The sequence below is a fragment of the Morus notabilis genome, unplaced genomic scaffold, assembly GCF_000414095.1.
Source record: "Morus notabilis unplaced genomic scaffold, ASM41409v2 Scaffold168, whole genome shotgun sequence".
Taxonomy (NCBI): Eukaryota; Viridiplantae; Streptophyta; class Magnoliopsida; order Rosales; family Moraceae; genus Morus; species Morus notabilis.
In genome coordinates this window covers 516093-567782 of record NW_010367753.1, presented here as the reverse complement: position 1 = coordinate 567782, position 51690 = coordinate 516093, and the positions used below count along the sequence as shown (strand labels likewise).

Here is a 51690-nt window from a genome sequence, read left to right as displayed (position 1 = left end):
CGGAAGAGAAACAAATCCTTTCATGTATGTTTCGAAATCTTCTAAGATCTGCGAGGCTTGTGGCTCACCGGGTTCAATGTTCAAAAGTTGCTTCACCATAAGGCTAAGTGTGAACTGCATGCGTAATTGAGGTACAAAATTGATTGATCAATTACCATATTAATACAATCCCAAGTTAAACAAATTAAATGAAACATCTTTTGGCTTAATAAAGTGACGAGACAATTTATTAATTGCCTAGTACTAGCTAGCTACTATTTAGCGGTAGCAATCACTACTAGTCTCACCGTTTTAGCTTCTTTAAAGAAAGAAACTTGTTCGCGGTCATTCCATGATTCGAACATGGAGATCAAGAGCTTCTCCACACATTGAAGGAAATTGGATTTGGACTTAGATGAGCTGATGAAGCCGACGATAACGTTCCGCAGCTTCTTGTGAAGGTCTCCGGAAACGAGAAGCAAGGAATACTTCCCAAGGATGCCATGGATGGCCTTTGGGTAGCTTGTTTGGAATAGCTTGTCTTCGTTCTGAAGAATGAACATGTTGAGCTCAAGATCACACGAAACTATCGCCGGCGAGCCGAAAAGATGAGACTTGAACACCTTTCCGTACCTAAAGCATATATCCCCACAGAATTAAGTGGATTATTAGTTATAACCACACTCAAATTAATGATCAGTTTGATTAACAAAACATAACAAGAACTTGTAATTCACTGTGAACTAGCAATACTACTCAAAACAAAACCTAATTAATTAAATTAAATAATTACCTAAAGCAACGTTTCTGAAGGAAGCTTCCCAAGGAGTTTGATTTGTGAGGCTTGAGGAAGGCAAGAGTCTCACCGAGAAAGGGCAGCCATCCCATGCTACCATGAGGCAAGTTTTGGTGTTCATATTGTTGAGGTTCTTGTTTGGCAAAGAGTTTTTTTAAAAGAAGAGAAGCAAAAGTTAGGCCAAAGAGCAAGGCCAATAATAATGTAGTTGTAAAGGGCCCAAACATAGTGTTTTGATTTTATCTCTCAATTTGTTGATCACACAAAAATGTTCTTCGCTCTTTGATTGAGTGCTCATAGAGCGTCTTGTATTTGCTTTCTCATATATATACACACGTTCATATATATATATATGCTTAAGTACTACTGGCCCTTAAAAATATTAGTGTACCAACCAAGAGTATTATTTATAATTATCTTCCTAATTAGCATAAGTTATAATTTAAATTATATTTACCAACCAAGTGGCACAATAAGATGTGTGATTTGCCGTTGATTTTGACCTTCTATAAGAAATGTCGAAATTATAACTTTTTTTCTTTTTCTCTCTCTCTCTGTTTTTTTTTAATGGCAGAAACATACATTATCAAAATCGGTTGGTGTTGACTATCACATAGTGTAAAAATGAACACGGGCGTCTATTCATTAATTCTTTCTTTTCTTCTCCTTAAGCTAAGAATAAAAGATAATTTTTCGCAACACCAAAAAACACGATAAAAATTTTTTCTTTTAAGAAGAACCATTTTCTTCTAATTTAATTTTACTCAATTTTTATAAGATTGCGTCTATTGATACCCTCATTTTACTTTTCAACACACCCTTTCTTAAGCCGACCACTAATTAAATTTTAAAATCTAATTATTACTTGTTACACTCCTCTTAAAATTCTAAAAAATCTCTACAACTTGATTAATGTATTGTTTTTTTCTTTTTTCGCTCACCCACTAAACAAATTTATCATTTATTTTTCTAATTGGTCATGTTTTATTTTCTTTTCTTTTTTTTTAAGATAAGAATTAAGATCCCGGTACAATAGACTGCCGTCTTTCTTTTTTTTATTTTATTTTTTCTTTCAACCATGTTTATGGTATTATAATAAAAGAGCTATACTCTGATTACTCGCAGAAAGTTTACATACGATATATAGACCAAGAAAGGAAAATTGATGTTCACATACGATCAATATACAAACGAATCGACAATTTTACTCATTATCAACATATAAACGAATAAAAAAATTTAACTATCAGTATATAAATCCAATCATACATGGACGAATCAAAAAAAAATTTCAAACTTCAAATTCCTTTTTTTACAAATCAGGAATTTTTTTCTTCAATTATTTTGAAATTATCAAATGCAAAATGAAGAAATAAACCACGTAGTACTCTTCGTGGAGATGTTCTCTTATGGTGGAATCTATCCCTACTATTTTAGAAAAGTATGGCACAATAAGTTTTAGAAGGGAATCATTTTTTTTTTTTTTTTGCATGTTCTTTTTTTTTTTTTTTGCATGTTCTTTTTTTTTTTTTTTGCATGTTCTTTTTTTTTTTTTTTGCATGTTCTTTTTTTTTTTTTTTGCATGTTCTTTTTTTTTTTTTTTGCATGTTCTTTTTTTTTTTTTTTGCATGTTCTTTTTTTTTTTTTTTGCATGTTCTTTTTTTTTTTTTTTGCATGTTCTTTTTTTTTTTTTTTTGTGCATGATCGTTTTTTTTTTTAAAGTGGAGTGTGTGATGAGTATTTGTTTTCAAATACTTTTGTCTAATTTTATTAATATGCAATTTAGTAATAAAATTTTTTATTAAGTGTGTGAAAAGTAGAATAGAGAATGTCAATGGTCGTACTTTTTCTATAATTATATTCTTTCATACTTTATTTCCTACTTTTTTTATCAAGAAGAATAGATTTTTCTCTCATGCACGAAAAATAAAATAAAACTAATAACAACAACAACAACAACAACAATAATAATAATAATAATAATAATAATAATAATAATAATAATAATAATAATAGCCAAAAAGAATCACAAGTCGTATCCCTACTCTTATTGTTATTTAGTGAACAATTTGTGCAATGTTTGTAAACCTGATTTGGTAGCATTAATTACAATTACTCTTTTATTTATTTTGATAACCAATTCAAAACAAGCAAAGGGAACCGAATCAGCTAGCCCAAAATGCTAATCACCTAGGTAGCTTGTTATTGCCCTCAATTGACTCAAAATATTAGTATTTAGTATATTATTAATATGAGACTTTCTCCGGTGTTCTCTGCTTTTTAGATTTTTTACTTTTTAACTATTAAATTTGTATCATGATCTGTCTGTTATGCATATTTTTTTTAATTTAGTGTAATTTTAACTAAATTTAAGGTTAAAAAACAGAAAATATCAACATTCTTAAAAAAGATGGAACAACGGAAAAACTCCCCATTAATATCTTAAAATGTGCCCTCCCTACACTAAAAATTAGCTCCAAGGGCAAGGAGGGCCCTTTTTGTCCCACAAAATGTACAATTTTGATGTGCCCTTAATTTACTGCAGAAACTAGTCAAAGAGTCTAGTAGTTCAAGCCTGCAGATGTTTTTATGCAAATGATGATCATAGGTCTCCTAAAGAGATAGCAAAGAGGGAACACAACCTCAACTTTTGAAAGGGCACATAGAAAACAATTTGATTTCAAAATATTTGAGAAATGTTTTTACGTGGGCTTGATGTGGATGTTTGCAATAGAAACCCGACCACTATTGTGGGCAAGTTTTACTTTGCATGATGATAACTCATTTTTCGGTTCTTGTTGGCGTGATTGTGACCTTTAAAGGCAAGGGGCAGTGTGTAATATTGGTGCCCTTTTGAGGAAAGGGTCGGCAGGTGAAAGAAAAAGAGTTTTTTTTTTTTTTTTTTTTTCTTTTTCTTAATAAGTCCTCAAAAATTAAATTATGGATATACTCTATTTTTAACTGTTAAATTTGTATTAATAATTATCTATTTTGTATATATATTTTTTAATTTAATGTGATTTTAATCATATCTAATAATTAAAAATTGACCCAATTAATAAAGAAGTCTTGAAACCCCTCAAGAGAAAAATAAAACAGAGAAAAATAAAGGATGCGTTTGGAACTCGTTCTAAAATGATTTTATTTTTTGTATGAAAATAAAAATGAAAACGTTTTCAATCTTAGATAGAAATTATTTTTGAAAATGTGTTTAGTAGTTTTATTAAAAGATTGTTTTGAGTATAAAAAAAAAAAAAAACTCATTAATGTCTCTCTCTCTTTCTCTCTGCTCGAGAGAGGAGAAAACAAAAAATGAAAAACGACTAAAAATCATTTTTCATTTCTCTCTCATTTTTCACTAAACTAAAAAATCGTTTTCATTTTTATTTTTTGTCTTTATTACGCCAAACACCGTTTTAAAAACGTTTTTATTTTTTTTTAAAAAACGTGAAAAATAAAAACGGAATCAATTCTAAACATGACAAAATGACCGCCTGCTCTCTTTGTCTGTTGCAAGTGTGCACGGTGCACGTGCAATTGCATTTTTGGGACCCCCAAACACAACCAATCAATTGGGTTTGGGTTGGTTGGCATCTGGATACCCCATTAGCTGGATATCAATTGACAATATAGTAATCATGGCTTATATGGCCCTCTAATCTACATAATATTTATATATGCATTTTTGTTTTGATTGTTTGAAATTTGTAGCTTAAAAGTCTATTGTTTTAATTGTTTACTTATGTTAGATACTAAGATGGGGGAAAACACTGGCTAATTAATTATGGAGTCATACTTTTTCTGCCCCCCTTTAATTTATATTCCTAGTGAAGTAATAGGTAGACCGTAGACAATATGATAGATAGACCCTATAACTCCATTGATTCCATGTAATTAGTGATCCTTATCTGAGATTGATCCTTGTTTTTTTTTCTTTTTTTTTTTTTCATTTTGAGAAAATCCTACCCTTTAGTTTCTCCAACTCTATCCGGTAGAGGAAAAAAGTGTGTTACAAAAATGTTTGACTTTTTTTTTTTTTCTCAACTTAAGAATACTATGCCATATATAATGTATATATGATGAACAAGTCATATTCCATCTATAGAGATTTTTTTTTTTTGAAAAATAAATTAAGGTTTGGAACAACTATTTTCTTGCCTATGCCATATATAATGTACCCTTCATTGCTTACAAGACCAAAACTATGGTTTCCTTTAACCATAATCTAAATCATTTCAATAAAAGAAGTTTAATCATTTTAGGACGCCCATTGAGAGAGGATCACCTTTCTTCACGTAATTATAGAGCTCATTGCACGTTTGAGTGGACAAGTATGAGAGGACAAGCTATGATTATTCTTGTCTTGCCTTTGGGCTTTTGGTGCTTACATTGCATAAAAGCTAAAGTTCCTTCTGCCTACATGGTTAGCTAGAATCATACAACCGAAGCATACAATTAAATCGGTTGGTTTGCCTTTGCTTTTGTTTAAAAAAATTAGGTGGAAAAAAGAAAATTTTATTTTGACGGTAATCAAGACATAAATTGATTGATTTGTTTCCACATTTTCTTTATTATTCTCGTAAATTTGATAATTGAGATAAGAAATAGGGGGGGACCAATGGCCTTAGTGGATCTAATGGCATTATGAATGTCGTTGCTTTATGATATCCTTTTCTTTTCTTCCTAATCCTAACTCTCTTGGGGTTAAAAACTGTTAAGTGTGAAGATTAACATCATTGGTTTCTTTTTTTTATTATTTCTTTTATTTTTTTATTGGGGTGTTTCATTGTTGTCGTTTGCTCGAACAACTTCATCTTTTTTTTTAAATGAAGAATTATGACAATTTTGGTCTTGTTGTTATTTATACCAAAAATAAAAAAGTGCTCGCTTCGTTGCCATTTGTCCCTAATTGGCAATTAACTTTTGGACCTTGGACGGCCTTTTTTTCGTTGCCTCTATGAAGAGATGTGAATTTTATTGTCGCTTTCGTTTTGTAGATATCGATGGTGTTTATGATCAATGCTATCGTTCCTATCATTTTTTGGGGATGTTTAGTTCATGAATTCAGAATTATTTTCGATTTACGTGTATTTTTTGTGAAAGAAAACACTGTAGCGAGTCATCACGAACTATGATTTGAACTATGACACGAATCTTTGCTCTAAACGCACCCTTCGTGTTTGATCAACGACAAAGAAAAATTAGAGTATGTTTGGTAGAGTGGATTGGAGGGGAGAGAGGAGGGATTAGGATCAAAAGTGTAATTACGAAATTTTAATTTTTCCCTCGTCACGATGCCTTCCACTTCGTAACCAATGCCTGACTTTTCACAATTTAAATGAGTCTTTACTAGGCTAATTTTTTAATTCTCGTGATTCCTGCATATATCTATATAGTTTAAAGAAAAATCTTAGATATTTTAGTTATTAACACTAATTCAATTGATATTAAAGAATATGTTATATTGTCATGAGGTGTGCATGTGCATATTAGAAAATATACGTATGCAACATGCACCGTGTATTTTATATGTTGAAACGACTCCAACAACAAAGAAACTACAATAAATTAGGCAATTTTAGAAATGCAATTTTTAAAACTAGTTTATCCAATTAATTACAGTTAATATATTTCAAAAAAAAGTAACATTGTCGTTTAAAAGAAAACGTGGTTAATATAATTCAAAAAGGTAACGGTGTCGTTTAATATAAAAACTAGTTCCTTCATATTGTATCAAACTACAATATGATGTCGTTTGCCGTTACCTGGGCCATCGAACCCATTATTGAGCAGATAATTTCTTCGAGAAAATCAGAAAACATCTGCCCTCTTTAGCTCACTTATTAGTTTTGCATCATTCTTTTACAATTCGATTCAATTGATACACAATGAGAGGCAAGAATTTTCCTTCAAAAAAAAAAAGAGAGGCAAGAATTTTTAAAAAGTGCATAAATGATTATTAGAAAAAATTAAAAACACCACTCAAAATGGTAAAAATATTATTTATGCACTCCATTAAAAAATAAACCTCATTCAATTAGTAAAGAGAACAAATGGGTATCTTGACTGGATACCAGTATCTTAGCCGGTATAACGGCGGATACCTACTGGTATCTTTAAGGTTATATTTGGTATTTCAAACATTTTGAGATAATGTGGCTCTGACAATTTCTGCAGGAAAAAAAAAAAAAAAAAAAATTCTCTTCACAAGCCAATCCAACCCTAGAATTTGTACTGTTCCTGTAAAAAGCCCTAAATTTTACCTCAATTCTTCTCACAAGGCTCGAGCACTGGTAGATGCTGGGTCCACAAACATGACAATCAGCTCAAGACCCATCCCACTATAATGGGCCTAGGTACTATTTGTAGGCCCAAAAGAAGATGAACAGAAGCTTCTCAAATTTGCTGACAGCCATTAACGTGTTATCTTCCACCATATGCATTTCTAAGCACTTATCACTCCAATTTCCACATATCTTCAACATTCAAGAAATTTTGAAACAAAAAACACATACCCCAAAACATTTTTTTTTTTTTTTTTTAAAAAAAGAAAGAAAAATGTTCAACATTCGTTTAAACCCCAAGTTAACAATCTCATCATCTCCTATATTCAAACCCAAAAGTAGTTCTTTCCCATCAAAAGTGAAGATGAGCAGTACCAGTACATCCAGCGAAAACAACCCAACAGACCAATCATCGTCATCATCATCATCATCATCATCATCATCATCAGCTGCTGGGAAAGTCAAACGTCTCGTTCTTTCCCAAGAAGAGAGAACAAAGCTGAACCCGTATTCGGACAGGGACTTCTACGCTTACCCGCGGTTCGTCACCCACGTGGACGACGGCTTCATTTCGACGTTGACCGAGCTCTACAGAGAGAGACTGAGGCCTGAGTTTGAAGTTCTTGATTTGACGAGCTCTTGGGTTAGCCATTTGCCCGGTGAGGTTAAGTACAAGAGAGTGGTGGGACATGGGCTTAATGCGGAGGAGCTTTTGAAGAACCCTCGTTTGGATTACTTCTTTGTGAAGGATCTGAATGTGGATCAGAAACTTGAGCTTGAGAGTACAAGTTTTGATGCGGTGTTGTGTACCGTTAGTGTGCAGTACCTGCAACAGCCCGAAAAGGTTAGCTTTTTCAACCATAATTCAAACTTTTTTACTGTAATATAAAAAAAATAAATTTATTTCCGTTCAAATTTTCAATTCAAACCGCCACTACCTAGTCTATGAGTCACCAACAGAAAGATATGCATATTGAAAGGAATGTTAGAAATAAATTTTTAATGACCATGAACGAGGCATGTTTGGTAAAGGGATTCGTTCGCCGATTCGAATCATGATTCGTGGTTCTCTACAGTATTTTCTCTCATAAAAAATACACGTAAATTAAAAATGATTCTAATCACATGGTTCTAATCCATAAACTAAACGGGTGAAAAACAGTTATAATTTGTCTTGTATTGCAGGGGTAAAAGTGAAATACACGTAAATTAAAAATGATTCTAATCACATGGTTCTAATCCATAAACCAAATGGGTGAAAAACAGTTATAATTTGTCTTGTATTGCAGGGGTAAAAGTGAGAGTTTAAAGAAAAAAATGGTTAGGCCTATTAGCTCTGTATATTTGCAAGTGGTTTTCCTCCTGATCAGTTCATCTCATCAAGGACTCCGCATAACATAAGTTCCAATTGAATTTTCATTGTTCACTTTAACTCATCAGTTTCATTGCATTTTGTTACTAAAATTAGTTCATTTTTATAAGATAAACGGTGCACATAATTGAAAACACAGCTTCATTACACATCATAAAACTAAAACATAACTCGTTACTGTTGGGGATACAAAGTTAAGACAAAACTATAATTTCGGTTTTATAGATATTACAGAATTTTGACGCATATGCGTTCTTGATATTCATATAAAAACTTTTCGTCATGTTTATTATTGATTTTATAGAACTAAAATCACACGCCACTAGATTTATGACCTTGCATCCAAATGGTTGTCCCATCCCAGTTAGTACTTACAAAGCAAGAGTGAATTAGCAAGAAATTGCAATTCCTCAATTAACTTTTTCTTCTCCATGGCATAGCCCAACCACTTCTTGTACTATAATGCTGCATATTTTCTTGACTATGAATGTTTAATAATGTATTTCTGAGTTTTTGGTCAAAAACACACAGCACACAAAAGCATCACTGAATCTCAAGCAAAGAAATGTGGGGAGAAAGTGCTACATTTTCTGGAAACAGAAGAATCGAAACTCGAAAAAGCAATCTTACTGACTAAATTCCCCCATTAGGTGTTTGCAGAGGTGTTTAGGGTGCTAAAGCCAGGAGGGGTTTTCATAGTGAGCTTCAGCAATCGAATGTTCTACGAAAAAGCCATAACCGCGTGGAGGGACGGGACCGAGTACAGCCGGGTACAATTGGTCAATCAATACTTCCAATCTGTTGAAGGATTTACACAACCTGAGGTCATTAAGAAATCACCAGCTGCTAATACTGCTCAAGGAGATCAATTGCCCTTCAGTTGGTCCCTGGGATTGCTGGGAATTATCCCTGCTTCAGACCCTTTTTATGCAGTTCTAGCTTACAGGAACTTCAAGCCTGTTTATGAATGAATTCCAGAGATTCAAACATGGAAGTGAAGCCATGGTGTTTGATTCAACATATTCCATTTACAACACTGTTCTTGATCATGAATCTCTGTATTCTATTTTGTTCTTTCTTCTACACTTGAAAATATACAATGAATATAAGCTAGAAAAATGTACTATTGAAGTATTAGTATTGGAATATAATGAGTTTTCTTTCAATCTAATGACATGAAATGTGAGCAAATTAAGAATGAACATCACTGTCTATACCAAGATGTTCTCTGCCCCACCATAGTTTGTGGCTAATGCAAAGAAATTAATGGACAAGTACTAGTATCTATCTTTAAAATAAAATTTTTTTTAAAAAAAAGAGAAAAAAGAAAAGATAGCCCTGTAAAGTTTAGTAGCTAGGTTTATCCTTGATTATAAAACATTTATTTTTTAGTTAAGCTCTGTTTGTAACATTTCTGGAGAATGGAGATGAAACTTTCGAAATCTTCTTTATGACATTGTTGAATGGTTTTAACTTGAAAACTGTCATAGTTTTATCCTCTACTTTGTTTTGAAAATGCAAAAAATCTCAAGGGGTTGAGAATGATCTACATAATGAGTGCAGCATTAAACCAAAATGAAGTTTTGTTTCTTACTGAACTCAGAATTTCAAACAAAGCACGCATAGAATAGATAGAATTTCAAACTCTCCAATCTCCTCAAAAGGAGTACTGTGATTAAGATAAAATGGTGATTAATTGTAAGGCTAATCCACTTGGGAGTTGAGGACTCATTTTAAAGCAATATTAAAGATTTTACTTACAAGTTTCATCTCAATTTTCTCAGTCCTTAAAAAAAGAATTGTTGACGTCCTCAAATTCCTATACCCCAAATATTTTAAAAACACACACAAAAAGAACGGCAGATTCAAATTAATAACAACTCGATCAAACAAAAGAAATAAAGTGGAATGAATTTTGCGTTTGAGAGGCCGCAGATTCAATCTCGCATTGTATTAAAGACGTGAAATTCAACGGCAGGTTAAATTGCCAGATGTGGAGTTCAAAACTTTTTTCTTAGAAACGTTTCGTTATATGACAATAAATCTCCCATGGTCACACTTATTTTCTTCTGAACATGAGCCAGTTTGGTAATGTTTTCAAAATAGTTTTGTTTTCGGTACAAAAATAAAAATGAGATTGTATTAAAAATCATTCTAAAGTCGATTCTGAAATTACGTTTGGTGGTTTTTCAAGAGATTGATTTGAGTATGATAAAAAAGTAAAATCGTGTTTAGTTACATTTATGTTTATTTTGAGTACATGCAATTAATAATCTTAAATTAATATATTAAGTAATTAATAATTGATAATATTTAGCAAATAAAAATTAATATATTAATAATATAATAATAATAGATAAATTATCATTAATGAGTACATTAATAATTAAACTACATATATAATAAATTAATATGATAAATAATTAAAAAATAGTAATTAATAAGTAATTATAAGTAATTACTATGATAGTGATAGTAATGCACTCACATTACTTAGATTATAAGTAATTAATTAGTATATTAAGAAAAATAATTAGTATATACATAATTTATTAATATTTCATTTACTATTTAAATTATTAACTTTAAGTTACATAATTAAATAATTAGTTAATTAATTACTAATGTTTATTTAATAATCTATTATTTGATATATCACGTGATTAATTTTTGGTAATTATTCTTTTTATTATGATTAATTACTAATTATTATTTATTATTTATTATTTATTAGTATATTATATATTGATAATTATAATTTAAAATTAAATATTAATTGAGTAATTACTATTTATAATAATTAAATAATTATTACCTATTTATTAATTATTAATGAATATATAATATAATTAACAATTAATTATTAATTATTTAATATACAAGTATTAAAAAATGAAAACAAAAAAAAAGAAAAATAACTTTCAATAAAATCATTTTCATTATTTTTTATTTTCAGTCTGTTTTTAAAATTTTTAAACAAACACGATTTATCTCCTTCTCATTTTTCACCTGCAAATCCTTGGACCGTCCTAAAGCTTATGTGACCCAGCACCATCCCTTCTCTCTCTCTCTCTCTCTAACTCCTTATCCTCTCTCTCTCCCTTCTCTTCTCTCTCTCTAACCACCATGCCTTCTGCAACGAATGCATTATCAATGGCCGAGAGCTGTTTGGCCTCAGCACCAGTCTTCTTCACCCCCAAAACCCAACACCCATTTCTCTCAAAATCCTCAATCAAACTCCCCAACCAACATCTCTTGTCATGGCCATGGCTCTCTCTCAAGCCCAAGTCTTCGTCTTTTCGCATAGTCCCACTCGTTGCTCCGACCTCGGACTGGGCTCAGGAGGAGGACACGGAAGAGGAAGAACAAGGCTTAGATGCTCGCGCTTCTTCCGATGAAGGCGAGAATTGGGGAAACGAGAGTTCTGGCAAAGGAGACTTTGTGGGAACTCAAGAGAAACAAGGAGGAGAAGAAGGAGAAGGAGAAGGAGAAGGAGAATATTATCCTGAGCCACCAGAAGAGGCCAAGCTCTATGTGGGTAATTTGCCTTTTGATGTTGATAGTGAGAAACTTGCTAATCTCTTCAACCAGGCTGGGATTGTTGAAATTGCTGAGGTAAAACCACCCCCACAAAAAAATTATCGAAAAAAAGTTAATTGTTTTTGTTGAACTATGTTTGTGTTTGTGTGATGAGAATTTGTTTTTTGTTTTTTTTGTTGTTGTTGTTGTTTGAGTAGGTGATTTACAATAGAGAAACAGATCAGAGTAGAGGGTTTGGGTTTGTGACCATGAGTACTGTTGAAGAGGCTGAGAAAGCTGTGGAGATGTTCCACCGATATGTAAGCACTCTATTTTTTTTTTTTTTTAAATGTAATCTTGATTGTTATTCTCTAAAGATGAAAATAGTTCAAATGCTAGATTGCATTGTTTGTTGTAGCACTATAGAATGTTGCCTAGGACAAGAAAGGGATGAATTAGAGGATATCACTGAAGAGTTGGAATATAAACATACCACTATTGTTTCAAATTTAAGTCTGATTTTCACATCAAAGTGGCACAGTTGAATAACTGGACTTCAAAAGTGGTATACAACCTAATTTACACCTAAGAAAGGGTTTGTTTCGTGCATGTTGTATACTTGTTCAGTTCAAAGAAGTAAACATATGGCCCATATACTTCTCACCTAGTGGCGAGGCACTACTCTGCGATGAGTCGTAAATTCAGACATCTTGAGTCCAAATCCTAGTGCAAGTTTAGTCACCCTTTTGCGTTTAACCGTTCAAACATTGGTGGTGTTGTTTTTAATTTCCTTTTGCTCAATTGAAAGCTTTCACTTATTAAAAGCTAAAACTTACCATTCAGGCATAAAGCACAAACAACGTGCATCATAACTCAGTGGTCTAAGAGTCCATTTGTTTGTGTAACAGGATTTAGATGGTAGATTCTTGACTGTAAACAAGGCTGCTCCTAGAGGGTCAAGGCCCGAAAGAAGAGTGAATGAACCTTCTTTCAGAATCTATGTTGGTAACCTTCCATGGCAAGTAGATGATGCCCGTTTGGAGCAGGTTTTCAGTGAACATGGCAAGGTGGTAAATGCCAGGGTAGTTTACGACCGTGAATCAGGGCGCTCACGAGGGTTTGGCTTCGTCACAATGTCTACTGAGACAGAAGTGAATGACGCAATTGCTGCTCTTGATGGACAGGTTGTTCCCACTCCCACCATTTCTTTTAATTTAAAGTTCGAAGTTTCTTCTTTGTAATGTAAACCCGCGTAGAACAAGTCAATCCAGATAACCATAATGCTTTCAGAAGATGAAGATCTCATTTGAGAAATTAATCAAGCTTTTTTAAGGGTTCTAGTTCTATGTAGTATTTGAATTCCTCTAAGATAAAGGACATATAGTTATGGATCCTTATAACTAACATGACTAGACTTCTCTATTCTATTAATCCAAAAAGAATAAACATTTGTTATCAAATTTATGGAGTGATAAATTATGGAGACTGATTTATGTTTTTCTTGGTATTCAGAGTTTGGATGGAAGGGCAATCAGAGTAAATGTTGCTGAACAGAGGCCAAGGCGTAATTCGTTTTCATTTTAGATAGAATGTTATTCTATGAGCCTTGCGGTTGTTGTATAACTTTTGGAGAGAGATTCAGCATTTTATACTTTGTTTAATTTTAATTTATTATTATTATTATGTACTTATAGTGTCACCAGAAAGCTTGATGTGGAAGGATGGAAATTTCTTGTCAGGTCCTATTTTCCCCATATTTTCTTCTGTCATAGTTGATCAGTCAAATGCAGTTAACTTCCACATGTAATAATATTTCAGGGAAGTATTGCAACTTTATATTGATTCCCGAACTTTTGATTTTCGTATTTTTTTTTTCAATGTTCATTTTCGTTAACCTCTGATGAATTTTGGTTGTATCCATTAACTAGAAGGAAAAGAGAAAGGTGAATTCTTGCTCAAAGAAAAAAGAAGAAAAAGGTGAAATTTTAGTGTTTACTGTCGTTTATTGCTTAAACGACATGGTGGTCTCAGATCACCACGTGAAGTATTCAACTACACACTCCTCGCCTCGCAGTTGTGTTGAGCACACTTTTGGAGCGTGGAAAGCAAGGTTTCCTATCCTTAAACACATAAACACTTACCCTATGTCGAAACAAACCATGATTCTTGTCGCTTGCGCGGTCGTGCACAACTATATCCAAATGTTCCAAGAAAATGACAGCCTTCTAAACTGCTTCAATCAAGATGGGGTACCGGTGCGTGAAATTAATCCCGAGTCTGTTGAAGACGATGATGACAATGAGGACTTGGAAATTGATGAAGTTCCTGATGGTCCAGCGGTGCGTTCGAATAGAGCCAGTAATGCGGAGATGGGGCAATTCAGAGATGTGATTGCTGCTGAGATGTGGAATGCTTACCAAGTACGCCCATGGTACAGGTAGAACTTTGGTCTTCTGTGGTGCACTACAATTTTAAAATTAGTGATGTTGTTACTGTTTATCTACGTTATGGGGTAAGAATGTAGTACTTATGTATTATCTATTATTTGTGTGGCGTTGTACTACTGTTTCTTATGAACTAATGTTTTGTTTGTGTTTCTATTTCTAATGTGGTTGCATTTGTTTCTCTTTTTTCTATAATTTTTTTCCCACAAACTGATTGCCATTCGCAGGAGAAAAGAAAAAGAGGAAAAAAAAAAAAAAAAGAAAAAAAAAAAAAAAAAAATGAAACAACAACAATAACAATTGGCTACCCAAATACGTAATTAACAAAATATATATTTTGGTTCCCATTAAAACACCGCAGGCAAAGAATGCCTAATAAAAGAACCTAACGTTATCAAAAAAAAATTTTTAAGTAGAAAAAAGAAGAATTCTTTTTAATAATATAGGTGTGCTATTACCAAAAAAATATATATATATGGGTGTTGTTTATTTTTAATGCAATGTCAATTTTTTTTTATTCTTAAAAGTATTTTTTTTAACACAATTACCACTAAATTCACAGTTAGAATTGTTTTCAAACCAAACACCAGTTCTGTTCAGATTTACAATTCGCAACTCTCATCCAAAAACTAATTCGAATTATATTCTATGTTCGAGTTAAAACTTTAAATATACATCCAAACCCCAGTTCGAACTACTGTTTAAATCAAACTATTCAGATTTTTCAGTTCAAATATAAAAATTTAAATCAACATAATTCAAACTAACAAATCAGGGCTAAATTCCCCCCTTCTTGTCAAGTCTCCTGTCTCCAAAACAAAATTCCCCCCTTCTTGTCAAGTCTCCTGTCTCCAAAACAACATGTCGTTGTCTGTTTAACTTTAAAATTATATTTGTCTGTGGTATATAGTTTCCTGTCGTTTTATGTGAATAATGACAATTTTAGTTGCCGTTTGAGTGGGAAAATGACGTTGTCTCTCGTGATCACAGTACGTTGATACTTTTATCACTTATAAAAGAACGTGACACTTCTTATCTAAATTTTGTTTCACGCTAGATTACTTCAAGGGCGCATAAGTAAAATGAACAGAAGTCCACACATGGCGGATGGCTAAACTCTCTTATGTACTTCAAAAAGATGTACTTTCCAGCTTATGTGTTCAAACCATCAGGGTTAGCAGTAAGATTTGAACACAACATGGAGCGTTACCAAAAATCAAGAATCCAACAAACAGACTCATTTCCAAACTTCAGAAAGATGTACCGAAAATTTTGATGCTCCTAACGACAGTCTAGTTGTAGAAAACTTTTTTTAGTTAGTAAGATACAATGTACATGCTGAGATCTATAAGGAGAGCTTCCTAGCTTTCTCGATCGCTCTGACGTAGTAATACAATCTCCAAAGCGTTACAATATTCTGCAAAAGCAAGATGCAACAGAAGATTAGAATATACAAAGAACTATATAAAGCATATCCATATGCTCTTCCCGTACCTCTTTTTCAAGATCTACATGAATGTCATCATCAGATTTTTCATCTCCCCGCTTGCCACGTTTGACAAGTTCTGCAACACGGTCAAGATTTTCACGCGGCAATGCCTTAATCATCTTTTGAAGCTGTTTTTTCTCAGCAAAGGTCATTGGCCTGTAGATCACAGATAATTTTGAATTAGGTAATGTACTGATCGTAAAAACATTTGAATAACCCTTCAAAAAGTAGGAGAGAATTAGTTCTAAGTGAACCTACACTTGGTAATATATTTAAGCCTTGTGAATGGACCAAACATTTTCACTACAAATCTACAATGGTGTTAACAAAAATTGGTACGTCGTTGGAATACACCGTATCTTGACCCGAGCCTTAATTAAACTTTCTCTGTCTCTATCTTACCATTCCTTAAGTATTTGGTTAATAGTTCTAAAGTGGATTGCATAGTGCATTTTATAGAACTTGAACATCCCCACGGTAATTTGGTATTTTTTAGATTTTGAAAGATGTTACTAACAAAATGCAATTGCTAGCTGAAGAGAATAAAACTTAAGCAATAATCAACCACTACCTGCAGGTGGACATCGCATCATCAAGAAGTGTCTCAAGCTGCTGCTGCATGTGCCCTAGCTGAACAAACAAACAAAAAGTCTTTTCACTCCTACATAATCACCTTAAACCACTAAGACTCAAGCTCCAAGTTTCCTGTCAGTTTCAAAATATTTGATTGTTGAAAGAAATAAAACAGTTGGATTGAAAGAAAAAGAGTACGCACTTGCTTCTATTTATTAAGGAGTAAATTCTTAGAGTTACCTTTGCAGATAGTTCATCACTAAGTTTCATCATCATCTTGTCAATCTCATCGCTATCATTCTCTAGAATGAACTTCAAATCATCATTCACCTGAAAAACAAACGTATGGCTCAAGGTAAGATACCCCATTTGTAGTTCATGTACTACGAGTGTTGACCACACAGTTGGACACACATTTCCCTTCTACCAGTTCTACCTATTTCTCTTGCTTTTAATATGATTGAAAGATAAAAGTTAATTTAGCTCCTTTACATCCTCAACAAAGGATTCACTTGAAAAACAATTCAGTCCAACAAAAACTGACCAAGACAACCAAATGCAACAATGCTTTGATTTTATCAAGTTCACCAAGATCAATCTGAACTTGCATTATTTGCCTTAAGAGACACATAATAGATGACGTTAGTGACCTTAGACTCCTCTGGACCAGCAGCTTCTGCATTGTCGCGACAAGCAGAATTTTTCTGAGCACTTGAAAGTCGAGGAAGGCTAGTTGAAGTGTAAGAAGAGCAAAGTTTCAGTTTCTTGGAGGGAGGCTGACCCTTGTCATCTTCAGATTCTGCCCCACTTAATCTTGACAAACTTTTTTTTCTTCGTTGTGTCTGTACCCCGCTCGTTTGTATAACAGAACCTTGCATCTGCAATAGCATCATAGACACTATTTATTACTTAACTCATAAAATAGAATGATCAAAACTTGATGATAAATGAATAAAAACAAAATTAGTTATTATCCAAAGACTGAATTAAAAGAAAAAACAATACATGAATCTACAAGCATACTTGACTTTCTTTCATCATACAAATAGGAGGAGAAAGAAAGATACAGAAACCAAGAATACCTCATTAGCTTCTGCATTAAGAACAACCGCACTTTGTTGAAGCAATGTCTTCAATTTTTCTCTTTTGAAATCCGACAGCTTAATACCAATTCCATTACTAAATAAAGAATCCCCCTTGACCTCATCAAATCCTCTTCCCGGTAACTCGGGAGTTTGGGAAGTCAAAGGCGGACAATTTTCATCCTCTGATAACAGCTCTTTAACTTGACATGTATAGTAACCAAAGTAATCAGGTCCATCCCTATTACGTTCCTCAGAAACACCTAAAGCCTTTGAATCTTTTGACATAACAAACAAAGCCTTCTACAACACAAATCACCACTAAGCTTATCAGGCAGAAGGGTGACCATAAATCATTACCAAAAGTAAATGGCAATCTTTTTCATTTTTGAATAAAGAACGTAAATGGCCATTGATCAGAACACGGCCAATGAATCCGACAAACAGAAATTCTATACATATAAATACAATTTATCATCTTGATAATGCAATCACCATATATGTATATTAAATCTTCCAGTAGAAGAATGGAACGGATTTTTTCTTTTTTTTCATGCATGTGGTGATTGATGAATAGTTCATAGTTGTGCTCATATATACATATACAAATACTCTAGGGCACGATAAGTAACAAGAGAATATTATTCTACGAAATATGTGAAAATGACTCTTCTACTTCAAGAAATCTTCTTTTACGCTTGCCCAGAACAAGATTTTTATCTCCAAAACACATAATCAAGAATTATTTCCATCTTGCATTTAGATACACAATAGAAATGGTAATGTTCAGGACTCAAGGAGTACTTGTGCTTCGATATTTCCTACCGCTTTCCTTCGACTTTCTCGCAAACCAAACAGAAAAAGAAAACTGAAAAAGTTTAAGAGAGAGAGAGAGAGAGAGAGAAAGCAAAGAGAAAACTTACGGTGGAGTCGAAAAGCTCGTTGATGGGAGAGCGTGGCAGTTCCAGAATCGACAGAGCAGAGAAGAAGAAGAACAGGATGATGATGATGAGGAAATTATTAATTATTATTTTTGCTGAGCAGGCAAAAAAAAGAAGAAGAAATTAGCGGCCCAATTTCGTATTATTGAAAGGCAAATACATATTCTATTCTTAAATAAGATAATTATTAGATATTTTATCCTTACATACCAAATTTGGAGTTTTTATTTTTCTTACTTTACTTAATTCAATTGCTTTAATATCTTCTGCTAATTTTTTCTAAAATAGAAAAGATCATTTTGAACAGAAAAAAAAAACCATTAAAACAGTTTATAATAGAAGGAAATTTGGTATTATAGTTAATAATCAAAACTGACGAAACTAAGACAAGCAAGCCCCTATAGCTCAGTGGTAGAGCGTCAGTCTTGTAAACTGAAGGTCTGTAGTTCGATCCTGCATGGGGGCAGATATTTTTTAGCTAGCCAATTCTTATTAATGATATTTCATCTTTTTATTATTGTTAATCTTGGTTTGAAAATATTATTTTCTATGGTTTTATTATTAGGCAAATAATCCAATAATATTATGGAGCAAATTTATCATATACATGTTTGCACTATGATCAAACAGTTAAAAACAATAATAAGCTTTTGAAAACGAAAGACGTTAAAGTTTTGTAGGAGTTGAAGAGTAATGGCTTAAAAAAAAAAAAATATATATATATATATATATATATATATAGTGGTACTAACAAACAATTTTGTTTGGAATAGAACACCATTGGAATAAGAGAGAAGTAAGAAAAGAGACATTTTCTCAATGTAATACAAACAAATTAGGAGTAGCTGAAAACACAACCAAAGTTTTAATAATAATAATAATATACTAGATCTATAGTAGATAGATTCGAGAAATATAAACTCCAGAATTATGAGAAAATAAAACGGATATTGAGAACATATCTTAATTTGTGATCCAAAACCACTTAGATAAATGAATCTAAGAAAATTGATCCCTGTCTCTTGATTCTTTTATTTCAGAGGAGCTCTCTTCAGTTGTGGAAAATTTTTAGTACATGACCATTTTCCCTTTAATGACCTAGTTTCAATAAAAAGCAAAATAATAACAATTATTATAATGATAAGAATGTTCTGCTTATAATAACAAATATTATCTAGCTAGAAATTTCTTATTTACATTTATTGTTTTTGCATACAAATATAAATATCGCATTCGTTATTGTATAAGCAGAATAATGTCCAAGGGTGATTGCGGATTTAAAAGAGTAAGAAATTTTGCTCTTATGAAAGTTGATTTGCAAAGGCAATAAAAAAAAAACTATGCATAAAAGAATCCTTCACACATATATATATATATATATATATATTGAGGAAATCCATATTCTTTTCTAGAAACAACCATTTAACTATTTTTATTTATTACAGTGAATCGTTTGTTAGATCCACCTTGTCATTTTTACAATAATTTAATTATTTATTCGGGTGGAATAAAGCTACCATTTTTATTTTGAAATAAACATAAATTATTAGAAAATTACAAGTCGTTTTTTTGATTACTTAGGCAATTTGTTTTGGTCCAATCAAATGGCACAAAAATTTGGAAGGACTACTAGATCCCTCATAAACAAACACATCGTTGACACTGAGCGAGGGTAATTCAGTCATTAGACATACACAGTCACTGCACTTACCGAGGTGGACATAGAGAGCGGAAAGCGGCCGCACAAAACCCCTTCCGACTTCAATGGCTTCGACGATCCAAAAGCTCCTCAGAAAGTCCCCGCCGACAAAAGTTTTTTCTGCTCTACACCGCCAAGCGGAGCCGAATCTCACCGTACCCTTCATTTTTCAACAACCCCATCACAACGAAATCAAATCAGATCCTCATTTGGGTCATATCCCAATTCACAAACCCAAAACCTTTTCTGGGTGCGGAGATACCGGAAGATCTGGTACCTTTCTCGTGGATATATCCAAGCTTTCCATTTGGGTTTTGTCTAAACCCAATTCCGTTAACTGGGTCGATCCCATCTGAGGCCCAGGACGTGGTGGTGGTGGGCTGATAGCACGAAGACGAATAGGAAGAAAAAGATAAACAAACGTAAGTACAAGAAGTTGATGAAGCGGCTCCTGAGATAAGACATAAGGCTTGTGTTTTTGAGTAAAATTTAAATAAAAAAAAATTTAAACTTAAATTATAATTTTATTTGAGTTTATGATTATTTATAAAATTTGAGTTTTAATTTGAGTTTAAAGTTAAAATTTGAATTTAAGTTTTTTTTTTTTAATTCTAACTTTATTAAAATACTATTAAAATATAAATTTAAATTTTGACTCACTCAAAAAGATTCTCAATTTAATTCATAATTCAAATGTGCACATTTAAACATAAACTCAAGTTACAATTTCAATTCAAATTATAACTCAAACTCAATTTAAAATCATAACTTAAATCATCCTAACTCAAAAAAGTAAAAAAATCACCCCTTAGTCTCTTGCTCTATTCCTTTAGGTGAGATTTGAAAAGATTGTTCAGAGCTGATTTGGGTGGATTGTCATTTTTGGCATTGAAAAAATAAGCACTTTTTCAGTTCACATTACTGATAAGTTTGAAATTTATTGTGTAACTTGTAATGGTCATAGATATTTACGTGTAGAACTGCTCCATAATATGAATCTGTCTTGATGGAAAATGAACAGAAGATTTTTACTCAATAGTGGAAATAATTTAGATTGGGAAGAGCTAGCTCTGAAATGCTGATGATCGTGACTTGTGTCCAAGTACTTGGTGTTGTGCAGTGGCGGAGCGAGGTTTTTGTTTTAGAGGGCAAAAATTAAAAATGTGAAAAATGTTATAAACGTTATTAGTCGGTTGGAATCACATTTTATACTTGTATATTTATCAATTTATTAAATTTTTTAATATGTGAATTAAAATTTTTATGGATTTTAATTTAAAAAGATTTTGAAAAAAAAAAATGCATTACTTTAACAAGGGTAAATTAGACAAAAGATATGTATGTGTAAATAGTAATTGAGATGATTGTTTGAAAAAAAAAATGCTTAATTAGAGACACATTTGGGAAGTGAAATTTTAAAGGGTCATTTAAATTTTTCTTGTGAGACTCACTTTTTTGATATATATATATATATATACATATAATAAAGCTTATATGAAAAAAATATACTACAAGGACAAATTTGAAAAAAGAAAGTTTTAATTAGAAGAAATTAAAGAAAAATATGAAAAGCCCAAAAGAACAATATAAAAAAACCCAAAAGTAAGAAAAAAAATATTTAAATTAGATTTAGTGGGGATATTATGAAATTTTTGTTAATGAATGGGATATATTTGGAAAAAAAAACTTGAAAATCTATAGGGTGAAAATTAAAAAACCAAAAATTAAAGGGGGTGTAAGGGGGCATATATGAAAAAACTTGAAAATATATAGGGTGAAAATCAAAAAAATAAAAAATTCAGGGGGGGCAAGCCTTATCTCCCTCCGCCCCTAGTGTTGTGAATAAGAATATTTTTCCCCCGGCAAAAGGAGGTCATCTCTTAAGTTCAATTTAGTTTGAACTGAGATTGATAAGTATGCAGTTTGAATTATATTTCTTGATTGAATTGAGTTAAACATTCCAATTTAGAGTTTAGCTCCTCCCTCAAGTTTAACTTTTCAAACCATTTTTGAACAGTAAAAAGTGTCAACTTTCTTTGTTTTTCACACCAACCAAATACAAATTCAAATTTTATTCTTGTTCAAATTAAAACTTTAATTACACATCCAAACGTCAATTCAAACTGTAATTTAAACTACACGGTTTGAATTTTTTTATCTAAATTAAAAAGTTCAAGCTAGCGAACTAAAGGGGGACTTATTTTGTTATGGAGGTGCAAGTCTTGATTCCTTTCTTGGAGTGGTTAAAGTTCATTTTTTGAATGACATTTGAAGATTTCTTAGCCCCTCTTTCATTTGGCTAAAATTCCATATCCATATATTGTGCCTTGGGTGTTTTTGAATGGACATTTAGATGAATGAACAAAGTCTTTTGTTGGCACATCATGGTATCATAGTGTACATATGTTGATTATTGTGATCTTGGGAAGGAAATAGAAACATAGATTGGTACATAGACATAAGTGGAGGTAGAAATATTGGTACATAGACACAGTAGCGGAGCCACTTGAAGATGAACGGGGGCAGCTGCTTTCACTCAAATTTTTTTGAAAAAATTATTACTTTTAAAAATTTTAAAATTTTACACTTAAACCCTCACTGAAATAATATATGTTCTCACTAAAATAAATTTTTTTTTATATGCTCAATTAAGATAATTTGTTAAAAAAAATTTAGTATACGCTCTCATTGAAATGAAAAGCTGACTCCGCTACTGCATAGACATAAGTGGAGGTAGAAATCACACAACGGACTCTTGCCAAAAGTAGTTCTTTGCAAAATCATGATGTGGGAATTGGCTATACACTCTCAAAACCTTAGGCTCAAATTGAGTGTGTGTGTGTGTGTGTGTATGTTTCTGTAGTCTTTGCATCCATGTGTGACGGGATTTTGAGAACACAGATGGAGTTGCTGCCCTAGAAAATGTAAGAAACAAAGTCATTTGACGATGTAAAGAAAATTTATTGGTTTTGAAGCCACCTTATATGTTAAGTGTACACGGCAAAAAAATATAGTTTGGGCAGATTAAAATTGAGTTCCTCAAAACAGAGCACAAGCTCTCCTCCCCCGATTATGGATTGGCCTTGACCCTCTTCTTCACTCTTCATCTTTGCACTGAAAATTCTTCTTTCAGTACATTCTCAATAGGATATAGTTGGATTGTATGTTAAAAGATGATAGCTTAAATCAATAGCTGTGAAATTTTTCGAAATTATGATGAATGGTGAAAGTAAAAGTTCCTGAATTTTGGAGCTTTCTTTGTACGGAATCCTTACCGATAGTGGTACTCCGAGTTCAAAACAGAGTTTTGCGTGCTTTTCATTTTTTATGTTCATTTTTTTTGAAAAAATACCGTAGAGTTCTCAGTGAATTTTTGTACAGGAAGTCTTGTTAAAGTTGCAAGAAAGAGAAAAAGTCATAAATTCCTAAATGAATGCCATGCATTGGGTTGGGTCGCATGAGCAGCTTCTAAAGAGGGCAGAATTTCATGTCTTGTGGGTTTAGATAGCTTGCTTGCTTCTATTCCAGCCTCTGTGTTAGTTTTACTTTCTTTTCTTTCTTTTCTTTGTAGTGATATTTTTTTTTTTGTTGAAATATAAAAAATTATTGTTAGCACACCTCTTAATAAGTTAAACTTTTAAGATAAATTATTCAAATTAAAATGATATCAGAGTAAGAGGTTTTGAGTTTAAACCTGTTATATTCACATTCTTTAAATTGTCATTATGTATTGAGTTTTTATTATGTTTTAAGCTTAGCATTTAATATTCACGTGTTAGAATTTTCAATAAATATATAATTTAGAAAAAAATAGAGAATTTACTTTTAAGAGTGCATGAGTCTGGACTTTTATTCCTTACTCTTAATAAATACCATTTTATTAGTATAATTATTTGACTAAAAATGTTATGAATCAAGAGTAAAAAATAAAAACCTCGACTCATGCACTTTCAAATGCCTATCAATTTATCCTCACGATTGTCTATTATTGAGTTATTGACCGCAATCATATGATTTGAAACAAGTGACCCTTGTGAATACAGGGTGGAAGGAAGAAATCCTCCCATAATATCCAAGTTGGATGTCATATATCACTTCTAATTTAAATTGTGCGTTTGTGGTCAATAAAAGGTACATAGAGTGCCCCCACCGTATAAATTTCCTCTTGTAGATAGTGCGGGCCCGTTTAGTTCGCTGATTCGAGTTGAGATGTGACTTTATGTGATAGTTTTTTACTGTAGTAAAAAAGTTAGATGTGACTGTTTCTGAGAGCTTTTTACTATAACAAAACTCAAATTTTAAACTCGAATCGGTGAAATGAACGAGGCCTATATCTTTTGGAGGATTATTGATAAGAGATAATTATTAGCAGTTAAGTGGATTATGTCGCTTGATAAACTTCGTGAGCTCCAATTACAGGTGGATCATCCTAAGTTTCTAATATTTCTTAATCTTCCCCTGGGTTAAAATGGAAATGCAATTGCCAATCTTACATTCTTAGGGGACAGAACAGAATTTTACATCCATCCATGGCCTATAGAGTTTGAAATCATCTTGCTTTTTAGGTTTTTACCCCTGAGCAATGCTTTATATAGTAATTGGTAAATTTTGGAGTATTTGGATTCTACTTTGGAAGTTAGACGCCAAAACGAACAAGAACTATTCGGTACTAAGATGAATGGTCCCTGCTCATATCTCCAGCTTTTTAGCTCTAAAGTTATCTGTCCCACTCTTTCTTCCTTTTCCAATTCCTTGTTCATTGCAGGTTTTCTGTTATTCAATATTATAAACTCCCTTTGGTAAGAAATAATGAAACAAAGAGGGATAGAAATTCTGGTATGAGAAGCAAAGAAAAAAAGTGCTTGTTTGATAGATGGGTTTGAACCCGGTTTAATAGTGTTTTTTCTCGTAAAAATTTGATGAATTCTTGTTCAAACTATCCACGAACCAAACGGGAGTGTTTAGCCAAATGACTATTTTCTCGACTAACGAATATAATCTGTATATAAAATTGAGGACATGTTAGTAATTTGACAGGTTAATAATTGAGGACTAATTTGGGCATAGTGAACTTTCACTAAATGAAGGCCAATTTTGATTTTAACATTCCCTTTTCTTCTTTATGATAAGGAAGTGACTGGAATGAGAGGCCCTGCTCGTCCCCATTAAAATTAATCGATGCAAACAATTTCAAAACAATAATGTGAAGATAGAAAAGTAAATAGAAAAAGTTATACAACTTTACACTTTCCGGCTCAAAGTCAAACTAAAAAATTCCTCATTCGGGAATACGACTATATGAGCTTCATCATCATCATCATGGTTTACAACGTTTTGACCGTTCCATCAGCTGAAACGACTCTCATGTTCATGTCATTGAAAAATAAATAAATAAAAACAAAAGAAAATCCTCCACGTAATGCGTCTAATGGACTTTCATCCGAGCACTGTTTTTGGGACAAGAAGTCTCTTCGATTAGCCACCCCAAAAATTGTGCTTATTACATTCACAATGACACTGTGTAATAATAATGTTTCTAAAGGTAATTTCTTATTGAAATGCCAACGTAAATTTTGGCTCAAGACAGAAGAAAAAGGGAAAAAAATTAATAATAATAATAGGAACTAAAGTAGGAATTAGGACATCATGACATAAAATAATGATTACTTGGTACTATGGAATAGATGCGAAGTGATTCAGAGCCTACCTTAATCACTGGAATTTTATTTAAGTTCAAAAATCTTCATATATGCCTATTAGTAGTCAAGTTTAAGCTGCTAAATTTGTTTAATCATTGTCCTGAATCTCCATGAACCTTCTATAAATAACAGAAGCTATCTTGATTGGCTAAGAAAAAAACTCTTTAACACCGAACAAATACATGTACCTATTGTTGTCACAATTTTTCTTGACTATGACACACACATGTACATCACACACACATATATAATGTGTGTATATATAGATAGATATGGGCGGGTTGACATCTTGCGTGGCCACCATGTTGGCGTTTCATCCATAAAACCAGCAACATACAACGTGTCCAGAGACCTGCATACAGAAGCAATCGCCTGTTTCTAAGCCTCCACTGATCACTGCCAAAACATTGATGTTCGAATGCTGCCCACTCGCCGTGGGCGCACTCACACCGTCGCGGGCTATGTTCGCTATCACCACCACCACCACCACCACCATAGTGCTCCATTCTCATGGCATAATGGCAACGCCTCTGATGTAGGCACCATATTTGCCTACCTCATTTCTTTGAGCTCCCAATTATGCGTCAACAATATCATGGGGTACTTATAGTACTCTGGAGCGTGCTTTTCGGATATCTCGTTTCAAAGTTATGGTTCTGCATAATGCCATGCTCTCTGGTTTCACAGTTTTGTGTCTCACTGTTGAGTCTTACTGGTTTCACATATATAAGGTATGTATGTACTGTATAACACTTGTATTTTGTACAACTCTCTTGTCAACCAAAAAAAATAAAAATCGCTTAGTATGCATATGTCTTGCTTCTTTTAATTTGCTTCGTTTAGCAATTATTTTGATATAACTAGAATTGTGATTGTGCAGAATATCGACAAAATTCCACTCGTTGATTGTCCTGTTTTTGTCATTCACGTAAATTTTTTTTTTTTTTTTTTTTATGTGTATGCTTATAAGTTAGAACTTGTTGTCTTGATTTTTTACTATCACCTAATTCCTAGCAAACTGAAGATGTAGCAAGAGAGTAAAATCTATATATATATATATATATATATTATGCATGTGATTAGTTATATTAATATGTATGCGGGGAACTTCTGATAGAGTTAATCCTATCACTCACACCAAAAAACTGTGGTCGGTGGTAGCTGAGTAGAGACAAGTGCGCACCGCTGTGGATAGAAAGAGGCCACAATATAATATTCATCATCTCTTGAACTTCTTGTCAACTCTTGATCAACATCCGAAGTCGGTTCCTCCATATATATAGTTTTTCTTATAGTGCCAATGAATACATCTATTACAATCCTTAATAAAGCAACAGTTTTAACTTGGGTATAATGTACACCTAAAATGTTGTCTACACTAAATAAATAAACATATAGCTAGGTTTTGTATTTCATGATATATATATGTTCAGCATCCCTTTTGTAAATTCACTATTTTGTTCTTTTAGTAATGTTAAACATCACTAAAATGCAGAATTCTTAATTGGTTAGAAATGCAGAATCAACGACGATCAATTACACTGAAAATATTTTAAAATTATTTTTGTACTTTAAGAAAATAGCTTTTTCGTGCTTTTACTCATTGAACTTTTAGTGATTGATAAGTTGTTTCTCAAACTTTTAATTATGACTAATTACTTAAGTTTAATAAATTATAAGGTGCTCCCAAATTAATGAGGACCTTAAAAATTTAGAGAAAAAAATACGTCATCATATACGTGACATGACGAGCTAAAGTAGTAAAGTTCGCGCAATGATTTTTCAAAACTAAAAGTTTAAGATACAATTTGCTAAATCATAAAACGTTCCGGAATAAAAGTACCAAAATACTCTAAGAAGTAAGAAACATAAACAATACAAGTAAAAGTTTAAGATACAATTTGCTAAATCATAAAACTTTCAGGAATAAAAGTGCCAAAATACTCTAAGAAGTAAGAAACATGGACAATACAAGTACTAGTTTAACTTCTCCATCCCACTTCAGTCGACATATGTGTTTGAATATTGTGGCAAGTATACATATGAATATATGCATATACATATATATATATATATATAGAGAGAGAGAGAGAGAGACGTAGAATATAGGTTTGTTAAGGAACAGGAAGTATGATTGGATGAGCTAAATATATAAGAGCTGTTGAGGACGACTATACAGGCAGAGGGCTGTCTGTCTGCTGGTGCCTGCATGATTTCATCTGCTGGTGGTTCCCACTGTTGTTGACAAAGGAGACATTGGACAAAACTCTCCCATTCTTATTTTTTTAACCTTATTCCATATATATATATATATATATAATCACTTCTCTCTCTGCTTATAGTGGTCACCAGCACCACGCTAGCTAGCTAGCTAATTTGCTTTGTTTCTGATCTGCCTTGATCTACTGCCATTCAGAAAAGAGAGCACATAAAAAATAAAAAAAAATTATGTGGAGTTCTTTCCGTGATCTGGACAACGTACGGCAGTGAACTTAATTTCAAACCTTGGATTCTTTTACCTTTGCTTTTATAGCATGCAAAAGCATGGAATATGGAATCCTTGAAATATATATATATATATATCATGGTGTACTGTATATATATATATATATATATATCATGGTGTGCTTACAGTAATTTAACAATAGATTGTGCCATTTTGTATTGTGAACTCTGAGATGACTTAATTAAACATGTTTAGCGGTTTCTAATTTCCTTTAGTCATCAAAATGCAAGTTAATTGTTTTATGGTTAATAGAGTATCTTTATCGCTGTTATGTATTTTTTTTTTTAGGTTAGATCATATTAAATTCGTATTAAAATAGAAATGGTATGTGATCCAAAAAACCACAATACCGATATCTAATTATTCATAGAAGGAAAAAAATTATTAGGATTGTTCTCACTCATGCCTCCTAAATTTTAAAATTATTCTCACTTTGTCTCCTAAATTTTTATAAACTCAATTTATTTTGAAAATTACAAAAAAGACAGTATTTAACACTAATTCTAATATAGAGTGGATTAAAGTGAGTTTAATTCAAAATGTAAAAGATAAAGTGTGACTTTTTGGCCATGTTTAGAATTGATCCCATTTTTATTTTTTACATTTTTCGAGAAAAAAAATGAAAACGTTTTCAAAATGACGTTTTGCACAATAAAAACGAAAAACGGAAATAAAAATAATTTTTTAATTTAGTGTAAAATGAGAGAGAAATGATAAACGACTTTTAATCATTTTTTTTATTTTTTGTTTTTGTTTTCTCCTCTCTTGAGCAGAGAGAGAGAGAAAGAAAGATATTAATTAATATTTTTACACTGAAAATAATCTATTGATAAAATTATCAAACACACTTTTGAAAATGATTTCTATCTAAAATTAAAAATGTTTTCATTTTTATTTTCATACAAAAAATAAAATTATTTTTAAAATGAGTTTCAAACGCGTCCTTTAAAATTCAGAGAGTGAATAAAGAAGAACACTAAAATTTAAAGAGGCATGTGAGATTAATCCAAACTATTAACTTACTAGATATTTAATTTTGAAAGCATATATACTGCAAGTTTTTTTTTTTTTTTTTTTTTTTTTTTTCTGGAATTTTTTTTTTTTTTTTTTTTTTTTTTTTTTTCTTTTGGGATGAATTGACAGATCTGCTAGCTGCAAGACATGTGTATGATACGTGTGTTGATTTGATAATTACAATAACAAGGAGATAGAGCTAAGATGATAAAGACCCACCACCATCTTTAAGTCTTTCCCTTTCGACTGCACAGTGCATACACTATCATGGACCCCATAACGGCACAGACATCCTTTTATTCTGTCATTGGCTCCATTTGTTGGGTTATGTCTTGTATTATATATATATATATATACTAGTCCTCATCACATCACAGTCCTACCAGTAAGGTTAGTGTTTGTCTAATTGTGACCTTGATTCCAAGCTTACCCACCTGATTTTAGGCTCCATAAAGATAAAAGTGTGGTCGATATCGAATATTGTGTATATCTATATATATATATATATATATCATATGTGTGTGTGTTTGGTGTGTGTAAGCTGGGTCGGTCATAATAGTTGTATATAGCAAAAACACAACGTGAGTTTTGACTGAATGACTGATTTGCATGTGCAATCTAATTTAAAGATCCCCTATGAAACTTTTTCTGATAATTTCTTGTCTTAGGATTCCTATAGAGTAAATGTCTCAATTTGTGCAAAGATTGGTGACAATCTGTAATGGCCAACCTTGCTCTTTTTTTTTTTTTTTTCTCTCCAAGTGTTGGATGAGGAAATCACATGAAATGAAGTCCACTTTAGCCTGTAGTGTGATCATTCACCTTAGAGTTATTGTTGCAACAATTACTTTATTCTAGGTTCAACAAATCATTATTAGAGTATGCAAGTATTTATATAATTAAACTTTCTCTTCAAGCTATAGGTGATCATGTATGCCCATTTCTACCTACTTTCCCGAAGAAATAATGATGATAACTATAGGAAAATGCATGTATTCACAGCCATTGCTTCATAAACTGTTTCTGTTATGGTGACAATATCAGTATGAGAGAGTCCAAAAGGTACTATTAGTTGATACAGAGAATAATTAGAGAAGAAGCTATTTATGGTTGGGTTATATATTTTTCTGGCGCTACATAAATACAGGTAAATTTTCATTAATATAATAAAAAAAAATTATGTAAAATTCATAATTTATACAAATATGACGATTTAAACAGAGTGCTAAGTCTTTTTTTTTTTTTTTTTTTTTTTCATATTCTGTCCTAGAATTCTATTTTCCAAAAATCCAAATTTGAGATGTTTGGAGTTACGACTCGTTCTAAACTAATGAGATCTATAGTGTCACATTGTAACCTAATTTGGCTTACGAATCAAAGTTGAAACAATAAAGCATCTTTTATAGAACTTTATGTCCGCATTTTCTGAGAAAGGGAAATGTGGACGTGTATTGTGGAATAGCTATTCCAAAATAAAGTTTCAAACCTTTTTGTCCTTTGATAAAAAAGTGTACCACTAATAATAAGTTCCTCTTTGCTACACCATTTTGAACATTTTACTGTGTTATTTGCCTTCATGGGTAATACTATTATTAGTCGGAATAGAAATTAATCACTCATCACTGGGTCCAATCCCAATAAAAATTCAATCTTAAAACATCTTGAAAGCTATTCGTTTGTCCTCTTTTATTCCAAAACCGGGTCCACTTTTAAAGAACAAGATTTGGTCAGACTGATTTGTGTCCATTTATTCAGTTTGGTTCATACTCGCTTAAATTTAGTGGCTTTTAAAGTACTAGACGACATCAAGTCTCAATTAGGAGTGAATTCAATATGTAGTAGGACTATTTCATTTTGTTTAAAAAATAAGTTCAAAAGAATAATTTATCTGTTGACAAATGATAGGTTAAATGCTAGCATGTTTCTTTTTATAAGAAACTTGTAGTCATCACATTAAAAATCAATCATATGGTATAGAGCTCAACCGAACTTGGTTAGCTTTTCATGCTCTTCTAGCTTGAGTATCTTAGTTATAGATGTGTTTGGTTGGAGGGACAAATAATGAAGAGGGAGAGAGAGGGGTGAAGGGAAAGAAAGGTAAAGGCAGAGGCGTGCCTAATCCGTCATGTGGTTGGAGAAGGAGAAGACCGAGAGGTGAGGGCGAGGAATTAAAGGGGTTGTTCTTTTGTAACGAAAATCATAAAAAGTTTGAACTCGAGTTATAACTTTATTTAAATTCATGTTTTTTTTTTTTTTTGTTGTAAAATTTGAGTTTAAACTCGAGTTTGGGGCTAAACTCAAGTTCAAGTTTCCCCTTCAATTCGAGTTCATAAACTCGAACTCAAGTTAATAAACAATATATTTTTTCTATTCTTAAAAATATCATATATTTTTCGTTTTAATTCTTATTGAGACGATTTTTTTATGCATTTACAACGAAAAGACGAATAAAACCTCACTCATATACCCTATTAAAATTTTTCATCACCATTGAGTTTTTATTAAAATACTATCTAAATACAACTTTAAGTTTTGACCCACCCAAACACAAACTTAAAAAGATTTTTAATTCAAATCATAACTCAAATGTGCACATCCAAACACAAACTCAAGTTACAACTTCAACTCAAGTTATAACTCAAACTCAACTTAAAGTCATCACTCAAATTACCCTAACTCAAAAATACAAAAGAACAACTCCTAAATTTCCCTTCATATCACCAAATTGAATCCTTCCACTAATACAAGAATCAAGGAATCCATCAAATTCAAACCAAAAAGATTATTATTTTACCATTTAAAAATTTTATTAATAAATAGTAAAATAGCAATAATATAACTAACCTCCATCCTTTTAATCCTCTCTTTTTCTTATCAAACAACATAAAATATTACTATCATGCTATTCATATTTTAAGTTTCTAATCTATTGATCCATCAATATCATCCTCCTAACTAAACATACCATTAGTTTCTGATGTAGCTTGAAAGTATACGAGAAATACACACACAATAAAAAAAAAAAAGAAAAAAAGAAAAGGATTACAACCTTCTAACATTCGTTGATTCACTTAGAATGCTTTATAATAGACCATTTACTAATTTGTAGCTTACTTTGTTGATTTATTCACAAATGTCAAAAAAAAAAAATCACTCATTGATTCTAGAAATGTCAAGAATAATCTAAAAAATTTAGAATCAAAACCCTGAATGATGGTTTTATCAATCAAACTCTTGAAATAAAGTATATTCTTCACGGAGTCAAAAGTTACAGCAATTTTTATTCGAAAGCAAATATAATTCCTAAAGCAAAAATAATCCTTAATTTAAAATCATAATAATACTAAGATAAAGAACAAAAAATGATGCTAATAAAAATATAACAATAATATCTAAGAGATTTTCAATAATGCCTCTACATCAGCTTTTCAAGAGTTTTTTTTTTTCATTTGACCATATATTTTGATTTCTGCAATATTATTGGGAGAGAAATATAATTCTTACACATGGTATTTTGATTTGTCCAATATTTTTGGGAGAAATATGAAACTTTTTTAAGAAGTCTCATATCCTAACAGCATGATCCCCAATTTTACTTTTTATTTTATTATTTTATTTTTAATTTAATATGATTACAAATAAATAACGACTAAAAATTTTATTTTACAAAACTAACCTCAATCTAACTAACTTTAGAAGTGCAAAAGAAGAACAGATATGAGGGAATATAACTTGTAAGAACATAATTTAGAACCGACAAGCGTTGAGTCTTCTGTTCCTTTTTTCTTTTTCTTTTTTCCTTCATAATTTTACGTAGAATTCCCATATCGCTAGCTAGAAAATTTCATTTCCCTACCCCGGAAGCTGGTGACTTGTGACCCAAGTGAAATTGAGTAAAGCTCTCTCTCTCTCTCTCTCTCTCAATTCCACAGAAACCCAATTTCAACTTTTTGAAGTTGCTCAATACCCACCAGATTCAAGAGTCAACCAAAAAAAAAAAAAAAAAAAAAAAAAAAAAACAAAAACAAAAACAAACAAACTTCACACTCTTCCTTTATCTTTTGCTTAAAAAGTTATAAATCTTCTGGAAAAAGAGAGTGAACTCAAAAAAAAAAAAAAAAAAAAAAAAGAGAGCAGAAATGTTGATCCCAGTTAAAGTTTCTCTTCTCTGAGATTGTCAAAGTAGTTTTATTTTATTCGTTTTCATCATTTATAATTTCCCAGTACAGAGAGAGAGAGAGAAAGAGAGAGAGAGAGAGAAAGACTGAATTATCATTTCTATTATGGGTGGGGTGACGTCATCAATGGCGGCCAAGTTCGCGTTCTTCCCTCCGAACCCACCGTCGTACAAGCTGGTAACCGACGACCGGACGGGCCTGTTGCTGCTGAGCCCTTTCCCTCACAGGGAAAACGTGGAGGTCCTGAAGCTTCCGACGCGGCGGGGGACGGAGATTGTGGCCGTCTACATTCGGCACCCCATGGCCACCTCCACTCTCCTCTACTCTCACGGCAACGCCGCCGATCTGGGCCAGATGTACGAGCTCTTCATCGAGTTGAGCATCCACTTGCGTGTTAATCTCATGGGGTAATAATCCCCCCTTTTTTTTTCCTTTTCTTTTTGGCATCTGGGTTTTTGGTAATATGGAGTTCTTGAGCTGTTTTGAGATTGTTTCTGTACCAAAGTGCTGGTTTTTATATCTGGGTTTTTTAAAATTATTATTTTTGTTGGGATATTGGATTTGTTTACTGAGAACTTACTGGTGGAATCAGAAATGATAAAAGTGTGAGTGATCAGCAAGAAAGATAATGAATTTGGAGAGGTGAAATGTTTGTGATGCTCAAGTTGATCTATTCTAGTGTCTTGTTGGCAAATCTAGATGAACTAGTTTCAGATAATTGCGACTAGAGAAAGTTTTTGGTTCAAAGATTTTGATGTCTACTAATCGATTGACGTCATCAGAACTAGGAATTGGGATTGTTTCTTTTGACTATTATGACTGAACATGCGTCATAACATTCTATTAAGTACTTGGTTCAAGTTGTTGTGTATAATTGGCAAATGTCACTTCTAATGAAGTTTTTTGGAAAAAAGTTGCTTGTTTAAGAAATTGTGTGACAAACGGAGAGGGGAAAAAAAAATTGTTTTCTCTTACTCGCCCGTCATGTACTTTTTTGCAGGTACGACTATTCTGGGTATGGCCAATCATCTGGCAAGGTACATTGGAGAGCTTTGAACTTTTTTTTTTCCTTTTCTTTTGATGTACAATTTCCTTGTTTCTTGTATTTTGTTTGTGCTGAGAGCATCATTTATGGTCTACACCATTTCTGTGATGTGATTGCAGCCAAGTGAGCAAAACACATATGCAGACATTGAAGCTGCATACAAGTGCCTTGAAGAAAGCTATGGAACAAGGCAGGAAGATATAATCCTCTATGGCCAATCTGTTGGAAGTGGCCCAACTTTGGATCTTGCTTCTAGGCTTCCTCAGCTAAGAGCTGTCGTTCTGCACAGTCCGATTCTCTCCGGTTTGCGAGTCATGTATCCTGTAAAGCGTACATACTGGTTTGACATTTACAAGGTAAACTGTAAACATTAGAATTTTCAGTTTTCTTGCTTATTGTTCTGGCTTTGATAAACTTTGCAGCCTACTAATTCTAATTGCTTGCTTTGTGTTGGTACTTACTCTGCAGAATATTGACAAAATTCCACTAGTTAACTGTCCTGTTCTTATAATTCATGTAAGTACTTTTTTTAAATTAATTTTTCGGAACTTCTATGCCATTGGATTTGCACCGGTACTGTCTGTTTCTGATTGTCAAAATCATATTACTAATTAAACGAATGGATTGCAATGATGATCTGACGGCATAAAATTGTGATTTTTGTACTCTACCGCAGAATTTTCCTAATTCTTCTACTTATTGTATCTTTCAATAGGGCACTTCAGATGAGGTTGTTGATTGTTCCCATGGGAAGCAACTCTGGGAACTGTGTAAAGAGAAGTATGAACCACTATGGCTTAAAGGAGGGAACCATTGTAATTTAGAGCAATACCCTGAGTACATTAGGCATCTTAAGAAATTTATATCAACTGTTGAGAAATCTCCTTCCCAGAGATACAGTTCTAGGAGAAGCACGGACCAATATGAGCAGCCGCGGAAGAGTACAGATGTGTTTGAAGTTTCAAGGAAGAGTACTGATAGAAGAGAAAAGCCACGGCAGAGCACTGACAGGCCTGAGAAACTGAAGAACCAATTCAGCAATGCTGATAAGTTAGAAAAGTTAAGGATGTCGTTTGATCATATCGAAAGGTCTCGGAGAAGTGTGGATTGCCATGAGAAGTCGCGAAAAAGCATTGACCACCAATTGGAGAGAGCAAGGAAGAGTGTTGATCGTTTGGATAGAATAAGAACTGGGTAATTCTTCTTTTTCTTAGTCATATATATCCAACCTCATATGTAAAACTTAAGCTTGGGTTTGTTGTTGTGGGGAAAAAATATATATATTTGGGTCTTTCATCTAATTTATGGTCTTCTTCCGGCTGTGTAATTCGGCTTGTGGCAGTTCTTTAATAACTATGGTATGAAATGAGAAAGGGTTTGATGTTATTCATTTCAGAAATACGAGGAAAAATGAGTAAAGAAAACATTGGTACATGAAGTCAATGTGTCATTGTATATTCCCACTTGAAACAAATTCGACATTTATCAATGCGTTCGGTGTTCCGGTTGCGTGAGTGGCTTCCTCAAGTAATCACATATCCTTCTCACCATCTATCCAAGAACTTGATTACAATTTCTTTACTTAGTCTCAGCTAATTTAAATTGGAGAATATATTGGAAATCTATAGTCGTCTTTAATTATATCAAAGCTTATTTAAATAACATGCATTGATTATTTTGCCTTCGCATGCTGCATGAAAACGGAGGATTACAATTCTAACGTGTTAATTTTAGATGCCTTCATGGGCAAGAAAGAGCTTTTCTAATCCTTTGGATCCTGCAATACAACTTCTGAACATGTTGCTGACTGGTGTGAACCAATGGTTGTTTCTTTCTTAAGAAAATTACTTATATTAACTGTACCACGGTGTTATTTTTTTTCCCCCTTGTTTCCATGAACAGTCAAAAAAGAGCATTAGGTAGATTTTTCTACAAGAGATAGTTTCGGTATGCGCTCACTGTGTTCAACTATGGCTGAGGGTGGGAGACGGCCAACGCAGATCTCATGCACTGTTGCAAAGAGTGGAAATAACTCTAACCATCCTCGGTGGCTCAGAACCTCATAAACCTCTCTTGCTGTTGAGACACCCTGCACAAAAAGAGAGGATGTATCGATCGTCACATGGTTGGCCAAAAGAAATATATAGGAAAATTCTTTAGTAGCCTTAAAAAAATAAATATTTTACTGGTACTATACGATTACGAATCGTCAAATTTTCATTAAATTCTGTTAAGTTTTCATATTTTGCTTCCTATAAGATATGGTTGTAACGTGACCTTACATTAAAAAATAGCGCAACACCATTAACGAGTACGCTACCCCAAAATTCTCCATACATATCAACCAAAGTACGTAAAAAAAAATTAAATAAGATCTTGTTCTGAAAAAAATAGTTTCTTATTTTGATCAATCAAAGGTGCAGGAAGAATTAATTGAAGAATGCATTTGTTTGGTTGTTAGAGGAGCATAGTTGCGTAATACACATATACCTGTAATTTCTGGCCCTGCAACATTTCTGCTTCTAGCTCATCAAATGATCTGCAGATAAACAGGGGAATTTATTTAACACGTTATACTCAAAACGTTTACAAGATTATGAAGCAAGCGGCTGGGTTTAACCTTTTCCCTCCATTCCTTGCGAAAGCATCAGCTACTTTCCTGTTTCTTCCTCCCACTGCCAAGTGAAATTTGGCAAGTAAGAAAGAAAAAACAATGATCGTGCTTAGAGTTGATTCTGTTTTTATTTTTTACGTTTTTCGAAAAAAAAAATCAAAGCGTTTTTAAAACGGTGTTTCGCGCAATAAAGACAAAAAACAGAAATGAAAACAATGTTTTAGTTTAGTGTAAAATGAGAGAGAAATGAAAAACGATTTTTAGTCGTTTTTCATTTTTTGTTTTCATTTTCTCCTCTCTCGAGTAGAGAGAGAAAGAGAGACATTAATGGGTTTTTTTACACTGAAAACAATCCCTTGATAAAACTATCAAATGCATTTTCAAAAATAATTTCTGTCAGAGATTGAAAACGTTTTCATTTTTATTTTCATACAAAAAAAAATCATTTTGAAACGAATTCCAAACGCGTCTAATAAAATAAGATAAAGAAATCCGTATGCTTTCTTACAGCATGTTGTTATGAGATCCGCTACACCACAGCTCTCAAAGAAGGTGCTGTCCTTAACGGACGAAAACAACATTTTGGAGAACGCCTTCATCTCTCTCAGACCGATTCTCATTATTGCAGCCTAATCATTCAAGTAAAATAGTAAAAAAACGAAATAGAAAAGGCAAACAGTTACTGGTTTAAAAGGTTAATAGAATGGTTTGAACTTACCTTTGTGTTATTTCCCATCTCCAATCCATCTACAAAACCTGTTCATATGTTGATTAATTAATCCTCAGTTGCATATGAGACTTGAGAACAAAAGGTTAATATATCTTACAAAATCCTACCTGCTGCTATGGCCACAACATTTTTCAGAGTCCCACATAATTCCACTCCTTCCACATCTTGGACCTGTTAATTTCATATGCCACAAAAAGGGTATTAACTACTAAGAAAACATGTCTTCAGAATCTATGTAAATGATTAAACGAGACACTGTGGGATCTCCTTTCAAGGAATCCCTATATATGTCAATTAATCATATATGTCCACTCCTTCCATCCAGGCTAATGTTTTAATCTCAAACTATTAAAAAAAAAAAAAAAAAAAAAAAAAAAACTTATTGTGGTCATCATCATGAATTATAATTAGCATTTTCAAAATAATAAAGCAATTTTAATTATAATTTGCAACAGTAATTTTGTTACACTCACAGCTGTGACTATGAAATAGGGAGTGCTAAACAGTTGAACCCATTTCTCTGCAATCTCTCTGCTTTCTCTGTATCCAACCGTCGCTTCACTAAATTTCTCAACAGCAATCTAACAAAAGAAACAACTCTTTAACATTCCATAAAAATACATAACCAAAAAACACAAAAGAAAAAAAAAAGAATTGGTCGAAGCATACCTCATTGGCAATGTTTGCCCCCATGAGAACACAACAATTAAGGCCCAATTGTTGAGAGATGAGTGTGGAGATCATGCATGGGCCTTCCATTTTGACCTCCATTCCTTTGATGAGAGAAATAGCCTCCACATCTCCTTTAATCTTCCCCACAAGTCTTTTGCAAATTCCCTCCATGAATTGATGTGGGGTCACAAACACCAACATGTTTGCGTCCTTCTCCCCCCCCCCCCCCCCCAAAAAAAAAAAAAAAAAAAAAAAAAAAAAGCTCATTACTTTCAAGATTGTGAACAATTTTGCAAATTTACCGTACCATAAAAACACAAGAACATAGATCTACCAGCGTTTTCAAGATCTGGGTCAGCAATAACATTTTTGCCAAGCTTTATACCAGGTAGATATTTAACATTTTCCTGTTTGAATAAGATGGGGAAAAAATATTAGTTACAATGAATATAAAATACATTATAATAAGGAATATGATTAATGATTATTGTCAATTCATAGGATTTTACATTGGTTCGGTTGATAACATCCGTGAGCTTTTCTCCACTTGGTAATGTCTCCTCAAACACCCACATCCGTACTTCATCTGAATTTTCATTGGAAAAGAAAAACACCTCCAATTAAAAAGGATATTCCAATGTTCAATAAACAAAAAGGCTATTAGTGGCAGTGAACGAAACAAAATAAACAGAATTTTTCAAAAGGATGTATAAATCAGGTGAACAGGAAAACTCGCCAATTCAATTTTATTTTTCATTGTTTAGGGAAAAAAACAACAAAAAAAAAAACAACAAAACTTCCTTGTTCCATTTGTTGATGAAAAGTCTCTAGATTTTCTGAGGAACCAAACGGAGAATTCACAAACAATAAGCCGAAAGCGACAGCAACCCAATTTTCAATTTCATCACATTGGCATGCAAACAGAAAATAAAAGAAAAAAGAAAACCATAACAAAAAGAGAAGATTTATATACATACCATGGAAAGAGGGAAGGGTGAGGGTGTTAGAGGCAATGAGCTTGGCGGCGACGCTTCCCCAGTTGCCGCTTCCGACGACCGTGACTCTGGATTTTGAAGGAGCTTCTTCCTCCATGGAAGGAGCCATGATAGAGAAAGAGAAAGAGAGAAGGAAAGATGAAGAAACGAGAAGAAGAAGAAAGAATAAGCGAATGTGTGTGTGTGTGAATAAATATATAAATATAGTATATATATATATAGAGAGAGAGAGAGAGAGAGAGAGAGGCGTTAAGAGTAAGAAGAAAAAGAAGAAGAAGAAGGGAAGTTCCGTGGTCGTGGCGTGGTTGGGGGCGGAGATGCCATACACGTTTCGTCACTTACTATGTCTTCCTTGGCGACCTCCTCTATATCTCCCTCCCTCCCTTTAAAATCTACCATCGACATATCTTTTTTATTTTTATTATTTTTTCGTTTCTTTGTATATATCATCAACATCCTTCATATACTACTATCACGATTCACGTGATGTGAGTTTTTATGTAAAACTTAGGAAATTCTAGCTTAATCCATTTATATAATTATAAGAAAATTTCTAAAATACGACATTATAGAGCAAGTTTTTTTGTAGTAATTTGTTAAATTTTAATTTAAGGTGTGAAATTTTGTCATACAGCGTAATTATTTCTACTTATTTATTGAAAGAGAAAAAATAAAAGCGGCAATTTGTATTAGTGGGTCGTGTTTGTATTAATTCATTTATTAATCATGTCAGAAAACATCAATTCAAACACGACTTGTTTATTAAACGTGTCAAAAATATCAATCTAAACACGACTCATTTATTAATTGTATTAATCGTGTCAATCCGTATAACCCGTTTACATTAATATATTAAATAAATAACTAATATATAATAATGACTTATTTAACATAGTCAAGGTAAGTTTAACATGTTTATTAGTCAATTTATCTTTTCCTTTAAGAAAAATAAATGAATTTTACCTATAAATATTAAAATTCACATTATTTGTATTTAATATGATATAAACTTTCATGTTATATCACATATGACACATATAGTCAATTCGTGTCAATTCGTGTCACTTCGTGTTAGGATGTCAACCTTAACTCAACTCATTTATTAATCGTGTTAATCATGTCAACCCGATTATGACTCAAACTCATTTATAGTAAACCTAAATCTGCTAATTTCGTACTGATTTTAAATCGTGTTGTCACGTCGCTACCTAGATTGCCAACCTATAGGAAAAATACTCAATCTTGTATGCTTTGTTATTTATTTATTTATTTATTCCCAGTTCAAACTTCAAAATATTTCTGTTCAAATTCAATTCTTTTTTTTTTGTGTGTGGTAAACTGGTAATCTATTCAGATTAGTCGCTTACTAATACTTGTATTTAATATCATAATCCGGTTTTAAAACATGAATATAATAATAGAATAACTAGAAAGAAAATTCCGACATCAACAGACTAGGGTGAATTCAGAAATAAATGCCTGTTGCCGTGGACGAAATATTTGGGCCTATGCTCTCGCTCATCGTGTTGAAGCAAGTATAATTTAGCCCCAAAAAATAAAAAATAAAAAAAGTTTAAGCAAGCATAGAGCTTTAATTTCCATCTTTAATATTCCCTCAACGTAATATTATGTATATGTGTATATATATATATATATATATATATCATATATATAATATATTTAGAGATAGAGAACAAACAGTTCAAACAGCCTCATTCGAGTAAAGCTTCAATTTTGACAAACAGAAAATGAGATTATATTAATTAAAGTTTTCACTTGACATAGTTGTTATGCTTATATTCCAAGGAAATTTTAGGACTACTTTTATGAGGCAACAGGCACATCGCGGAATATTAGGGGCGTAAAAAATGAGATCGAACTCGACGAATTCGCCTGAGCCGAGCCAATCCTATCCCAATATAGTGTTGAATTATATATATTGTACATATGCCAAACTCGCACTGTGCGGGTCGGGTGACGGGCCAGATAACTTGAACCTGAACAAGGCTAACCCAGCCGAATCAAGTAGAGTAAGTAATCCCTAATTTCCTTTCCTTCTCTCACATCTCTCTCGAGACCTCGACATTATTTTCATACTTTAGTTTCTCACAGACTCACACCACGCCACTCTCTTTCTTCTTCGTTCTCTTTATCTCATTCTTAGTTCTCACTCAATGCCGCTCTCTCTTTCTTCTCAGTTCTCAGATTCACCTTTCGGAGGTTCTCAATTCTCAACCACTGGTGATCTCGTCCGCGAAGAACTCGCCTCCTCCAGTCCCCTCTCTCGACAGGTAGGCCTTTTGTTCTTATTTTCAATTTTAATTGAATCAATTTGGACTTAGATATGTCACTTTTCTTTTTTTCCTTTTGATTTTGGATTTAGGGTTTAAATACAGTCGATGTTTGTTCTTATTTTTAATCTTGATTCAATCAATTTGGACTTAGATCTGTCACCTTTCATTTTTTTCGTTTTGATTTTGGATTTAGGGTTTAAATATAGTTGATGTTTTTAGCTTTTGTTGGTTACTCATTTTTTGTTTCCAGATAGTCTTTACTCTCATTTTTTGTTGGTTTCTGATTTTTTCTTTCCGATCGAACTGTTTCAAGAAGATCGAGGAAGAAGAGTGAAGACACATTAAGAACTGTTTTTTTCCCGCTAGCCTTTTATAACCTAGCGGGAGACCATGGGAGTGACACACAGGCCTGCCCAATTAATTTCAGGCCCAAATCGACCAACCTGCAAAATCAATATAGGTGTTGTGGCCCAAATTTCTCTCACCTCGACTAGGGTAGCTCGGCCCAAAAGACAGGTCCAACCCAAGCCTACCCGAGTTACACCCCTACCGAATATGCAAGATATCGGCTGGGACCAAGTTAGCGACCATTCCGACAAAAGAATTTGGGACTTAAATGTCGTCTTGTTGTGCTTAAACGACAACAATTTTTTTTCCTTCAAAAAACGACATGTCATCTCAACATATAAACGATCAACTTTACAACAACAAACTTCATGTCGTTTCTAATAAATGGCTTTGACAGCAATTTATTAACAATACAACGACAAGTTGTTAAGTTGGTTAAACGATGGAAAAACGGAACTATTTACTACAGCCTCGTTCATTTTACTGTTTTGAGTTTTTAATTTTAGGTTTCTACAGTAAAAAGCTCTCAGAAAATGTCACATCTAACTTTTTCTGCTACAGTGAAAAGCTCTTATAAAATGTAACATCTCAGCTCGAATTGAAAACTCGAATCCGCGTGGTTTCATTAATTAAACTACATACACTTTTTACAAATTTTTCTTTCTTTTTTTTGACAAAAAAAATAGAAACTTCCAAAATAAAACGACGCCCAGACGATAAAAAGCTTTAAACCTCAAATGATAATTTTTTTTTAATGAACGACATTAAACTTTTTTTAACCAACGGCGGCCAGATCATGTTTCACCTAGGCGTGCGAAAACTATAAACTTTGAACGGCATATCGTTTTATGCATAAATATTAATTCTTTCACCCTAAGATATGACGTTTTTCTAGACAACAAAAAACTTTAAAAAGGACGTAATTATTTTTAATCAAAGTTTGTCAATTAAATTATGATGGGATCGAAAAACATCTATGTGTGTGTTTTGCTTTAAAAGAAACAAGTACAACAGGCTTCAAACAAAAAACTGAACGACGTTTGTGGAAGGACAGAGTAATTTGCAACAATACGACATGTCTCGATTGTATACATACAAAAACAACAGTCGTTAAATAGAAAACGACATATCGTATCGTCATGTGTGACCTACTTTTGGAAGACGAACTACTAATCCACATATCCTTTTAACAAACAACAGTACACCTCACGCGCATGTCGTTTCTAATCGTCAAGAAGCTATCAAACAACAAACGAGGTCGTTTTGGCAAAAATGTGTTTTGAGGCAAGCAATGTGTTTTCCCAACTAGAGATAATGACTATATCAAACAGTTCGCTTTTCGTTCTTTTACTATCGAATTATGCCCCTTATTAGGACACCATTAAGTAATATATTAATTAAACGAGTTTATTTGTGATGCTTTTCTTGGCCTTACAATGTAGACAAGATCCAGTGTTAGTTTACCAATCCATCCTAAAAGCTTAAGCTATTAGGAGGTGGACCAATAATAGTTTTATACTTTAACACTCCTCATCACGTGTGGGCTGGACAATGAGCAATCGTGTGGGTAAATTAATTGGAAAGCCTAACATGTGAATATTTAAGCCCGGGATATATTAAAGACCCAACACGTGATGACCATTTAAATGGGGATAAAGAGTGCAATTACGGGGATTTGAACTCATGACCTCCCACTCTGATACCATATTAGTTTATCAATCCACCCCAAAAACTTAAGCTATTAGAAAGTGAACGAATAATAATTTTATATTTTAACATCTAGATCATTATTACAAGCCAATGCCAAACAGTAGTCACGCTTACACGAAATTCTTTCAATTAAGGCAAAGTGGGTTAATTTGCACAGTATTAATTATGGACTGTTTAAAATTATGAAATAGTGCTGGGGGACCATACTATATTAATTAGTTTATCATCATTAGACCTATTATTAATAAATTAACAGCAAAAAGCGTATGCTAAAGTGAATCTGCACTGTGAAACTTTGCCTTTTGCAACATGCATATGGCAACGCAATGTGGCATGACCACAAACAAGTACATATAGGAAGGACTTATTATAATAGTATTTTAATGAAATATATATATATATATGAAATGCCTCTATTTATGTGACTGATTCAACGAAAAATATTATAATTATTATATATAAATATACAAGATATGTGATAAATTATATAACTTATCATATAATTTATATATTTTTATAATTGTATAACTTTTATATGTTAAATTATACAAGATATATATTAAATTATATAATATGTAAATATATAAAATTTATATTTAATTGTACATCTTTATATATGTAAATATATATAATTTATGCTGAAATATATAACCGTCGTTTTAATCTGGTAAATAGTAATCGCCGAATTTGCATATATATATATATATATATATGATATTTATGAGTGAATTAAATCTATGATGGAGCTAGCTAGCCTCAAAGAGTAGGCGCGTCATCCTGATCTTTCGGCACTTATGGGTCAAACTGGATGAGTAGACCAGAAAAATAAAGTGGTGAGAGTGACTGATGTCTAATTTATTCTAACTTGAATTGATCCAATGGTACAAGAGAAAATGATTGTATATATGGTGAAATCAATAGAAATTTAACTTCAACTCATGAAGTCATGGGAAACCCAGGAAATGTCACGAGTAGTAAAGTTAAAATGGGAGATTACCCACGTCGTTCATGCATTTTGGTATAGGCCAAATCAACCAAAAAGCAGTTTAGTACTCTTCCGCCAAAATTGAATATTGTATCTAATCAATCAGGTTCATGAACTAATGAACATAAATGATCATTTGTATCTTTCACTTGTCAATAATATGACATCACTAATATTGTGAATTCTTAAGACCAATTGAACAACAAGAATTAAAGAAACATAAACGAAGAAGATCGAACGCACCAAAATTTACTTGGTTCGGATCAAAGATCCTAATCCAAGGCAGGGGTTTTCCCCTAGCTTAATTCACTATGAACAGAAAAACAAAATACACCTTCGGATCCTCACAAGATTACAAAGACTCTGGTTCTCAAATATAAGCTTCAAATATCCCAAACTTTCCCAGAAAACCTCACAGCTCTCGTTTAATCTCTCACTCAAGAACTCAGTCTAAAACAGAGAGAATACATGCGTAGAGTATGTAATATCTTGCGTCTACCTTTTTTCTTCTAAGGACACCTATTTATATTAATACAACAAATAGGAATTTTAATATAACCAATCAGAGTTAGGCTTAACCACTATGGGGTTAAAATACTTAAGTCGGTTACCAAACAATTAAGCTGCAGTCTTAACCATTTGTAACTAACTTATCAAAATTAACACCCATCTTCAAGATAGAATCATATTATAACAAATATTGATTAGTAGCGAGATATGTTTTTGGAAAAAAAAAAATGCCCAAGGAAAGCCTAATTAATAAATTTCATATATATTTTGATTGTCTAGAGATAGGAGCATATTACTTTCAGTTTCCCATTGGAAAAGATTGAATTTGAAGTGTTTATGTTCTATTTAATTAGCTACCCTTGGTATATATAGTATAGTAATAATTAATAATACTATTAGAGATTAGTTCTAATTCCTTAATTCTAGTCAAAGTTTTCATATCCTAAATCCAACAATTATGAAAATTAGGAAGAAATCTCAATCCATTATAAACTTAGGTACAACTTTATAAAGTTCTTGAAACGAAAAAAAAACAACATGATGAATTCCCAACACCAAACCAAGCCTGGAAAACCTATAATCAAACAGATCAAGAAAAAACCACATGACAAGTATTAGGTCTACTATTATTTTACTACATATAGCAGAACTCAGAACAGCAAGCTAGCTAGCCGCAGAAACGACACACAGACTGATCTATAGAAAGATCCATACATACATATATACATATACATATATATGTATATATATATATATATATATGTTTACTAAGGACGCAAACTATTATGCACAGGTCGACGCTTGTGGGGCAGAGTATAATCCTCGGACCACCAAGAAGGCAATCTCTCTTCGCCAACTGCATGCATTAATCTTCTTGCCACTTGCTTCTTTTGATCGTCAATATAAGCTTCCAACCCCATGTCATTGAAACCTGCAAATTAAACAAATAAATATATGTGTTTATTTGTAACACATAAATGTGTGATGTAATTATATCTACTCTTTACGGCCTATGTTGATGTAGAAGTTAGCTTATAATTTGATTACCTGATAAATGAGTTCTCCCTGCAAATAATGTGCACCGGTACTGAGAGAGAAATAAGAGTAAAATGAAAATCTTAATCACAAATCCGAACTTCATATATATCAAATATCTTTCTCCATAACCACCGTTGATCTTCCCGAAATAATTTATATGCTACATTAAGAGAAGTTCCTAATGCGCATATATATATATATATATATTTTGTAGAAAAGATATACTGATCAGATCAGGAATAGAGACTTAAGATTAGGATTTAGGACCAGATAGTGAAAATTTTAAGTTAGGATAGGTGAATCTAGCCATTAAAGAGGAAATCTAAAAAGAGAGATTGATTAAATATTTAAATATTCGGGCGTGCACGTCACATTGGGGTTTCTTTTTGTTTCTTTCTATTTTCAAGAGTGTAAATTTTTCAAAAAGGAAAAAGAAAAAGAAAAAAGCCATTTTCCCATGTTACCACGTGGTCCATGCACTTGAATCAAGCATCTATTTCTAACATTGATAACAAAAAATATGCTAGCTATTTATAGTCACGGTGATCGTCAGTTATATATATATAAATTCCAGGATTAATATATAAAATAGTTGTTATAACCTATTATAATTAGTTAAAAAGATGTGGTGATTTACAAGTGATTACTTAATATTTGTGGAAAAATGACAAATGCTAGCTAGTGTCACTCTTTTTGTTAATTTATGCATTCATTGTTTGACACGTGTACTTTATTATTTTATTTTATGTTAAAATGGTAATATATTATGTTAGTAGAGTCTGCATGTCAAATAATGATACAAAAAGTGACAAAAAAATGACAGAAAGAGTGACGTTAACATTTTTTTCTCCAAAAAAATATAAGAGCCAGGGCGGTTCTAGTCAGCCGCCAATGTGTTTATTAACTAGATCTATGTGACAAAGTAATTAAATGATAACCCAAAAATTGGATAAATGCAACGAATTATAGGACTAAAAAAAATTTGCCTGAATCTGTGAGCACTGTCTATACTGCTTTCCACGGTTGCATCTCCAATCAGATTGAAAAAATAGCTAGCTTTAATACATATAACACCCCATTTGAGAGAAAATATATATGTAGCATATACTATTACATAAAATCTTATTCGTCTATTTGACATTTGGTTTTGAGCATTAAGCCTCACTCTTCCATCTTCAACTGGATAAAAAGTTGGCAAGGCTTATCATTGAAATTTGAACCAATACAGAAATTTGATAAGGTAATATTGCCCTTTATGCATTTGCCTAAAGAGGTTTAGGTAATTAGTTTCAAGAGTAACTTAGAGTCATCTCAATCAATTTTCACATTTTCTTAAAAAAAAAAAATTAACGAAATTTGTTATAAAAAAAAACCCCCCTTTGGGAACTTGTTTGATTGGGCGCAATTGACACATCATAGATTGTCTAGATTAATACATCTCTAAAGTGCAAAAATATATTTATTTTGCTACCAACATGTTTTCAAATTGGACCATGAATATTTCAATGAACATCACTAATATTTCGTCTTTATCACTCCCAAGACCCCATAACTGCACGTTAATTAACTAGGAAGAGCATATTATGATATTAATAATACAAAAATAATCAAATTAACCAAAATTTGCTAGTCTTGCACCAAAAGACCCGCAAGAATATTGAACCACAGCCCGTCAAGCACGGTAAACCACCATTGCATCAAAACTCCCCTTAACTTATATATATATATATATATATATAAATATATATATATATATATATATTATACAAGTACGTACGACACCAATTAACTAACTTTATTTAACCGAAAAAACTAACTGCCAGCTATTTTCATGCATCCCCAGCCGCAAATTTCCCTACTCTCCCTCCCAAACCCTCAATTACATCTATAAAATTCCCTTTTTCTTTTCTAATTTCCACACCCTCAATATTCTTTAGTTTAGCAGTGCTTCTCTTTATTAATTTTTCTTCCTCAAGAGAATTACTGCAATCTCAAGAATCTAAAACATATAAAAAAAATTAGAAGGAAAATATATATTGTATTCATAATGGCACGCCAAGTTGTTGTCCTTGCTCTTATTTTCATAGCCATTGCCGGCTTAGTCTCCGCCAAGGAGGCTCCCACCACCTCTCCTACCGCCTCACCATCACCGAAGTCATCTCCGACGACGTCTTCCTCTCCAACCGCCACTCCTAAATCTAGCTCGGAGGCTAAAGCTCCGACTTCATCTCCCAAGGCTCCGGCCAAGGCTCCAACGTCGTCTGCTTCCACCCCATCAGCCTCTCCGTCCCCCAAGTCCTCCGCCGCCACCCCCGCCTCTTCCCCCGACACCGACGTCTCGTCTCCACCCGCCCCCGGGAGCGAGTACTTCTCTGATGCTCCCGCTCCGGGACCTGATTCAGACATCGTCAATACAGCCTCTGATGGACCCGCCGCCGCCCCTGACACAGCACCTAAGAGCGGCGCCTCTGCTCTCGGCGTCTCTGCTGCCGCCGCAGCTGGTTTTGCTGCCGTCGCCGGAATCTTTGCCTTCTAATAAGATAGTTTGTACGTGTTTCATGTTTACGTTGCATGCATGTTTGACTGGTCCGTTTGGTGAATTAACTTCTCACGAGTTTAATTTTGCCTAAATTAATTGGGAAGCCAGTACCGTGTATTGTTAGAGGCCTATTAATTTCTCCAAATATCATGTACAAGAGATCGTCAGAGTACCATTTAAGATTAATTAAAAAAATTTTATTTTGAGTTTGTACGTGTTTAATCTTTTGGCTCATTTGATGAAAAGTCCAAAGTTAAATAATGTACAGACTCTGCTCATTTCTGAGATATACAAATGAAAATTATGTTTCCAATAGTTTTAACTAATATTGCCAAGTAATGGTTCTACTTCTCTACATGTTTAATTAATTATAATTATGCATGCCAGATTTTTTTTTTTTTGTGGGGTGAAATTTTGGTTATATCAGTTAGTTTGCAACACGATTTAATTGAAGCTTTTTAGGTCTCCATACAGCTTTGCCTCGCGCGCTAAATATAAGATACGTGCAGCAATAACATATTGCTTATTATTTGGACATATTAAACAAATTTCATATATATATATATATATATATATATATATTCTTTTCTAAACGAAAATGAACAGTTAAGTACTCCATATATTCTCCAAAGAAATCAATCCTCTCTTGTACACAAGGTATAAGTACAACTATAAACCGAAGGGAGCTCTACGATAAGATTAGAAAAAATGAACTATTAGTAATTTTTTATTTTTAACTAAAAAACTGTCTGTTAAACGGTTAAAAATTGACACTATCGGTAGGTCAGGCCTACCAGAAAAACTTCCTAAATTTAATTTATAAATATTGTTATATACATTACTAAATAGCATGAGCCTATTCTATTTTTTATTACCTATGATTATTGAAACACGCCCACATTAAGTTTGTAAAAACAATTACGGTACGATCAATTTGTTTTATTAATTGTATCTGTTGAAGATGAGGGCAAATCAAATTGTGGTTCCAAATTCGAAAAGTCCTGTACATAGTACATTTTTAATACCATCTACGCTATCATGCATGATGTAGTGCATGACATAAAAATCAAACCACTGTAAGAAAAATTTCGGTCCTCTAGCACGATGTTGTTAGAGGTAACACGTGATAAATAATATAAATTTATCATATGTATCCTATCTTAAAAAAAAAAAAAAAGAAAACTTTTATGTCCTCATTTTCCCACTCTCACATCGTTTCAGGCCTGACCAAGACAGGATGTCATTACAAAACCGCCGTCTTTTCCCTAGCTGGTGTGTGTGTGTGTGTGTGTGTGTGTGTATATATATATATATATATATGTAACTTGACGTATGTCAAACTATTTCTGGCGATAATTTTGAGCTTTTCATATTACATCACCAAAAAGGGGAATATGGATTTTTTAAAAATAAAAAAAAATAAAAATAAAAACTACATATTATAACATGATGTATCATTCTGTAAATAAACATTAAAGATGGCAAGTGGGAACGAATCCACAACCCCACCCAAAGCCCTGATCCCCAACCCGTTTCCATGGTTATCAGACCAAAGGGTAATTGATTAATCCTGTGTTCACGAAGTGCTTTAATGTGAATGCTTGAGTGGATGTTTCTTGACGTGGGAAGTGTTTGTCCGGTAAACATGGCCCCACGACCACACAATTATAATGGGCTGGTACGTGGGAGGCCAACAGAGAGTAGTGGGGCTTATCCTTACTCCTTACAATCTTTTGCTTGATTGACGGGGAAAAGTGGTCGCCGGCTCTTAGGCTTTTGCTTTTCATTGTTTTGAAATATATGAACTTTTTTTTCACATTATAATTTCACACCACTAATTAGGATTTAATTAACCCGCCTCGATACCATTTAGCGGATATTACTTAATTTGTATATATATATGTATGGTAATTAATTGCTGGTACTTACAACCTAAGCTAATTAGTAATTAAGCCATGAGAAAAAGAAGATATATACATATATAAAAATAACAATAATAATAATAATAATAATAAGCAAATTAGAAGATCACATAAAAAGAAAAGTCTAATTATTTGAAATAAGACAACACTTCTGCACTTGCTCTCTGCGCGGCTCATTACATTAAGCTAATAGGCAGAGGTTGCAAGTGATCATCCGCAAGACGATATACTAATTATAAGTCAAAAGGTAAAATAAAACTGAAAACATACAAAAAAGCTACAAACTGATCTCATTGATCATTATATAAAAGGATACTAAAACTGCAAGGCAACAAATTTATAATGATAAAACCTTCTAGTATATATCCTTTAGCCTTTGCTACCAGCAGTTATAAAGCTTATAGAAATAAGTTAAGCTGAAAATAACATATTATATATATATATATGGCACAAATGCCATATATTATATAATGATCAGCAGTGTGATCCCCTCTTGCAGCTGAGAACACCGGAGGTGACGGTTATTGAGCCGACAAGGGAGGAAGGCCTTGCGCTGAGGCTTGAAGCCCTAGCGTAGCTCGACGATGCGCCTGCGCCGGTTTGCCTGAAATAAGCACCGTTGAGGAAGAGATCTCCTTCCGACCTCCAGTTCCAGCGCCTCCACTCGCTTTCCGGCGCGTCCTCGTGCTTTGTCACCTCCTTCTTGAACCGCT

At 32.8% G+C, this 51690-nt stretch overlaps 8 protein-coding genes and 1 non-coding gene across 9 annotated transcripts in view; 5 read left to right on the top strand and 4 right to left on the bottom strand.

Annotated features, from left to right (window-relative positions):
- LOC21400684 (cytochrome P450 724B1) overlaps positions 1 to 1084 on the bottom strand; it is a 4400-nt gene extending 3316 nt beyond the window's left edge. The window contains exons 1-3 of the mRNA XM_024175558.1: positions 773 to 1084; positions 288 to 612; positions 7 to 114 (exon numbers count right to left, since the gene is read on the bottom strand). Of these exons, the coding sequence (XP_024031326.1) occupies positions 7 to 114; positions 288 to 612; positions 773 to 1002 (663 nt within the window). The 5' untranslated portion in view covers positions 1003 to 1084. The remainder of the gene's footprint in view (positions 1 to 6; positions 115 to 287; positions 613 to 772) is intronic.
- Positions 1085 to 7223: 6139 nt separating this feature from the next.
- On the top strand, positions 7224 to 9565 carry LOC21400683. Its single transcript, XM_010113366.2, has 2 exons — positions 7224 to 7903; positions 9082 to 9565. The coding sequence occupies exons 1-2, from the start codon at positions 7334 to 7336 to the stop codon at positions 9400 to 9402; spliced, it is 891 nt and encodes a 296-aa protein (XP_010111668.1). The 5' UTR covers positions 7224 to 7333; the 3' UTR covers positions 9403 to 9565.
- A 1863-nt stretch (positions 9566 to 11428) lies between these two features.
- Positions 11429 to 13826, top strand: LOC21400682 (28 kDa ribonucleoprotein, chloroplastic). The gene is made up of 4 exons (XM_024175562.1): positions 11429 to 12046; positions 12169 to 12270; positions 12859 to 13134; positions 13463 to 13826. Exons 1-4 carry the CDS (start codon positions 11558 to 11560, stop codon positions 13532 to 13534), a joined length of 939 nt encoding a protein of 312 aa, XP_024031330.1. The 5' UTR covers positions 11429 to 11557; the 3' UTR covers positions 13535 to 13826.
- A 1676-nt stretch (positions 13827 to 15502) lies between these two features.
- On the bottom strand, positions 15503 to 20479 carry LOC21400680. The gene is made up of 8 exons (XM_024175580.1): positions 20191 to 20479; positions 18462 to 18574; positions 17539 to 17841; positions 17107 to 17334; positions 16697 to 16786; positions 16455 to 16513; positions 15889 to 16039; positions 15503 to 15811 (listed from the first exon to the last, which is right to left on the bottom strand). Exons 1-8 carry the CDS (start codon positions 20342 to 20344, stop codon positions 15740 to 15742), a joined length of 1170 nt encoding a protein of 389 aa, XP_024031348.1. The 5' UTR covers positions 20345 to 20479; the 3' UTR covers positions 15503 to 15739.
- On the top strand, positions 18874 to 18945 carry TRNAT-UGU. The gene has a single exon. It is a non-coding gene; the product is annotated as a tRNA-Thr (tRNA).
- A 12934-nt stretch (positions 20480 to 33413) lies between the features above and the next one.
- LOC21400679 (protein ABHD17B) lies at positions 33414 to 36062 on the top strand. The gene is made up of 5 exons (XM_010113362.2): positions 33414 to 33982; positions 34576 to 34612; positions 34740 to 34976; positions 35089 to 35136; positions 35336 to 36062. The coding sequence occupies exons 1-5, from the start codon at positions 33681 to 33683 to the stop codon at positions 35816 to 35818; spliced, it is 1107 nt and encodes a 368-aa protein (XP_010111664.1). The 5' UTR covers positions 33414 to 33680; the 3' UTR covers positions 35819 to 36062.
- A 133-nt stretch (positions 36063 to 36195) lies between these two features.
- Positions 36196 to 39751, bottom strand: LOC21400678 (glycerol-3-phosphate dehydrogenase [NAD(+)]). Its single transcript, XM_024175553.1, has 11 exons — positions 39614 to 39751; positions 39146 to 39222; positions 38971 to 39043; positions 38634 to 38851; positions 38438 to 38545; positions 38072 to 38135; positions 37953 to 37990; positions 37743 to 37863; positions 37241 to 37295; positions 37111 to 37159; positions 36196 to 36709 (listed from the first exon to the last, which is right to left on the bottom strand). Exons 1-11 carry the CDS (start codon positions 39738 to 39740, stop codon positions 36536 to 36538), a joined length of 1104 nt encoding a protein of 367 aa, XP_024031321.1. The 5' UTR covers positions 39741 to 39751; the 3' UTR covers positions 36196 to 36535.
- Positions 39752 to 48563: 8812 nt separating this feature from the next.
- On the top strand, positions 48564 to 49052 carry LOC112094517 (classical arabinogalactan protein 11-like). The gene has a single exon (XM_024175540.1). It carries the CDS (start codon positions 48564 to 48566, stop codon positions 49050 to 49052), a length of 489 nt encoding a protein of 162 aa, XP_024031308.1.
- Positions 49053 to 51130: 2078 nt separating this feature from the next.
- The window catches only part of LOC21400677 (pectate lyase), a 2806-nt gene continuing 2246 nt past the window's right edge, over positions 51131 to 51690 (bottom strand). The window contains exon 4 of the mRNA XM_010113360.2: positions 51131 to 51688. Within this exon, the coding sequence (XP_010111662.1) occupies positions 51452 to 51688 (237 nt within the window). The 3' untranslated portion in view covers positions 51131 to 51451. The remainder of the gene's footprint in view (positions 51689 to 51690) is intronic.

Coding starts and splice junctions, on each gene's coding strand:
- LOC21400683 (XM_010113366.2), top strand. CDS start 7,334: ATGTTCAACATTCGTTTAAACCCCAAGTTAACAATCTCATCATCTCCT. Junction 7,904..9,081: donor ACCTGCAACAGCCCGAAAAG/GTTAGCTTTTTC, acceptor TTCCCCCATTAG/GTGTTTGCAGAGGTGTTTAG.
- LOC21400682 (XM_024175562.1), top strand. CDS start 11,558: ATGCCTTCTGCAACGAATGCATTATCAATGGCCGAGAGCTGTTTGGCC. Junction 12,271..12,858: donor TGGAGATGTTCCACCGATAT/GTAAGCACTCTA, acceptor TTTGTGTAACAG/GATTTAGATGGTAGATTCTT. Junction 13,135..13,462: donor TTGCTGCTCTTGATGGACAG/GTTGTTCCCACT, acceptor CTTGGTATTCAG/AGTTTGGATGGAAGGGCAAT.
- LOC21400680 (XM_024175580.1), bottom strand. CDS start 20,344: ATGAAGGGTACGGTGAGATTCGGCTCCGCTTGGCGGTGTAGAGCAGAA. Junction 17,842..18,461: donor ACGAGCTTTTCGACTCCACC/GTAAGTTTTCTC, acceptor TTTGTGTTGTAG/AAGGCTTTGTTTGTTATGTC. Junction 17,335..17,538: donor TTAATGCAGAAGCTAATGAG/GTATTCTTGGTT, acceptor ATGCTATTGCAG/ATGCAAGGTTCTGTTATACA.
- LOC21400679 (XM_010113362.2), top strand. CDS start 33,681: ATGGGTGGGGTGACGTCATCAATGGCGGCCAAGTTCGCGTTCTTCCCT. Junction 34,613..34,739: donor ATGGCCAATCATCTGGCAAG/GTACATTGGAGA, acceptor ATGTGATTGCAG/CCAAGTGAGCAAAACACATA. Junction 34,977..35,088: donor ACTGGTTTGACATTTACAAG/GTAAACTGTAAA, acceptor CTTACTCTGCAG/AATATTGACAAAATTCCACT.
- LOC21400678 (XM_024175553.1), bottom strand. CDS start 39,740: ATGGCTCCTTCCATGGAGGAAGAAGCTCCTTCAAAATCCAGAGTCACG. Junction 38,852..38,970: donor CCCAGATCTTGAAAACGCTG/GTAGATCTATGT, acceptor GGGGGGGGGGGG/AGAAGGACGCAAACATGTTG. Junction 38,546..38,633: donor GGGCAAACATTGCCAATGAG/GTATGCTTCGAC, acceptor TTCTTTTGTTAG/ATTGCTGTTGAGAAATTTAG.
- LOC112094517 (XM_024175540.1), top strand. CDS start 48,564: ATGGCACGCCAAGTTGTTGTCCTTGCTCTTATTTTCATAGCCATTGCC.